This window comes from Phodopus roborovskii, unplaced genomic scaffold, assembly GCF_943737965.1.
Source record: "Phodopus roborovskii unplaced genomic scaffold, PHOROB, whole genome shotgun sequence".
Classification (NCBI taxonomy): domain Eukaryota; kingdom Metazoa; phylum Chordata; class Mammalia; order Rodentia; family Cricetidae; genus Phodopus; species Phodopus roborovskii.
In genome coordinates, this window is record NW_026125397.1 from 848,422 (window position 1) to 909,369 (window position 60,948).

A 60,948-nucleotide genomic window follows, 5' to 3' on the forward strand; every position below is an offset into this window, starting at 1 on the left:
TACAAAGCTATACAGAGAAAACTTGTCTTGAAAACAAAAAAAAATTTCATACACTGTTTTGTGATCATAGTTTCTCTTCCCACACCCTCCTCACCCACCCACCCAAGTCTATATCCTTTCTCTCTCACTCTCTCTAGAAAACAATTAGGCAAAATAAAAACCCCAAACAAATCATTAAACACACACACACACACACACACACATATCTACACACAAAACAAACAAAAATTCAAATCCATAAAAACACCAAATCAGAATACAAGGCCAATAAGATAAAAATAAACTAACAACAACAACAACAACAAATATGACACAAAATGTCTAAAAACACCATTGAGTTTGTTTTGTGTTGTCCATCTACTACAGGGCATGGGGACTGCCCTTACGTGTGGTTTGTATATCCAGTGAGACTCCATTAGAAAAAACTAACTTTTTCCTTTGCAAGCAGATGTCAATTGCAGATTCTTGCTTAGGGATGGGAGTGTGTGTCTACTTCCCCTTTTTAGCACTGGAAACAGAATATGAATCAAGAACTGAGTCAATATTTTTTGGAAAATGAACAAGAAAGTGCAATTAGTAAACATCTTCATTATTATGGAAACACAAAAGATCATGTCAAAAACTAACAGTTGGAAGCAATACAGTTAGTGTTGTATCTTTGCTAATTCCAGATTCGTGGATTCAATGTATTACAGATCAAAGACATTTACATGTGCCTGGAGGATTCGGGTGTAGTCTATGGTATGGTACTTACACAAGGTTTTGGGTTTGATCTGTGACACCTCAAGGAAAGAAACAAAAAGCACCTGTATTGAACATGCACAGTTTTTTACCCCCCTTGTCTTTTGTTCTTAAACAATACACTGTAACAGCCATTTGCATGCCATATGTATTCTATTGGGTAAATATGAAAAATAACTCAGAAATTATTTAAAGCACACTATATGATTTAATGATTTAAAACACTACACCATTTTATAAAAGGGCCTTGCCATTGCCATCGGAGAGTTCGGTATGGGAGAAGTGTTCAGAAACCAAACACAAAAGGATGTCAAGGGGTGACTGTATAAGCATCTCACTTTGTGAATTTTGAAAACATATGAACCTATCCTGAATGTTTGGGATAGCTATCAAATAGTTGTTGCATTTCCCCCTCATCTACATAATTCACACTAACAAGATATCATGAGTTCCTACAGTTTAGTAACCTTGGCAGCCCAAGATGAACATATAGGCAGGTTCCATGTCTGGTGAGGACTCAAAGACAGCCATCTTGCCACTGTAAAACTCATGTGAGAGGAGGGATTTTCCTCCAAGCCCCTGTAGAAGGGCATTCCCACTTGTAATTATATGGTCTCTATCATTGCCTAATGACTTCTCAAAGACCTAATCACCCAATGCCATCTTAGAGGAAAGAGAAACTGAAAATCATGAGCAGGGGGTGCATATCTGTCTAATAAAAAACATTGCAGGTTATATGAACAAATTTCCCTGTTGTCCTTAATGTCCTCAATCTCTTGCAGATTCTACCCCTATCCAGTAACCTTCTCGAGTCTTTCTGAGCCTCCGACAGACATACCTCAGAGCTTTGGGTATCAAGGCTCTTAGCTCTGGGATTCTTAGTGGCTTCCCCACCAGCACTGCTGCTACCAGATCTAGAATACCTGAGGACCCAACTCTTGTGCAACCATCCCAGCCTTTTCTATTTTTGATAACAATCCCAAGTAGGCACAGACACCATTCAAACCAAGTCTTTATCAGTGCCTATCAATACCAGGGGACAGAGCAGGGCAGAAGATACCCAGAGTTGCCTGAATAAAGTGGGCTGTTTAAAAAGCCAGAAGAGCTCAGATGCTTGCTGTGTTCAGTCTAATCCCACCATTCCTAATCCCACTGTTTGCAATTCCACCAGTCCCAAACCACAGAAAGACCAACTGGCCAATCACAAGATTTTCGCTGAGTTCACTACGGTTCATCTAGCTTGTTATCTCTAGTCTTCCAAAGCTGGTCCAGACTGTGCAGAATAAGGTCATAGCTGGAGCACGGTGTCCCAGAGTAGGCCTTGTTGGCTTTCGTTTCAGTCATCATCACAATGGTTCTTGAAGCTGAAGTAAAGTGATTCCTGGACATGTTGTGCAACAGTAGTTTTGCACACTGTCAAGATGTGTTGCTCTCACTGTTTAATCCAGTTAAATGGCCAACAGCTAGGTAAGAAGAGGTGGGACTTGCCAACAGGGAGGAAGCATGGGGACGAAGAAGGGCAGAGTCTCCAGGAGACCCAGAGAGAAGTAAGATGAGTGTGCCACACTGAAAAAACAAAACCGAGCCATTCAGTAGAACTCAGATGTGAAATACCGGTTAATTTGAGTTGTAAGATCTAATTAGTAACAATAAAGGCAGAGAATTTAAAATTAATATAAGTCTCTGTGTGATTACTTGGAAGCTGGCTGGAGGGACAAAAAAGTCCACCTACACCTGGAGGTAAAGCAGATTGTTTGGGGAGCTGGGATGCTTTCTACTCCAGGCAGCCACATAGGGCAGAGAATGTTAGCTATCAGTCAAGCAAGCAACTGACTGGCCCAGACTGTCATTTAAAATATCAAAGGATGTTTATAATAAAAATCTAGAATATTAACATTAACTGTGTTTAGCAGCACCCAAATCCTATGTAAAATTCTTTAGAGAGAGTTGGGTTATTCTATGATTTAATTTTGTGGAATTTTAAAGTAATATAGACCCAAAAATGAGTATTTTAGAATAACTATCAGAAGTGTATAAGGAAGTTACACATAAAGTTTTCACATTAGGACATACTGATACACACAATAGCATAAAATATAATTCAGTCATTAATTTCCTTTTCTAATTAGTTTTAATGCTTCTTTGTTAAAAGGATAGGCGCTGTATTTAACTTTGATGGGTACTGATTTGTCTTTTGTGCTTACTTAGAGACCTACATGACTGGGGTGATTTTGCCAATCCAGGATGTGCTGTCTCCTGACTTGTAGTGTTTACCTAATGTACACTAAGTTACAAAAGAGAATTATTCTCTTGCATCTGCTTCATCGTGTTTGTCACTGCAATGTCTTTGTCCCACACAGCTTTCCCTTGTCAGGCTGGGCCTTCTCTGTGTTCCTGAAAGCTCCTGTGCCCTTTTCTGTGACTTATATCACCCTGAGCTCAGAGGAAGCCAGGGAGCCCTGGAGAGTGGGATCCATCTTTCCTTTTTGTTCTTCTTTTAACATCTGCTGCCAAGGTGGGAGCTTTAGAACAATAGGAACTTACTACTTCACTGCTCTAGAGGTTGAAAGTCCAAAGTGAGTTTCATGGGGTCTGAAGTCTCACTGTCATCTTCTCTGAGGCAGGAGAGAATAGTGTTTGGTTGCTTTTCCCAATGTCTAAGCTTCTATGCTCGATGGTGCAGGTGCTCACTCCATTATACACCTGCTCAGATCAACAAATCTCCTGCTCTGATTCTCAGCCATTGATAAGGACTCTGTGATTAGTGGGTCTGCTCAGATAATTCTAGATAATTCTCCATCTCCCACTCCTTAATTGCATTTGCAAGTCCCTTTCTTGTGTAAAGTAACAAGGACATGGATGTTGTAGAATATTATTTTAAGGTGTGTTACTTTTGTTTACACTCTGGAATATTTGTTTAATGATGCAAAGATGTGTTTGATTAAATAAAATTCACCTGTCAGGCTGGGTCAGCAACTAGCTGACAGGAGGTTGTAGGAAGGAGCCTGGAGAAGGGTTTATAGGAGTGGTTTGAGAAAAAAGCAGTTGTTCTTGGGAGACTGGAGGAGGTGAGCTATTTGAGTTGCTTGGTGAATAGCAGGCTTCTACCTCTACTTTTGAATCTTGAGTTCTTTAGCAGGACAGATTTAAATAAGTTTCCTCAGTAGCTTTGAAAGAGTCAGTGCCTGAGGGAATTCTGTTCCCTCAGGCTCAGGCTCTTGTGGCCTAGCTGCTGCTGGTAACAATAGCAGTTGCTGAAAAGTCTAGCCATAGTATAAAGGCAGAAACAACTAAAAAAGAAGAACACATGGGCATCTTTGGGGTGAATGTATTCTTTTTAGAGATGCTGTCCCTGGATGGAGAAACCTGTCAGTTAAGAGGAAGGCTTGTTTCTTTTAGACAGGGTACCACTACATACCTCAGGCTGTCTAGGAGCTCACCTTATAGACCAGGCTGGGCATGAACTCACAGAGAACCCCCTGCCTCTGCTTCCAGGTCTGAGGAAGGCATTTTTAGGGTGAATGGGCTCATGCACATGTCAGCTTTAGACACACCAGTTACCATACTAAGTGAAGACTACCTGGACCACAGTTCCAAAACAGCCACCTAAATGTGTATCTGAAACTTTGCAAAACAATAGTAACAGCAAGAAAGCTGAGGACAGGCATCTCTGCCATATCTTGTGTGCTGTGCCACATGGCATCTTCAGCGAGAAACCTGACACTAGTCCAGCCCAAGGGGCAGGGACATAAACCACACTGGAGACAAACCAAGAAATAAACAAACAGCCCCTGAATTATCCAAAAGAACAACAGTGGTGGAAAACTGCCGTTCATCTGGGTGTGAATTCTGAGGAGGAATTCACATGAAGAAGCTCACAAGCCACCAGCTGCTTTTCTTTGAAAGGATATTTCCCTGGTGATACCTACTGGAGCGTGGGCGGACTTCTCTCTTCTCTCTTGCTGTCTTGCTGCGTCATGGGATGTTCCCTTCCCTCCCCCCCCTTTTGTGGGCGTGTGTGTGTGTGTGTGTGTGTGTGTGTGTGTGTGTGTGTGTGTGTACACTTTCTTGCTCAGTGTGAGAACACAGCACTGCTGCCAGTTCCCGCTGCCGCTGCCCTGACTCTGCCATTTCTTTCCTCTCTTTTTCTCTTCCTGCTTAGCTCCCTTCCTTCTGGTAAGTGTGGCAAACACTCCCTCAAAGCCCTGGGAGGTGCAGCCTGTAGTCCGTAGTGTTCAAAAGTAGCAGATGCCAGTGCATAGTGGAAAGGCTTTCCATTGTTAACTTCTAAAGACAACATGTCGATCAGGATCAGGAAGGAGGGTGTATGAGCAGCTGCAGGGATCCCTGGGACAGAGGAAATGGTTCTTCTCACAGGAGGGGTACAGAGCCAATAAAGTCTGGAAAAGACAGATTTTAGGGCTTCTTTGCTAGAAAATAAATTACTGTATAAAAGGGATCATTTAAAGTTTTTGGCTCTTTTTGTATTTGTTTTTCCCTCTTGTTAATTTGTTCTGGGGCTTTGTTATGGCAGTAAATTGTCCTGTGAAGAAACACAGCTTACTCTGTTTGAAAAGAAAGTTGGGGTTTGGGGATATTGCACAATAATAGAGCATTGAAGCCCCAGGATTGATCCCCAGTTTTACACACATACATACATACACACACACACACACACACACACACACACACACACACACACACACAACATAGAACAGGAATTTAAAGAAAATCCATGGACCTAAGTTTAAAAAAGAACAAGTGATGGGTGAACGGACCCACAAGCACTTTCATGCATCCTAATCATGGTGGAATGCCTAGGGATGACTTGAAATAGCTGCCTTGAAGTTTACTTTAGATTTCATCCAACAATAATCTCCCCTACACTCACAAGCTCATGGCGGGTCAAATCAGTAAATGTTCCCTGTTTCCAGTCTGACTTTGCCACTGTTTTCTTGACTTCAGGGACACAAGCTAAATGTTAGAACTCATTTTAGAAGAGCTGAAAATAACTTCTGGCTGGACAGCAGGTGACACATGACTTTCTCTGCACTCGGGAGAGGCAGGGGTTATATATAGATGAGAGCATAGTCATCAGAGGTCAGGATATAAATTGCCGTGCTGCAGACATTGTTGAATTTTGTGATGAGAAGTTGATGAATTAAAGCTAGTGGACTTCCTTCTAAGTCAGTGAAGGCTGGGTGAGCCCCACAGGTAGGTGGAGATGTCTGTACACTGGATTTTCCACTCTCTTGGCATTCAAACGTTCTGACACCCACTGCCTTAAGGGACAAGGAAGTTCCTGTAGTCTGGAGAACAGCATGTTTTTGTGTCTACTTTCATGCCAATACAGCAAAACCTGTGAGGCTTGAGGATTTCACCATATTTTTGTGCTGCTAATTAGCAGCATCATTATTAAATTCTATTTGCAAACAAATGTACCAGAATGTAAAAAAAAAAAAAAAAATCCTTATGCCAAGTGTATCTACCCCTCAAAGTGCTAAGAACAAAGCCTGGGTTCTTTAACATAATGGACTGTATTGCTCCATATTTCCCAGAGTCTGTATTATATCTCGTGGTGATGGTGCTGCTGGGGTGGTGCTGGGGAACAGGATCATAAGCTGAGGCAGGCCTGGGACTCAGTATGTAGCTGAGGATGACTTTGAGCTTTCGATCCTCCTGCCTCCATGTAGAATAATAGGCATGTCCCATTATGCCTGGTTTGAGCCCATAATTGAATTATTTCTCTAGTTGATCTTACTGTTTATTATACATTTTTTTCTTAAAATTCTTACCCTTCCTAGTAGAAGACTAGTACAGCAATTAAGGAACTAGTATTATAAGTGGGTTGAAGAGATGGCTCATGGGTAAGAGTGCTTACTCTATAAGAAAAAGGATCTGAGTTCAGATCCTAGCAAGCATGTAAAATCCCGGGTTTGCTCAAATGCACCTTTATCGCAGTGCTGACAGGAAGATAACCAGGCCTTGAGGATGCCAGCCCAGAGGAGGGTTCAGTGAGAGACCCTGTCTCAAAGGAATAGGTGGAGAGTGCTGGAGCAGGACACCCGACATTCTCCTCTATCCTCCACATGGGCACACACGTGTATACACCACACTCACATGTATATATGCACATGAAAATACGTACAAGCACCATCATTCTCCCATATTATTGGCTTGTTTATACATTCCCTCATTCCCCATTTTAATTAAAAAATAATGCTAGTCTGAAGCACAAGAAAATGTTTTTGTTTCTTGATACTTTTGTTCTCCTTGCATGTTGCTCATTATTAGGAAGAGAATACTGTAAAAGTGATTTTTACCTAATAACGTATTTATATTAAATTATGCAAATTGAATTTTTACATAAAGATAAAAAATAGCTTAGGGAAGTAAGTATTATGAATGATTTTTTGTAAGCACAGTGTATTAAATATTTTTGCTTTGAAAGAGGTCTATATGCATGTACTTCAGAGGACTGTGAAAGTCCACACATAAAAATCTTAATGCAAATGGAAAAATATATTCATACAAAATAACAATGAGTTAACTCAGATACTAAAATGCGAAGATTATACTCAAAATATGACAGTAGCATGACTTTGTTTTTAGTGTCAGTGGTATATTATAGTTCATTTTTTTTCCTACAACAGAAACTAAAGTTAATTGGTGCCTATATAAGAGATATCTTCATTGTTAATCTGTAAGTGGATTCATTACATAAAACCTAACCATTCTTCCTACCAGATACCATTCCCACATGGAGACTAATCATCCTAAACAGCTCTCAGCTGATCACCCTAAACCCCTAGGGGACAGCTCATCACTCAGTCAAGATGGCCTGGGAAAGCAAGACAGCCAGCAGCCCTCAACTTCACTTGGAGCATTAGAGCAGGGGACAAGTGTACCCCCTGAGATGGGAACCCACGACATCTCTGAAGAGTTGAACCGGCAGCTGGAAGACATCATAAACATGTATGGGTCTGCTGCTAGTCCCACAGGGAAAGAAGGTACCACTGAAACCAAGGAGCCCGGAAACACAGAGGCCCTGGACAAAGAGGATGCCTGCTGTGAAGAACCTACCGAGGAGACAGACAGAGAAGCCACAGCTTCTGAAGAGCCAGCCTCAGCCCAAGAGCCTGTCAGCAATAAAGAGCAGAAGCTGGAAAAGAAGATCCTAAAAGGGTTAGGCAAGTATTGTGTCCTAATATATGACTTTTAATTATCCCATTTGCTCTAACTTCACTAAAAGCCAGAGTTAGCACATTTGAATTAATATAATATCCTTCTTTTGGGCTGTATTTGTCCCTAGCCCGTTCCTTTAAGTAAAACTAAAGTAAAATTTTAACATGGTGCTTATCTACTCTACCTAATCCTCTTAGAACATTCAAAATTCTTCCATTTTTTTGTTTGTTTTGCTTTAGTCCCTTAAACTGATCTAACTCTAACCAGTTTAAGCTTGATCTCATTTCACAGTATCTCCGAGCATTTCTTCCTTTCTCTTTCTGTCCCTGATCCCACCACTTCTGCAGTCACGCCTTCTCATCTTGCATTACGGTTCTCTGAACTTCCTTGTTCTCGTCTCCAATGGCCTGTGCACATACTACCTAGAAACTGCTGCCCACTTTGCACTGCCACCCTTCCAGCCTTTTGAGCATAGAACTCAGCATTTAGCTCCAAACCAAATGGCGATTTCTTAGCCCAATTCTAAAGTTATAACTGCTTTGGGTCTGCATTGTATCATGTGTCCTTTTTTTCACAGTACTAACCAGCACTTTGAATTATACATTTTGGGGGACAGTATTTGGTTAATGTATCTAATTCCTAATTGAATTTTTTCAATATCAAGAACAATGCATGTGTGTGGTGGTATAAAATAGGAGATGACAAATTAAAGGCTCGATAGATATTTGCTATGGGATGAACAAATGAATGAGAAATTTATATGGGAAACTTAAGGCAAACCTAGTAAATAAGCATATAAATAGGGATACATTCATTGATAAAATAATTATCAATTAGATCATTTATTATATTATTTTTTCATTAAGTACAGGTCACAAATGGGAGAAGACCCATACCTGCACTCATCTATTCGTTAGTCTCATGACCATTTGTTAACCCCTGTTTATGATGCACTGTGTTGGGAGCACAAAAAGAGATGGACCTTTGGTTAAGAGTCTCTTGGTACAGAGAGAAAAGCAAACACATACACCGTGATGCAGCAGAAACAGGCAGAGGAGAACATGATTTTCAAGAACATGGACTGGTTGAACCAACAATAACTGGATGAAGGGAAAGAATGCTAATTTTGTAGCTATGGCTGAAAACATACACAGGGAGCTTCTACATTTTCTCCTGTGAATTATTTTATAAATCTGTATAATACTTACAATTGTCAAATAATTAGAACAGTTTTTCAGAATGAGAAAAAAAAAATTACACTCTTTTTTTTTTTTTTTTTTTTTTCCCTGCCACTCTACAAATTAGCAAGCTCCGGCCCAATGTGTTTGGCTAGAATTTCTGTTTGTGCATCAGAGGCCAACTCTCAGCATGTGTGGGCTGGGGGCCTTTCTGTGCTGTCCCACTCTATATCATTAGCAAATTCTTCTACACAGAGCAGTCTCAGCTACACTCCTGGTTATAACAACATTTTCAGGCCAGCCTTTCAACTTAGCTGCCTACAAGTGGCTTTAGGAAACATCTTGGCTACTTGTTCGTTACAGGGCGCTGCAATACTGTCTACAAACTTCACTGTGTGTTTAAACCAAATTCAGAACTTGTCAAAATTCTGCCACACACAGAGATTCAGAACTTGGCACACATACAGTCATCCCAAGGCACTATGACAAGGTGGCAGAAAGCAGGTTGTGGAAGAAAAACGTGCTCTTACAGTTATAAAGTTCTGGCTGTGGGCTTCTTCCCAGGGGAAGAACATTCCTGGTATGGAGGTTGCCAGGTAAGATAAGGCTCTGCTGCATCTGCCAATTACTAGTGATACTTGTAACTGTCTTTTTGTAAAAGAAAGTTGCTCAGTGGCCTCCCTGTGACTGCAGAAGGCTGCTGTTTCTCTGAATAACAATCCTAAGTATGCCAGAGAATCTGGTTCCTTGTGGGATATTCTAGTCACTATTACTGACTGCAGGTAAAGCTTCAACATCTATACTGAGAAACCCATAAGCAGGACATTGTTAACTCTGTAACATCTCAGATGCCCAGTTACTTTACATCTTCTTAGAACAGTCTCTCTTTCTCTCTCCCTCCCTCCCTCCCTCCCTCCCTCCTTCCTTCTCTCTCTCTCTCTCTCTCTCTCTCTCTCTCTCTCTCTCACACACACACACACACACACACACACACACACACCCCTGTGAAACACCTCCGAGGTTTGGGTCTTTTCCCTTATATTATTGGTTTTTATTCTCTGATAGGCAATATGATTAAAGTTATTCCCACCCAAGCCTGACTGAAGAGGATTGGTTCAGAGGGAGATACCAGGGCAATACAGAATAAACAGGCTCTGCTTGGGCTGAAGTTCCAGTGACATCATGTCCTGACACTGGCTGTTCCTTGTTCATCAGACATTCTGATGAACTGTTCTTTCTTTTTTATTAGTTGACATAGGAAATAGGTAAACTATCATTTCATAAAGTCAGTGTTGTGCTGGGCGGTGGTGGCGCATGCTTTTAATCCCAGCCCTGAGAAGGCAGAGGCAGTCAGATCTCTGTAAGTCTGAGACCAGCCTGATCTACAAGAGCTAGTTCCAGATTGGCCTCCAAAGCCACAGAGAAACCATGTCTCGATAAAACAAAAAACAAAACAAAACAAAAGTCAGTATGCAGTGTTTTGACACACTTACCTTTAAAATATTTGGGATACACAAGGGGTGGTAATGGAAAAATTGGGACAACTATTTTAGCAAGCATTTATTGAAATCCTACCTGAATTTGATGCTGCATCACACAAGCTAATCCTCACTCTGAAAGGCAGGGGTCATCCTTTCTCATAGGAAGAGAAAATTGTTACCATAGACTCAGCCAAGTCAGAGGTTTGGTTGAAATTGGTCCTAACTTGCAAGAGGTTGATTCTAATTTGCAAGTGATCAGTAGGAAATAGCAGCCCCCATCACCCTACTTCAAATTCAACACTAATTAAAAAAATTTTTTTTCAAGGCAGAGAAGCTAACTTGCTAATGCAAAATCTGAACAAGCTGCAAACAGCTGAAGACAAGCTTGATTTTTTATTCAAGAAGTATGCTGAGTTGGTAAGATCTTTGATCAGTTCTTTCTGTCAGAAATTCCCGGCTCTAGTCAGTATTGAGAAGAGAGGGTAGCTTCTCATGGACATCATTGTAGAACACAGCTAGTTACCACAAACCAGCCCAAACCAGATTCATGGAATTCTAGAAGGAAAGTATTTTTTAAGGAAAAAGAAAAGCTGAGATGTAACAATAGAAAGAAAAGGGTAGATAATAGTCTCTGTGTTCAATTATGTGTATAATTTTGGAAAGAGGAGTAGAGATCATTTAAATCTGTGGACATTTTAAAGTTCCTGTCAGCTTTAAAGAAAAACAAGACTATCGCTATAAAGATGAATGAATATTAAACTTTCATTCAGCTTCTACACTTGGGTTTCTCAATGGTTACGAGGGAAAGTTCAGAGTGGCATCATTGCCACCCCACACTTTGTGGCACTTTCTTGTCTGGCCTGACTCATTTCTTCCCTGTATATGTATATGTATATATGTGCTTATTATTTTTTCTTGTGTTACATATCAATCCCAGTTCCCTCTCCCTCCCTCTCTTCCTCCCCATGTCCCACCACTACGCTCCATCTCACCACCAACCCCACTCCACAGGGAGGCTGATGCCTTCCAGGAGGGATCATCAAAATCTGTCAAGTCATTTGGAGCAGGGTCTAGGCCATGCCCCCTGCCTCTAGGCTAAGGGAGTATCCCTCCATGGGGAATGTGCTCCCAAAGTCCTTTCCTGCACCAGGGGACATCCTGGTTCCACTCTCAGAGGTCCCTTAGACTGCCCAAGCCTTCTAATTGAGCCCACTGGGAGTGGGTGGGTGGGGAGAGGTAAATGGAGAGGGAGTTAGGAGAAAGAGAAGGGGAGGAGAGGAGAACATGTAGGACTAGGAAGAGTCAGGGGGGGGCGAATAGACTAGAGCAAAAATAAATAAATAAATAAATAAATAAATAAATAAATAAATAAATAAATGGGGGGGGGTGTTCCATAATAGAGGGAGCCATTATAAGTTTGAAGAGAAAACTGAGTCTAGATAAATGTTCAGAGACCTACAAGGAATATCTCAACTAACAATCTGAGCAACAGTGGAAAGGCTACCATAAATGCCCTTCCCTGATAATGAGATTGATAACTAACTTATATGCCATCATAGAGCCTTCATCTAGTAGCTGATGGAAACAGAAGCAGACACCCACAGCTAAACACTGAGCCAAACTGGAATCCAGTTGCAGAGAGGGAAGAGTGATAAGAAAAGGGGTCAAGACCAGGCTACAGAAACCCACAGAAACAGCTGCCCTGAACGAGGGGGAGCTCATGGACCCCAGAATGAGAGCTGACTCATTTCTTCAGCTCTCTTCTTTGATCCCCATTCTTCCCCTTCCCTATAATGATAAAGTCATCTACGGGGTTGCTCAGTGCCCAGCTCCATGTCCTCCACCAACAGCCTCACTCTCCACACTCAGGGTCCTGGGAGCTAGGGAAGCTACTTCAAACCATCCTAGCATCCCTGAAGGTTGTTGTCTTCTCTTCTGTGCTTTAACTGGCCAGTGAAGAAAAGGGCAGGGCTTGGTGAGGTCACTGCTCAGGGATTAAGGAAGCCTCACTCTCACAGACACCTGCTGTTATAAGACACGCTGAGGTCTCTAAAATACGTTTCTCCTTTCCCCCCAGAAATGAGATAGCAAGCTGCTTTTAAATTATGTATGTATTATTATTATTATTGTATACTCTTTACTTTAAGAAAGCCAGGCTTATCTGTTCTGGAGAAGCTGTGACATGCAAATGAGGCTCTACACAGCACAGAACGTCCTCCTGGCAGGAATTAAACCATCTCCTCTCCTGGGTAGTTGTATTTTACAGCTAAGGATACTCTCACTGGGGGCATCCCTCTAGTAGCCTGCTTCCCCTCACCCCAGGAGGCCTAGGGCCTAATTTCATTTTCTTAATTATGTTTTTAAGAGAGCCTCCCAAACCATGTAAGCATCAGGCCTACAAACTCCATGTCTGTTGATGGTTTAGTTTTCAGTGACTCTAGTCCTGTAATCCCTGTGTGTTCTTTCTTTCCTTCTGTCTTGACATATCCTGGTATGCTGAGTTGTTATTGCCATCAACATATTACAATTCTAAAACCCTGAATGCTCAGCTGATTGTTTAACTTTTAGTTATTTCTAATCATATAAACTACATCATGATAATGTAAGAGTTCCAAAGACACAACATGATTATACTGTGGACATTTCTTCCTATTGCTTTCAGTTACAATGCAAAAATGTGTTCCATTTGATGATTAAACAAAATTAACCTGGGATCTGGAGGTTGAGCCAGCAACTAGCTGACAGGAAATAGTAGGGAGGAAATAGGTAGTGAGTGTTCTTAAGTAGGAGCTGAACGGAAGGTCTCCTGGGTTTTTTGGGAGGAGAGAAGGTAAGCTACTTTTGATTTAGTCCCTCAGAAGGAGCAGAATTTCCCCTCTACCCTTGAATCCTGAGTGCTATTGATGGGTAGAGATCTAGGCATAGTTTCCATTGGTGGCTTTGAGAGAGGCTGTACGTGAGGGAACAGAATTCCTGCTGGCTGTGGCCCCAATGGAGTTGCAGTTGCTAAATAGTAAGGCAGTTACTTAAGGGGCAACAGCCAAATTTGGTGAAAAACATCTCCAAATCATCATTTAAAACACAAGTTCTGCTTTATGCCTGCTCCTTTCCAGCTCTCTACAGCCAGAGATGAAGTCACTCCTGCCATACGGCACAGACAAGTAGATGTTTCATTTTCTTGGCTCATCTAGCGTTTTCTGGTATAGTTCAGTCTGCACATGTATATTTTGTTATGGTTGTGTCCTATTCCGATAAGTGGCTCTATGTGCTGATTCACCCATTTAAGAGACAGTGTCCTCCCACTTCAGAGACTCCTGCTGCAGTGAATGCCACCATTTATTAGATTTGTTCCTTCTCTGTTATGATTTTAAAGAAAAGTTCTAGAAGTAGGATTACTGGATCAAACAGGATGAATGTTTGTTTTCCAGTTTTATGGCCATGCTGCTTGCTAAAAGAAGAGTAGAAATTTTCAAAGCAATTTAACATTGGCTATTAGCAATTTAAATCAGCATAGCCTAAATTGGAAGACAGGAATCTTTTTTCCCCAAATCTGGGCTGCATCCTCTCATGTTTACCACAGAGCTCTCACTCACCTTTGTCCATTTGTCAGTGCTTTCTGTACTGTCTGTCCATCACCCTTCAACTAAACGACTACACGCCAAGGCCATTAGTGCTCATTTTCTAGCACCATATGCTATCCTTGGGAGGGCTAGGAAGTACTCTGGCATGGCTCCTGACACCATTAGACAGTGCTACATCGCCACAGCAGTACACTAGACAATTGCTTCTCCAGTCTAAGGGGGTTTTTCTAAGAGCCAGGGCTATTCACCCTGGTCCCAGGAAATCCCCTGTACCAACTCACTGCTCTAGCCAGAAACCACCCCAACAGACAGAAGCCAGTTGAAGCCTTTAAAGCATTTGTCTTATCCCTAAAACAAACTTTAAGACCTAAGAGATCATTCACAAAAACTGATCCAAAAGGCCAATTACATTTCCTTTTCAGGGAAAAAAATCATGAAAATTTTTATTTACTTACTTGGAGATAAAATAATCATTTCCCTGCTCATTGATTAGGATATTAGTATAGAAAATGTCTGAAATATAATGGTTAATATGGAGTAAACGATCAACTCCAAATTAAATCAAGCTGTCACTGTAGCTCACTCATGCTTACAGAGCCTGAAGCCTGTAATATTATCTGCCATTGTGCTCATCAATAAATAAGGACATGTTCATTAATACTTCATTGCTACATTCAGAAATGGTCTTAGAAAATATTTTCTGGAAATTTCTTCAACGTCTATATACTTAAAAAGAATCATTAATATAATTCTAATTGGCACTGATTGTGCTTTTATTTTTTTTAAACTTACTGAAGAAAGAACAAGAAATTTCAGATAAATACCTGTTACAAAATTCTAGAACTGTGCCCACATGAATCATTGAACCTCACAGCCAGATCTGGGCTGAGGTTGATTTGGTTGTAATATGTTCACTTTCGTTCATTAACATCCCCCCCCATGGATTCATACACAAATACAGATGTCTCAACTATTTGAAAAGAAAAAAAAATCATCCAAACATTAAAAAATATAGGAAGTCCAGAGCCTTTCATTTTAAACCTAAGGAAAATAGATCTGGCTAAAATTTTAATGTATATGATCTTATGACACAGCCAAAGATTAATTATGGCAAAGCACAAATCATCTGTCTCCTACCTTATAAAGCACATAAAGTATGTATTTGTTTCAGGGCACACAAAGAAAGCTGTGGCCTTGCCTACCAAGGAGCTATAGGTGTCTCTGACTGGATATATTTCTGCATGTCACAATTAGATATGTTACTGCCACATAGTAGATAGAGGGGTCTAGGTTGGTGGGCACATAGTAGCCCATAATACAGAGGATTCTGCACAATACAAAATTATGTTCATTTTGTCAACAGTGGTGAACTTGAAAAGTTTTAACATATGGCTCAAAAATGAAGTCTAATCTATAATGGCAACAACAATACATCAATTTCAAAGAAGAAAAATCTTGCTACAATCATGGGAAATTTTATGTGTCTAATCACTATGGTACAAAATGAAAGGACTACATCTATCTTATAAACAAGAGTTCAGCATGAGAAATACGTAACATAGGATCACTGGCCTTTCAAGAAGATGTCAAGACCAACCACTATTTCTAGTAGCATGGATCTCTTTTTCCAATGCTAATTTCTTAAAAGTAGAAATTGCATAAAAGTAGAAACAGAATATCAAATCTAATATTTAATCTGAGTAGGATTTTTAACAGTTATTCAACATGGTTGAAGAAAAAATAAAATATGAATTGAAGAAAGTGTGATAATCTTCAAATAGTTCAGGGGGGAAGGAAAGACTTTTAAGACAGGAAAACTAAGATGTGGTCAAGATCCACATGGGATGTATATCTGTTTCCATTGGCGTCTATGAGGCACCAGGAATATCTGGTATCTAGAAGCAACAAATGGCTCCCCAGGAATTTTCCTTGCTCCTAACCAACATGGCTACTGATAGAATCAGTCCCTTCCTGGTACTAAAGAAACTAAGTCCAGTAGAGTGAACAATTCTAGACCAAAGTCTGCTGCTTACATGTGGCCACACTGATGTTCACACTGTCACTGATAATCCTAGAGTTCACTGGTCTCTCTCTCTGGCAGCATCTGGAGGCTGTTTCCCATAATTCTTCCTTTAGAACTAAGATTTCATAAAAATGTTACCAGATATACCAAATAAAGATAAAAGGTGCAATTAATTTTACATTTTAGAAAATGAACAATGTTGGGAAAAATATAGTCCATCCAATGTTTGGAATATACTTATACTAAAATTATTCCTTAATATCTGAAATTTCTATTTCCTTAGGTATCCTGTATCATATCTGGCAATACTACACTCATATTTTAGTATCTCAACATGGACAGTATGGATTGCCAGAAACAAGGGTCATGATGTCTTTACTGCAGTCACAGAGAGGCTGGAAACAGAGTTGGGTAGCAGGGAATGTTATAAATATTTGCTTTTTGTGCCACTGTGTTGTGCGTGTTTAGGTGTTATGCTTTCTCTTGCTTTCCCATACCCAAAGAATCCACATCTAAAGCCCCACTGTTGGCTTATTTTCAGACAGTGTTATGATAGTGAAATGTGAGCCAAGCAAACAAAAGTGCTAGCCATGGTTTAAATACAAGATACTGTCATGAACCCCAGCATCTTACAAGGGTGTCTTTCTTTTAGGATAGAACTGGATAACATCATTAGACAGAAACAAGGAAAACATTTCTAGACATCCAAAAAAAACAACAAAAACAACAAACAAAACAACAAAACAAAACAAAAAAAAACGAATCAAAGGAAGAGGATAATAGAAGTAATAATTATGTAAAAGTCATATATATATATTATATATATGCATATATGTAGAGCATATACATATTATGCTCTACAAATTGTACCTACACATTATACAAAAGTGGGACTTATGAAGCTTATGAGCTGTCAGAGAGACAGATAATGACGAAAAGTAGTTCTAAACAACCACACAGAAAATCCTTGGGCTTTGCTTCTTCTCTGTGAGCCGAAAAGACACCCCTACTGATTTCTTTGCTGCTTGCATCCCCATGTCTAGCTGGATGAGCATCGAACTGAGCAAAAGAAACTAAAGCTCCTACGGAAGCAGCAGGCACAGACCCAGAGAGAAAAGGACCAGCTGCAGAGTGAACACAACCGAGCCATCCTCGCTCGAAGCAAACTCGAGAGTCTGTGTCGGGAGCTGCAGAGGCACAACAAGACACTGAAGGTATGTGGTCCCTTGGCTTGGAATGACACATTTCTAAGCTGGCTGCATAGATGAAGGCATCTGTTACCTGGAGAAAGCGTGAGTTACAACCAGAGAGCTTGAAGTCAAATATTGGCTCTGCCACTTGCTCATTTGTGATCTTCAAGTTTTTACCTCTGTGAATGATTCCTCCATCATCTGATTGTGTGGTTGGAAGGGAAAAGCTAAATTAGATACCACTTGCAAGGTGCTTACACATGACAACAGTGCAGGACCATAAGTAAATGTCATGCTTCTTTCTTGCTTGCCAGGTTGAGTTTTTTGTTTGATTGTTTAGATGGTCATTTGTTTACTATTTAATTATTTTTATTTTTACTTTATGGGTTTGGCTGTTTTTCCAGCATGTTTGTCTATGCATCACATGTGTTCCTAGTGCCTGAGGAAGCCAGAAGGCACAGGAACTATTGTTTTAGACAGTTGAGCTCTGCTGTGTGGGTTCTGGGAACTGAACCCAAGTCCTCTGGAAGAATAGCCAATGCTCAACCTCTGAACCATCTCTCCAACCCTTAGATTACTCTTTAAAAAATTGTAAAAATTCAGCATTTATTTTTATTTAATGAATTCTGCATGACAAGGTATAGACACAAAGCTAATTGACATGCAAAAGTGAGATGGAGAGCCAAAAATGTCAATAATTGTCTGAGAAAAGAAGCTACTTAAAAAACACTGAAAAGCTCTTTAAGTCTTAATTACTCAATTTAAAAATAATAGACTGATCACTTCATTATGTCTGCATGGGTTTCATTAATTACAGCATGGGTCCCTAGCAGTATATTTAATTTGATTACCAGTTCCATTCAAAAGTAAGATGTAGGGCTCTTCCAAATAAATCTGTTTGCATTTACAGTCCCCTTTCCAGTGGTAGAGCCTAAAGCTTCAGACACACATAAATTAAGCAGGCAATACTCCTCCAAGGAAGTTATTACTTATATGTTTATAAGGAGATACCTTAGAAAAAACAACCAGACATTAAAATCATTAACTATTTTGACAAGCAGGAAGAGATAGCGGTTCTTTGTTGCTAAATTATCCTGTCATGTTTGGGAAATCAGAAGCCAGTGTGATGAACTGTGAGTCTCACATTACAAATTCCAGAGGATGGGCTTTCTTTAGTGATTGAACTAGGAACCACAAAAAGTCCAGGTTACCTGGGGGACCTGGAGAGAGGTGCATCATCTTCAACTCAAAGGGTAGTGTTCTGTGTTTACAAATGGCTCCAGTCTTTCTACAGTGTCATATAGTGAAGAAATGGAAATTAAATCAGATTGGGGAGGGAATGTGTCACTTTAAAGACTCCAATGGAGAAGAGTGTGGCATTGACTCTTTGGGACTTTGCATGTTATGTCAGTTGATCTGCACAAATGGCCTTCGTGGAGAGTTCATATCTCTACTGATAAGGAAACTCACTGATTCTAACTGGTCCTTTAAAGCTTTGAATATTTTAAGTGTCAAAATAAGAATTCAAATCCAAAATGATAAACTATCTTTGATTATTTATCCATGAGCTGGAGTATATTTAATTTGTATGCCCATCATGTATATTCTCTCTTGATTGTATGCTGTATTCCATAAGCAACAACTAGCTTTGGAATTGCCAGTACAATCCCACTATTAACTGTGGAACAGTCTACTTCTTTCAAATACATCAGTTTTTGTATCTTGAAGCACTGATGTTAGCTTTACTCACATTTCACTTTCTGTCTTTTAGAATAACTGGTTAATTTATCATCATTAATCTCCCCTGGTAATAATCTTTATCTTGGTATTTATATTATTTGACACTGAAACAGCACCTTAAGTTTCTTCCTTTTTGTTAGTTTGTTTGCACAGTATATCTCTTTTCATCTGCTCATTTCCTACTTGCTTCTACAAAATATTACATACATACATACATACATATATACATATGTTCTTTACATACACAAAGTATCTGCCTTTAAATGAGGTGCTAGTCCACTAACATACAAATGTAACCAGTAATGACTGATACAACTATATTAAACAGTAGATACCATGTTACCTATTTACAACATACATTCCACTTCTCCCTTTCCTGCTCTATTCTTTTCCTGCCTTCCAATTTGAAGAATCTTTAAATTGTATTTTAATTTATCTCCTGGATTTTAAAATTATACCTCTTTGCATTATTTAACGTTGGTTAATCTATTGTTCCAATCAACATTTTAAACTGTACTTAGTCTACCCAGTGTTACTATTATACCACATCACATATGTAGGAACACTAAAACTAAGTCCAATTATTTCTTTCTTTAAGCTAGAATTTTCTAAGTATAAAATTATATGACCTTATAAACCCCATGAAATGATAATATCATGGGTTGTTTTTTGTCTTTACTATCATTTGTTATCCTTGAAAATTGAAAAAGAAAAACTGCCTTTTATCTTTTCCCAAATATTGGACTTTCCTGCTGCCTTTTTATTTGGTCTAAAACTTCAGTGTCCTGTCTGGCACCACTTCCTCTCAGCCTAAAGAGCTCTCCATTAGAGTTTGTTGGATCCCAGCTTGGCTGGCAGTCAATCCCCTTAGTTGTCCTTTATCTTAAAGATGTCTTTTTTTGATTCATTTGTTCTTCCCGCTGATGAGAACTGTAACTATTGGATGCTGAAGTTGTTCACTGATGGGACCCATTCATGGATCTTCCACTTTAATCTGGCCTCCACAATGCTGATGATGACAACAGCAGTAACTTGAGCTGTTACTTCTCATATGACATCATTTTTCTATGGCTATTTTCAAAGTCTGTCTAGTGTTTTTTACTTTTAGAACCTCTGTATCTTTAAAGGTTTTATTTTTAAAAATGGTATGTGTATGAGTGTTTTCCGTTCATGTATGTAAGTGTACCTTAAGTGTGTAGTACATATGGAGGTCAGAAGAGGGTGAAGGATCCCCTGAATCTGGAATTACAGATGGTTGTTAATTGCTCTGTGGGTATTGGGAACCAATCCCAAAAATTCTGCAAGAGCAGCCAGTGCTCTTAAGCACTGAGCCAGCTCCCCAGTCCCTGGAGGGTTTCTTTACATATACCCCATGTGGTATTTGCTGAACTTATGTATCTGTATATTTTTCATCAAACTTGGAATTTATTTCAATCATTATTTCTTCAAATATATTTTAATTCATGTTCTCCTCCTTCCCCATTCTGAGATTCTAATTGCATGCATATTAACTTTGTGAAAGTGTCCCACAGCTCCCTTCCTGAATCTTCTGGTCAGGTCATTGTATAGTTCTTTCTTTGTTATCATTGTTATGCTATGAGCCCACAAAGTGTTTTTTTGTTTTTGTTTTTTTTTTTTGTTTTTGTTTTTGTTTTAATTCCTAATTACAGAGTTTAAAATTCTAGGACTCTCACTTGTTTAGCAGATTGTTTTTCTTGTTTGATATATCCTGCTTTTAATTCATTGGCATATTTTCCTTTACATCACTGAACAGAATTATAACACCTGTTTTACAATTCTTTCCTGCTATCTTCACATTTGGACCATTGTAGAACAAACTGTTTGCTTACTGTCTTTCTTTTAATAGTGTGCCTTTATTTTTTCTTTGTAGGGTTTTCATATATCAGGTCATTTTCAACAATATCTTAAATGATATGACAATGTTGAGACTCTAGGTTCTAGATTCTATTATTATGTTTTTTGACTTTCCAAATGCTATAATAAATATCTTATAAAAAAGCAACTTAAAGGAGGACAAGGTTAATCTGGCTCAGAGATTTCAGTCCGTGGTCACTTGATGCTTGTTTCTGGGCCATGATGAAGAAGGACATGACTGTCGGGAGCATACGATAGAGAAAATTGCTCACCTTAAGGTGACAAGGAAGCAGCAAGACCCAGAAAAGGGTTCTAGGGACAAGATAGAGCTTTCAGTGTATGTCCCAGGAGCCTCCTTCCTCCAACTATGCCCCCCTTCTGAACAACTGAAGGCATCAATGGATTAACCCACTGACAAAATCAGCACTGTTATGGTACAATCACCTCTCAAAACTCAATCATCTGAGAATAGACTTCCAACACAGGAGCTTTTGGAGTGTTTATACTACATATCTAAACCCTAACTATACTCTTCTAAACATAGTGACAATTTTAATTCAGCTACTATGGTTAGCTTCAAATACAAACTTTTGGCCTTTGGACATCAATCCAAATGTCTTCCTTAGATAGACTGTTGTGTCCACCCTGCAGAAGTGTAGATCGGTGTTGCTCAGAGACTGGAGACATTTCTCCACAGAATTCAGGTTTTTCTCCTCACTGACTCTTTTCTTGAAACTACCATCTCATCATTCTGTGGTTATACAGTTTCCCAGAATTTCACACTCTTGTTCTTATCTGAAAGATGGTAGATGTTCTGGGGAAGTTTAACACATCTCTTTCTGTTTCCAAGTCTTCCTACAAGCTAAAATCTGTTTAAATGGGGAACTGATGAGAAACTTACATTACAGTATGTGCCAAGTTGGCCTGCAGAGCCCACAGATGTTATCTGTAGAAAACAAAACTTGGCATGGCCTTCTTCGTCCATGCTAGTAGGACAGACTCAGTAAGGGGCTTTAAAGCCCACACTTTAGGAGCTGGGGAAGGCATTTTAACTTTTATATCCCTTATAGTTTTTTTCCTTCAGTGAGTGAAACACAAACTTTAACAGTTTAGTATAATTTAGAAAGAGACCAGTGAAGGCCAGAGCCAGGCATTTGTTTCAGTAATTCCTGTAATTACATAAAGGAGTAAATTTGAACCTGAAACTATATTGAAAAAGAACTTTCTAGTGCAATGTGGGTAAGTGGCTTAGGAAACATGATTTGGATAAAGAAAGAAGTAGTATCTGTTAACAGGCTATCAAGGAATTTTCATGTGAAAAGGACCATAGAAATCATCCCATCCAAGCTACTCATGTGTCTGTACACAAGTTAATAATGTATAAATCATTAAATAAACATTTACTGAATACCTATGGATTATGTGCCAGGCATGATGTCAGCTTTAAGATATAGGATGCTGCTTGCAAAGTTGTTTTCAGCTTTTGCCTCTCAGTCTTGTTAGTCTTCATAATTTCTACTATCTATATACATTTGATTAATTTGAAAAATTAACTCAGACACTGTCCAAGGGATGGCAAATTATTTATCAGTGAACTCACTTTAATAACATTCACTTTTTATTTTGGTCTAGTTGAAAAAAATAGCATAGCTAGGAATGTTGTTATTTGGGAGGATGAGGCAGGAGGATCACAAGTTCAAAGATAGTCTGGGCTACCTCACAAGACATTGTACTTGTCCTCCTATTAAAACCAGGGGAGACAATAAAGTACAAAATTCAAGCTGCCATTTAATAGGCCAGAACTGAATAGCATGACAAATGTTTAATAACTCACTAAGATCTGGAAAATCTCAAACTTTCTCAGGGCATAACATAGACTTTTTCCCACTCACACATGGAATGTTTATAAATAAAATGAAATTAAGATCATGTTCTATAGTCCTATAATTCATAATTTTTGGACTTGTAAGTATATCAGGAGCAATGAGGTGAAAATCTCTCTGACATGTATGTTCTGTTACTGTTTATCTAGCTGATAGGTACAATAATTCTTAGTGATATAAGTAGTAAGAATTTATATACAGAGATGAATATCTCAAATATCTTTGATTAGAAAATATATTTTATAATATCTCTGAGAAGCTACATTATGATGAAATTACAATTCTGGTGGCCAACAAGTTAGACAATATGTTATTATTCTGTAGGAAATATGGAAATACTTCCAGAGCATATATTTTCCAGATAAATTTTTGTTTTGATCACAGTGTTCTGTTCCAATAAAGGCTTGTGCAATTACCTCTGCTAAAATAATTCTCTCTTTCTAAATCCTGTTACATAATTTGAAGATTGTAGGCAACTAAATGCAGTGTAATTTTACTTGCCAACCATGAAGCAAGTTTTCCTATTAACAATTAACCAGGAATGAAAGGAATCTGAAAATGTGTGTATATCTGTCGTCAGTGAAAACGTGTCTATCTTTGGGATAATATGGCAAGAGCAAACCCTTTATTTTAAAAGAATGAAAGGAACAATTAATTACTGCACAGATAATTCTTGGTATAGAGAGAGGAATCTGGGCACATTATTAGTGGTTAGCAATGAATGTGGAGTTTTGATGTGAGAGAAAAAGAGAAGAGAAATAATATAAAAGCAAACTTTCAGTTCCTTGACAGTAACAAGTGAAAAGGGGAAGGGTAAAACGTTTCTTTGTTATCATTTTAGAGTTGTAGAGATTTCAAACTTATTTCATTCATATTCAAAATTTACATGGCAAATATTTTAGTTATCCTAGGTGACACATAAAATGATTTTTCTGCCCAGAAATAAAATATCCAGCATGTTTGGAAAGATTTCCTTTTATATCTTTGAATGCTGTGTTAAAGCTTCCTGATAATATTTTTTTCTTATTGCGAGTACTTGCTGCTCTTGCAGAGGGCCCAAGTTCAATTCCCAGCATCCAAGTGAAGAATTTCACAATCACCTATAACTCCAATTTCAGAGGATTTGATACCTTCCTCTGGCCTCTCTGGGCATCCACACATATGTGACTATACTCACACAGATACACACATAAATAAAAATAAGCCTAAAAGAAAGAAAAAAGTTGACATTATTATTACTTATTCTTATAAAATCTGGGTGATACAATTTCGTGGTTTATAGCCCATGGTTTTATAGAACAATATTATAACTACTGCTTTCCACCCCATAACACTCCCTCCATCCCCCTGCACACACACAACAGACAAACAACTCATGATCTGTGACCTTTTTCTCCAGCCACAACTAAGAGATCAAAGTTGTGTGACTATGTAATCATCTGTCAGAAGTCACTGCTGGCCATTCACTCAGCCAGAGACTGCCATCTTTAAAGGAAGCCTGCTCATCACTGAACACAGCAGCTGCCTGTGACTGCACTCACAGCTAAAGCCCTGCTCAGACATTTATGTGGGGCTTGGGCAAGTTTAGCTGTAGAGAGCTGAAAAGAAAGCACCCCACTTATTCTGCACACTGTGCCTTTCAGTGACCTGACCTTGAGGTCTCTAAACCGTGGGCACTTCTAAACCAGCACAAAAGGTTCTGCTATTATTCATCCACAGGAGGAAACTCTCCAACGGGCACGTGAGGAAGAAGAGAAGAGAAAAGAGATCACAAGTCATTTTCAGACTACCCTGACAGATATCCAGACTCAGATAGAGCAACAGAGTGAGCGAAATATGAAGCTCTGCCAGGAGAACACAGAGCTCGCAGAAAAACTGAAAAGCATCATCGACCAGTATGAGCTCAGGGAGGAGGTGAGAACCACATCAAACAGCTCGCAGAACAGGCCTAAATCTGGGTTCTGAAAGTGAGGAGCTTGGTTAAGAATCAATTCTTGGCCAACGTTCTCAACCGATTAATAGTTAAGATTGGGGTTCTTTTACTAACTAAAATAAAAACAGTCAGTCCTACAAAACACCTGGCTGAACTCACATCAAACTAAAAGCAGTAAACTTGTGGGCACACAAGTACTTTGGTACTTTAAATATCCGTTCCATGAACTGCTGACCTGAGGGGGAGCTCATGGACTCCAGTCTAATATCTGGGAAACCAACATAGGACAGACCCAGATTCCCAGACAGACCCAGATGTGGTGTTAGTTGAGAGGACTGAGCAGTCTATGGGGCCTCTGGTAGTGGATCAGTATTTATTCCTAGTATATGAATGGACCTTGGGAGCCCATTCCACATAGAGGGAAACTCTCAGCCTAGACACATGAGGGAGGGCCTAGGCCTTGCTCCAAATGATATGGTAGACTTTGACGACTCCCTATGGAAGGCCTCACCCTCCCTGGAAGCAGAAAAGGGATGGGATGGGGGTTGGTGGGGGGAACAGGGGAGGATGGCAGGGAGCTAGAACTGGGATTTATATGTAAAACAAGTTTGTTTCAAATTTAAATTTAAAAAAATATATAAAAACATCCTCTCCATGTAGACAAAAGATACTACTCTCTTCATTAAGATCACCATGTCATCTCAATTAAGAAGCTGATACTAGCATGAATAATATAATGATTATAATTATCATTTATTTAGTGCTTAATTTGTGTCAAGCAATGTATTAGGTAGTATACTTTGCACACAATATATCATGTCTCAACTTTACTCTCAAACAGAAAACACTATCTATATGTTACTTTATATGTTGTTGTGACCAAATATCTAATAAGAAGCAATATAAAGAAGGAAGGGTAAACTCTGGCTAGCAGTTTTGGAGGATTATTCCATCATGGCATGGAAAGCATGGGAGTAGGAGGGAAAAAATGGTGACGAGAGCAGGTAGCCAGTTGGTTCCACAGGTTCCATAGACAGGAAACATAGAACAATGGATTCTCATGCTCAGCTTACTTTCTTGTCTTCATTCAGTCCAGGGCTCCAGAACATGAAATGGTACCATCCACAATTAAAGGGGTCTTTCTATCTCACAATCGTATGGCTTTAATATAACTCCTTCAGTGAGGCCAGAGTGTGTATCCCTTAGAATGTTAAAAACTAGGAAATTTGTATTCATTTGAGTTAGTTTCCATTTTTGCATTTCTAAGCACCGATCATAAGCCTGGCTTTTATTCATTCTCTTCCCTTAGCATCTGGACAAAATATTTAAACACAGAGAACTACAGCAGAAGCTGGTGGATGCGAAACTCGAACAGGCTCAAGAAATGATGCAGGAAGCAGAGGAGCGGCACAAACGGGAAAAGGAATATGTATTTATCCTTTTTGTCAGTGTGCATATGCAATTCATCTCTTTCAGGGGCTCTCTAGGAAAGCTGCTGCTGATGGCAGAAGATCAGTACACTCACATAAAGCCCATGCATCTATGGGGAAGTCAATGGGCTAGCCCAGTAGGAGACACGGGGCCTATACCATTATTCACACAGAATAGTCATTCAATGTACTCAACAAGTGTTTTTCAAGTGCCTATTATCTGCTGAGAGCATTGGAGGTGCTAGATTATAGCTGTAAATAAGACAGAGAAGGGCCATCTCCTACCAGGCAGATTAGAGGCTGAGTGGGAAGAGACCAACAGTAGCAAGCAAAGCAGGAAGGGTATTTAGATAATAGTAAGTTATTAGGCAAACAAAGAAGGGGCTGGGGGCGGGGCTGCTTTGAGTGATCAGGACAGGTGGGGAGGGTTATGAGCCATGTTCTGCCTCCTGTGGAACCTAACGGGAGTCTTCTCCAGCAGGGGTATCTTGTCAGTGACAAGACTCTTGTTAGACCCACCACGTTCCACACTCAGGCAAAGGTGAAAGAAGGTGGAACAAGGGGAGAAATGTTCAAGATGTGGGTGCAGTTGGGTCCACCTATGCTGCTATTCAGGGCTCGGAGAAGCAGTTGGATTTTATTCCAAATATAATGAGAAATGACTGAGTAGCTCTAGAACAGGAGGTGACATGACTGGATCCTCATATGTACAGGCACTGTGGCTCCTGAATGGAAAGTGGAATAGAAAGAAGAAGGCAGGGGTTCCCAGCACAACCCACACGACGTCTATGATAGCGTGGATAAGAAGATGGCAGCTAAAAGAAGAGATGGAGACAGGGAAAGTTGCTTCTAAACAAAAGCAGCAATCAATCCAAAGAGGGTGATGATGCGGAGGCTGGTATGCTATCAGGGACTTCTGAGTTTTGGACTGAAGAAACTGAATGGTGGTATTTATTGCTCTTATCTCTAAGCAACCACCAAAAGCTACAAGGTCACTGCACAGATGAAAAATTTGAGGCTCAAAGGGGACATACAGCTTAAGGTTTCACACTGCTAAGAGAAGCAAAATGTTTCAAACACACATACATCTGTCCCCAACCTTAAGCTCTCTGTGACACTGCATCACATTCAGAGGTATGCTTCAGCTGTGTGAAACATGTACCAGTTACTGGAGAAAGAGAGGTGGGGGAGAGGAGGAGAGGAGAGGGACAGGAGAGAGGGAGGGAGAGAGAGAGACAGAGAGACAGACAGAGAGCCAAAGACAGAGAGACAGAGAATGTGTGTGTGTAGACTGAGAAGTCTGTAAGACAGTTGTTAGGCAAGTTATTCAAATGACGCCACTTAATATTTGACCAGGAGATTTTTGTTTGCCTGAAACCAGACTAGAATCACTTAATCTGTTAGCATAGCAACTGCAAAATAACCAGTTGTCATATATGACAGAAACAAGTAAATTTGGACAACAAACCCTCACTAGTAGTTCTCAAAGCCTACCCATCCCCACCCACCCCCATCCCACCCCAGTCCTCAGCTCGCAGCAATGACATCTCACTTCTGGTGAGATATCAAGGCCAAACTGCAGGCAACAGGATAATCAGAGATATCCAATAGGCTGGCAGTGTTGGCTCCAAAAGATCCAAAAAGCATACCTCCACCATACCCTCAGATGGCCTGAGGGACCAATGGGTTTTATACTCTACAGTGTTCCTGGCCTCTCCTAGGACCAATAGTGTATATTTTACTATTGTCTCTATGTTACTGTACTATTATCTGGTAATCAACAACTAAAATTTTCATGGCATATTATAGACATGACTTTTATTTAAAAAAAAAAAAAGAAAGAAAGAAAAAACTCTTCTAAGCTCTAATCAGAATATCCAAACCTAAACCAAGGACTATAGCTGTATATCAAAACAGAATAACAAATGTACATATTAAATTAAAACATGTTTACCCATCCTCTCCCAGTTTGACCATGCCTAACCACAGTGGCTATATATGAAAGGCTTCTGTGTAGGAGAGGACTCTTAGTACCAGAGGGCAGAGTTCAGAGTAACCCCTCAAATTCTCTGTTTCTCAAATATGCTGCATGGGTCACTGATGGCCAAATCATCTTGTGTACTGGAAAAGCACAGATTTCAACCCTGCCTTATACATCCTAGATTATATTCTCCAAAGGGGGCTCTATCCTTTAGTGATCCTCTGAGGAGAGTCACACATGTGTTTGATGGCTATGTCAAGAACCAGGGATCAAAAGGGAATGTGCGTTTATTAAGGCATCATGTGTGCTGTGTTGGAGAATAACTATGTGCTAATATAATGGACCAATTGCAGTCAGCCAGGCCCAGGTGGGAAAGTATGCGGATGTTCAAGTTAAGGTTGATGATGGTGGTGGGAGGGGATCGCTCGGGAAGCTCCTGAAATTGCTAGACCAATGGGTCGAGTGAGGTTACATTTTGTGTGATTGATATTTTATTTGGATCCTTAAATTTTTTGTTAAAGTCACTAGTTTTCTTGAGAAATCAAGGGTATTAAACTAATTGTTTTCTTAATTTTAATCTTGCTAACTTATATTTTGCAAAAGTTTCTCCTATTCAAAAAAAAATACTTAAGGGAAAGCGTGTAAGAAAAAAGTTAATTTTATACATATATGGTAAACAAATGGCAATTTAAAAACAACTAGACTTTCTTCCCATGCATTCTCTTTTCTCATAGTTACTGAACCAGGCTGCAGAGTGGAAACTTCAGGCCAAAGCGCTAAAGGAACAAGAGACAGTGCTTCAGGCCCAGGTGAAGTGAGGGGACCGACACATGAAGGCTTAGGTAGCCTCCTCCTGGTACCAAGTATCTGGGATCCAAGATTCTGTGCACAAAGTTTTACAGGTGGCAGGGAATGGGGAGGGTGAGACAACAACAACTTCACACTTACTATATTTAAGAAAGTAGAGTATTGTCTATGAAAAAGAAATAATGTGTGCCAACATTATGTAGCCAAGATGTCTGTAGATAAATGATGCCAGTAAAGTGGCCACTTGTCTATCATATTTCCTTTCTGTCCCCTGACCCATTGCCCAATTAAGGTGAAATGTAAAACTGTTCAGAAGCACCACTTATAACTGTCAATCCTAAACAGTCCACATTTTCATACTGTCTAATACAAAGAAAATGAGAAAACCGGAGGTCAAGCTTTTGTACTATCAGAGACTGACCTTGTCAATAGGGAGTGACGAGGCGTGGTGGGAAAATCAGGAATCCTTCTGATTTGGCTTCAGGTGTTATTGGCACTTCTTTTGTTGTTGTCGTTGTCAGATTACTAGAGTTCCCATATCAGGTACAAAAACCATGGCCTCCTGGCACAGCTGGCTCTGTGCAAAAGCCACAGGCCTATCCATCTCCCTTATTGCCATGAGGCTCTGGCATTCCCTGTCACAGGCCAGGGTCCCTCTGCTAAGCCCGATTTTTTTTTTTTTTAAATATGGGTGCTGGGCATCCAAAGTCAGATCCTCATTCTGGCAGAGGAAGCACTTTACTGATTGAACTGTCTCAATAGAACCAAGGGCCTGGGAGCTTATTAGAGTGAGAAATAAAAATATAAAGATGTGACACAATTTCTCAACTATACCCATTCAAACTTGAAAAGTATTTTCCAGGCATTCCTGATCCCCCACTTGCCCACTGATCCTGAATGAGTCCAGGCATTAGGACCAGAGTACTGGCTGATTACACAGGGATGTGTGTGACCCTATCCAGCATGCATTACCAAATTCTACTCACATACTTTCCTAGTTTCTAATTGTCCTTAAAGGAGTAGGGACAGCAGAAAGTCAAGGCCTCGATACCCATTTTTAAGACCTGAGCAAAAAAAAAAAAAAAAAAAAAAAAAATACCAAGGCAGTTTGCTTGTTTTCCTAGATTGAAGTCACTCTCAGTTGTAAGACAACACTGGTGAGTTGGGAACGTGTTTCTCACTTAGGAAAGCAGTGTCTGGCTTTCAGTTATATAAACTGAGGCAGCAGAGCAGCTGTCGTAGATGATCAGTTAGATACAACTGTCATGACTAATGATGTGTCATCAGATCAATAAGAATGAAGACAGTAGCAAACAGGGAATGTCCTCAGTATCTGACAGCACAGACACAAAATATCCTCTCCTTATATTTAGATGAGGGGAGAGCCATCTGCAAAAACTCGGGAACAGGACTTATTTCCATGTCAAGTCTCACAATCAAGATGATTTCTAGGCATGGTCCTTCCATTTCCTACTCTAATTAGAACTCAGTTTTCAGTTAAAGGAACACATAAAGACCAGCTTGAACTAGCTCAGTGGGTACAGGCACTTACTGCCAAGCTTGGTGGTTCCCCAGATCCCACATGGTAGGAACAATTGACTCACAACCCTGGAAAGTTATACTTGGCTCTCCACTGGCCCATGTGGAATGTGTGAACCTCCAAACACAAATAACTGAATATATAAACAAAAAGTGAGCCCTTTGGCTCATTTTAAGGTGATATATTGCATCAATTTTTGTAACTTTTAACCATGTAGTACGCTTCTATTTCTGTCCCTGGCATGACTTCTGGATTGCCTTTCCACTTTGAAATCCCAAAGTGAAAGTGGGAATAGCTCCCACCAAATCAAACACAAGTGGTATTAATAACATACTAATAAAAGGTCCACTCTATGGTATAAATATCCACTAAGGGAATGAGAATTACAAAATTATAGTTAGAATAAGATAATGCTGGTGCTGGTTACCTGAGCCACTGAGAAGCCATACAAATTGCACTGCCTATGACAAAGCAGTCCAGTAGGAAGAAAAGGAGAATATTAAAATCTGATCACTCGAAGGAGCATCTGAGAAGTTGTTTGATGTCTGTGGAGTTGTTTAATGTGTGCACTGTTTCCATTCTGCAACATGAAAACATTCTGGAGATTGGCTATATATAATGCCAACACAATAATATTGATCTGTATACTTCAAATAGTTAGGGTAGTTAGTTTTGTGTGCATCTTAATACAATTTAATTTTTAAATAAAGCAAAATAAAAATGGCCAATTGGAGTAATACAGTACAACATAAAGAAGATGATGAAGAAATACCCACCTGAGTTTGTCCCATAGTACTCTCCCACAAGGTGCCAGGAGAAAAGCAGCCCTGAGAGTTCTCTCCTGCCCTCCATGGCACATGCACACACATACACACTTGTGAATGCACACACACATCCCCACATACTAAAGTCATATATTTTAAAATATTTGTTTTACTATTGTTATACTATTGTCACTAAGTGCATTTATTTGAACACAATAATAAACTCAGTGTCAATAACATGCTGCATTAGTGTCCCATGAAGGAAAGAAACCAAAGCACTGACCCTTGCTATTGCTTAACCAAGAGTGAGTCCAGATTTGATGTTTTAGTTGTGACTGAGTGTTTAACCTCTGAGCCAACACTCCAGCGCAATGAGCCCAGGTTTGAACTCTCTATTTCACTCCCCTGTGTCTTCTGTCATCCTAGTGTATGTGTGGTATGAGGCGGAATCTGTGGCTTGCCTAAAAATTATCTTGTGAATCTGTCCTTGTGTCTGTCCCTAATGAAGGGCTTTCTGTGTAATTACAGATCAGCACAGAAGGTATCACATGGTGAAGGAACTTTACAGAATCACTAACAGACTCTTACAAGGGATTAAGTCCCTGACTCCAGCTGACCCTCATGACCCCAATTGACCATATAACAAACAAACACTGTCAAGCAATATCCAAAGTCCCTTTTCAATATTTATGAGAGATATGAATGTGTAAGATTGATTTTGATCTCTATTTGCTGTTTTCAGCAAATGATTATCACAATACATGTACAAACACACATGTGTTAATCTTGGGTCAGGAGCATGGAAAAGTACGTAATTTAAGATTATAGGAACTTATTGGCTTAGGTTGTAAAAGTTGATTACATGGGAATTCAAGGCAAATGAAGTTCTAACCTGGCAATTATATTGAACATCTCATAGTCAAGTTGTCATCAACTTTGTTTTCCTATTAGAAGTGCAAGTATCCCAAAAGTAGGACTCATGTGTTAAGTATATTATATATGTGATGCATATGTATGTTCAGTGATCAGTAAATGTTTGCAAAAATTAATATGTAATAAATCTGTAATAATATATTTTATTTTATTTTTCTTTAAAAATATTTTAGGAAACATTGAAGATAGAGAACAAGAAATTGGAAGGGAAAAATTGTGGAGGGGATAAGGGAGAAACTGGAGAGAGGGAATGGTGATGGGTTTGGAAAGATGGCTGAGTGGGTATAGAGCTTGCTGTAAAAGATTAAGGACCTGAGTTGGAATCCCAAATACGCATGTAAAAGCCAGGTATAGTGACACATGCCTACAAATGCAGCACTGATGGGTAGAAGGGCAGGAAGATCTCTGGGCCTTCCTGGCCAACCAGTACAGCTGAAATGGCAAATGCTAGACTCACCAAGAGACCCTCTTTCAAATGGTAAGATGGAGAGCTATAGAATACACCTACAGACAGACAGACAGACAGACACACACACACACACACACACATTTTTTTTAAATGAAAAATGTCAATCATGTTCCACAAGCCAGATGGACCTTGTAATAAACAGAATAACTAAACATATGAATAACCCTGTATTGAGAACACTTTTAAATAATTTTTCTTCTCAAATAATCAACAATGACTTTTTTTCCGGAAGTATTCTGAAAGAAGCCCTAAAACAGATGTACTCTTTCCTCTGTTTACAGCTCACCCTCTACTCAGGAAGGTTTGAGGAGTTCCAGAGTACACTGTCAAAGAGCAATGAGGTGTTTGCCACTTTCAAGCAGGAAATGGATAAAGTGAGTATTGCATATCCATGAAGATTGACATTTTCTTGTTTTGACAGGCAGTACTTTGCATTCATTTTTCTCTGGCTAAGATACTTTAATGCATTTCACAATGCAATGAAATTTTTATAGGCAGGAATGAGATGTTCAGTGGGTGGGTTTTTTTTTTTTTTTTTAACTTTTTTGTCTTTTAAAAAAATTTTCCAGTAATTCAATCTAATCAACAGTCTCAAAGTGCTAGAATTCATATTTATAGAATGGACAATATTTTTCATCTTGATAGCTAGCTTTCAAAAGGACAGAAGAAATCATTAAGTTAAAAAGTCTCACTTTTAAATGATTAAAAACAAGCTTTTAAATACCTAAAAATACAACACTAGAGCTGATTGAGTCCTTCTCATAATTGTAATATAACTGATGGATAAGAATATGAGTAAGAAGATGGAAGAGTAAGTTCAAATACTGAATTTGTAACTATCTGCCAAATACTGTTGGGCTATTTACTTACCTCTCTTAATTTTTATTTGTCTTATCTATAAACTGAGATATTATTTTCTTTGCATAACTCAGAAAGCTGTGAACATCAAATAAATCAATATATGAAAAGGTTTTCCCAGTCTTTGACAAATATAAGGTACAAATATTACTGACAGATGTAACATTAACATTATATTCAGAACAGCATTTCCCAACAGAAAGTTAGCATCAGCACTGTCTCTGAGGACAGAGGCTGGAAGCAGTTGCTGTTCAAGCTTGATAACCTGAGTCTATATCCCTGAAATCACATTCAAAGCTATGAGACATGAGGTTACACCTGTGACCCTACAGCTCCTCTAGCAACATGGGAAACATAAACAGGAAAATCCAGCTGGCCTAGCATAGGAAGCATAGCAACAAACCAAGAGAGACTCTGCCTCAAAACAAGGAGGATATAGACAACTGATCCCTAAAAATTGTCCTCTGACTTCCAAAAGTACAGCACAACACAGGGCATGGACACACACACACACACACACACACACACACACACACACACACACAGATTGTATTTCTAAATAGGCACAGGCAGTAATTATAGTTGCAAGAAGCATCTTTCAAAATCTATTTTATTGAAATAATGTAACATTTACACTAACATTTATTAAGTTAGTTTTCTTAGTTCTGAATAGATCTATCCATTAGTTTTTTTTTATTCTAAAGTTATAAGATTATAAGATTAGAATTTTTTCAAAATTGCATATTTTGAGACAGGGATATTAAACCAAGTATTCTAATATGAAATCTGTTTATGAACATTAGTTAATCTCAGATAATAAAAAACCTGGTATACATGTTTGTATAACTCTCAATATGGTTCTATATATTTTATCAAATTATTAAAATTATTAAAGTTAATCCCTTTAACTTAGGCCTAGTCAGGCTAACATATGATCAAAACAAAAAATAAATTCAAGATTCATCTAGCTTCTCTTAGAGCAAGAGCTGATAGACTGGGCTCAGTCACTGAGCTCAGTAGCTGGTGCTTCAGACAACTTTGTTCAGGAAGCACTAATGTAGCCAGGCATGGAGGCACGTGCTTTTAATCCAAATACTTACTCAGTAGGTAGCAGCAGGCAGACCTCTGTGAATTCCAGGCTAGTCTTGTTTACTTAGCAAGTTTAGGCCATCCAGGGCTACAGAATGAACCTGGTATCAAAATAACTGAAATTTAAAAACAAAAACAAACAAACAAAAAACAAGCACCTAGGTATGGCTCATGAAATGGAATAAATAATACTTGCCCACAAGCTTTACCCTTCAATTTATAGAGAAGAGAGATCCTACTGATATCCAGTAATCTTATATTCAAAAAAAGTTACTAAAAAAAAAAAGTGACTAAAAGTTACTTCATCTGTTGCAGAAAATGAGGTATCTACAGCTTGGCTCTTTTGTCAACTCACCTAGATATTAACACATGTCCCTGAGCCTCACTTTTCCCGTTTATAAAATAGGGAGGAGAGTGAAGCCTCTCTCATTGGACTGTTTCAAAGATGAATGTATAATAATCAAATTCTGTGAACTCACCTTCACCCTTTAAGCATAAAGAGGTCAAAAGCAGTTTTTGTGTATTCACAAATTATTATCTACAGTTAAATGCCTAAAAGCAATGCCATTTTTCGCACTGTGATAGCCTTCTATTCAATAAAGTAACTGATCTAAATTGCAAGCTTATTCATGGGTCTCACTAAGGAAATGAAGAAATTTTTTTATTTTAAATGAAAGAAAAGTCAACAACAACACTATGTTCCTAAGTAGTTTCCTTCCTCCTGAATTGGCTCTGGTGCAAATAAGTTTATTCATTACTGATCACTCCTCTTCCGCAATCTTCATTGTTGACATTTTTTTTGCCTTGCCAGCTGGTAGCAAAAGGACTGCCCTTGGTGTCACATGTGGAACTAATTGCACTAAAATACTCTAATTTCTGCAGACAACTAAGAAAATGAAGAAGCTAGAGAAGGATACAGCCACATGGAAAGCCCGATTTGAGAACTGTAACAAAGCTCTGTTGGACATGATTGAAGAGGTGAGAAAATTCTTGTCTTAGCTTTTATTTCCATTTCCCCAAATCTGTCAAAATAATCAACATAACCTACTAGTGGAAATGATTGTATTTGAAAATAGGCTGAATTTCAAGGGAGATGTCACACACTAAAATATAGTGGAAATAAGATGAAGGGTCATTCAGAAATCTAAGCAAGAGCCAAAGACCTTTAAGAACCTTAGTCACAAGATTATGGAGTAGAAAGCTGAGGTACCATGCCTGCTGGACTGTAAAGATTTTGATGAAGGTTTTACTTGACCTTGAATTTCTACCGTTTAGCACCCAGCAAGTACAATGAGTACATTGGTTTGATCATACTGAGAGAAGACACCAGCCCAGGTAGCCCACATATAGATTATATTATAGACAGTTATGAGGAAAACTTTTAAAAATCTCCTCCATTGGGGTATTAGATTTTTGATGTTATGTCAGGATCTGCAGGTTTTTCAACTCTAAAGGCAAAATATATAAGCTCTGACATGAGTGATAGGGCTTCCAAGTGAAGACCCCTTCGTGTTAACAAGTAAGAAGGGTCATATAGGCATAGAGTAGCTGGGGTGGGTGTAGGCAGTAAGACACTTAGGAACAGATCCCTGCTCACACTCTCACCACTATTACCAGAGAAAAGAAGAACTGAACAGTTTAATCAGCCAACATCATGAATTAGTATGTGGCAAGTTTCTGTGGTTATAATTACCACTTTAACTATTCATCCCAAGTTGCAACCAATTCCCAAGACATGTGTTCATGACTCATCAACATGAGTCAAATGGCTGCTGTGATTAGCATATAGCAGTTTATTTATCATGAAGACATACTCGTTAGAATACATAAAGGAGTGCTGAGGGTAAAGTCCCAGGCGGTCTTTCTTGTTTTATGTAAACTCTTGCTAACCCCCCAGTTCTTAGAAGCAGAAAATTCATGCAGATTAAGAATTAAGAGGTTCTCATCAAAGCGCAAAGAAGGCTTGTCATGTTTCTTTTCCAAAGAACAGGCAATTGTGATTAAAACTCTATTAGTCTAATAATCAGTGCAAAAACCAAAACCACCACCACAACAAAAATCAAGTGATTTCCATTCTGGGACAAATGGTTTTGTCTCTGGAGAGCATCCTAGGGAATTCACTGCTCATGCCATTTCTCTCTCTCTCTCTCTCTCTCTCTCTCTCTCTCTCTCTCTCTCTCTGTGTGTGTGTGTGTGTGTGTGGGTGGGTGTGTGTTTGTTTGTTTGTTTGTTTATGTGTATTACAGAAAGCCCTGAGAGCTAAGGAATACGAGTGTTTTGTGATGAAAATCCAGAGGCTGGAGAACCTGTGTCGTGCTTTACAAGAAGAGAGAAAGGAGCTCTACAAAAAAATCAGAGAAGCAAAAATACCCGAAAAGGAAGAGCAGGGAGCACACACCTCTGATGAAGAGCCAGAGTCCAATGTCTCTGAAGACAAAGAAACAGATCCAGAGGAAGCTGACAGTGTTCAAAACGCCATGAAAAACCTGGCCACAGCTTTCACCATTCTTCATCATCCAGAGTCCACCCTGGACCAATCAGAGGAAAGACAGCCCGCAATGATTGACCCTCAGGGCGGAAGTGACATCACCCTCCAGCAGCCTGAACTAGCCCTTCCCAACCCTTCCACTGCTTCAGGGAGTCCTGAGCCTCCTCTGGTTTCTCAGGCTGAGGCAGGAGAGCTCTGTGAGGCTGCCCCTGTCTCTACAGCCAACTGTACCCCTGCAGGAGTGGAGCTCCAAAGCCAGGGATTTCCTGCCAGGAACCCCCTGGACCTGAAGCTCCAGAAGCTAGAGGCAAAAGCTTCTGATCAGGCCCCAGGATCCCCACCCCAGGGTTCCCTAGTTGTAGTAGAGGCAACATTCATTACTCCACCATCTCCAGAGAGTGAGAGAGTACCTGCTGCAGTGCCTGGCTGTGAGCCAAGGGAGCAGCCCCCACTAGCAGACACAGAGATCCCCCCAGGCCCTTCCACCGGGCTCCCCATAGAGGCCGACACCAGTTTGGATGGAGTAGACTAACTAAGCCTCATCGATTCTGCAAGCTGTTCATCCTGCTCCATCTTCCTCACAGAATGTCTGTGAAAGAAAATTCAAGGACTAGGAAGAGAGTTAGGGTCAAGACATTTTTAATGTTGAGCCTTTCTGCCATTTGCAGTGTATAACTAGTGTGGAAATTTTCTATAATTGTATCATTTTCCAATTGGAAGCCAAATAGCAAATACACATTTCATTTCCATTAAGCTGGTACTTTAATTCAGTTTATTAACAGTAATATTTGTTAGTTAAGGATTCCCATTACAATACATAAAAATTCTGAGAGGTTATATTTATTTTTACAGCTATTAAGAACTATAATGAATATTCAGGTTTCATTTAAATAGCATAATATATTGTGCTTATTTATGTGTGTATATAATACACATATGCATATGTATGTATAATTAATACATTTATGTGTACACATACACGTGTATTTTTATACATGTATATAAAGTCATCATACATTACAAGTCTATTTCACTTCTTATAGATTTTTCTCTATTGCAAGATATTTATATGCTGACCAAAAGTTCTCTCTAATTTACATTCTGAACTATAGTAGATTAATGCACCATGAATCAGAAATAGGTTCAGAACACAAATATTTAGGCTATCACTACTTTGGCTGATGAAAGTAACCAATTTAAGATAAAGAAGTTCAACTAAGTGGTCAAATGACAGAAATAGCAAGTGTGTTAGAACACCTGTGCAGACAGCATATGTACACAAAGGACCACAAGAGGCCCTAGACAGCAAAGGGGAAAAGTCACAAGGAGGTGGCTCCCTTCTTCTAATGCTTCTCATCTTCTGAGCCAGCTTCCTCCCAGCTTCCCAACACCACTTGTCTGGGATGAAGCAACCTACTCCTGGCTACCTGAGAGCAAAGAGTTGGAAATGGGAAAAGAATCTAGGATTTGAGGGGCTGCGTATCCTCAGACTACAGGAGGCTAGCCCTGGTTCCTGCCTCTTTAGCTACTCAAGAAAATACCCACATTTTGCTGTCTCTAACCTTGTCTTCATCTCAAAGCATCTGTTCCTTCCGAATTCCCTCCTCTGTATCAAGTAATTGTGCCTGGCCCACATTAATTAATGTTAAGTAAAATTTATTTTTCCAATACAGAAATCCACACAAGTTTTCAATAGGGTGATGAGGCTATACAAAGCCAACATATTTTCTGCTTAAGGATTTTTTTTCACAGGCGGAAGTACAAAAATTAAAAAAGGGGAGGGGATCCTACTCATAATTCAAACACATCAGGTGAAGACTCCTAGATGTCAAAAGCTGGAAGCACTGGGGAATGTCCGCACAAGTGTCATACTCTCATTGTGGACAAGAATCTCTAAACCCTGACAGCACAAATCACTTGTCCTAGGCTAAAAGAAGACCATACTAACAAAGCAGAAGAGTTAGTAAGGAGGGAGACAAAAGGTGCTTCTAGAGAGCAATGTCTAATCTAACATTACTTTAAGAAATTGAACTTGCTGGACAGAGGTGGTGCATCCCTTTAATCCCAGTACTCGGGAGGCAGAGGCAGGCAGATCTCAGTGAGTTTGAGGCCAGTCTGGTTTACAGAGTAAGTTCCAGAACAGCCAGGGCTACACAGAGAAACTTTGTTTCTAAAACAAAACAAAACAAGTTGACCTCAGGAAGAAAAATGAATAAAGGAAGATTGCTGACTACTCCTCCAGAAAACCCTTCTTCAGTGGTGCATGTGCTGTTTGCCAAGGCACACAAGGAGCTGGTAGGCAGTAGCCATATGTTAAAAGGATAATAAAACTGTATAAAATGTGCTTGAAGTAGACAGTAATGGAAATAACAAAAATACTATTTGAGAAAAAAAAATTCGGGGAAAAAAGGTTGCCATTATTTAAGAACCCATGTGTTTTTAGAGGCTTTGCATATCATAATCACAAGGCTATCCAGGCAAGTTCAACACTACTGGAAATTAAACATTCAATTAACTCAAAGCCAAATATCCACCATAATAATCTCTTCTGTTTACAGGAGTTGAGCTTCAAAGAATGGAGTAAGATCACCACAATTAGGTCTTGGTCCTAAAGCTTAGGGAGACAGACAGGCAGGAGGCACTGACATCCAATAAATTAAGTATTCTAACACCCAAAGTTTATTATTTTCATCCAAAAGGGTTTCACAGCAACACATCACTCACAAGTGTGTGTACCTTTGGCACAGTTTCAGAGGTTATAACTTCCCTGAAGTCTGTAAAGTTTTAATATAGGCTTTGGGAGAATTATTTTAATAGTCAAAGAATGTTTTATTGGAGTTCTTTGTGTTCAAACATGGCCTTACTCATAACAAGTCATAAGCTCTGAAAGCAGAAAATGTATCTCTTCTTTATCAAGTCCATGCAACTATTTTTAAGAGATGCCAAATCATTCTAGAAACACTGAAATTACTGTTCTCCAAATGTAATAACATAACATTTCTACCATTTAAAAAGGCTTTTCTCCCAATTTTCTAGTAGATTTAAAAAAATTGTTTTTCTGTTTTATTCTTGCATGATTCAATACCAAGTAAAAATGTGGCATTATTCTATTGTTGGTTGAGTTCAAACTTTCTAAATAAAATACATATGTAGTAAGTTTTTTGGGAGCATAAAGGGAAAGGGGCTAAGAAATAAAGGTAAACACTATAGTAATAAGAATATAGTCAAAACACTGAGCTCTGTGAAAGAAAACACAAACAAGATTCCCATGTGCACAGTTTGAAAAAGAAACATCATGCATTGTATTTAAACATTGCAACGCGCACACACACACACACACACACACACACACACACACACACGTTCCCATTCCACACATTATAGTGTTGCTTGCTGGATAGCTGAGATATTTAAACTTGATATAGCTCAAATGCCTCAAATCCCAGTACTTTGGAGGCAGAGACAGGAGGATCTCCATGAGTTCAAGGCCAGCCTTGTCTACAGAGTGAGTTCCAGGACAGCTAAGACCATATAGAGAAACCTTATCTCAAAATATCAAACAAAAAAGTTGACATAGCTCAAAAACTGAAAAAAAAAGTCAATTCTAGAAACCTACATACATACAATATAACAAAATAAAAAGTCAAATAGAGAAGTGACAAGAATGATCATTTCAAAAATTATAGCATTGACTAAGTAGAGCCACAGTTCTTAACAAAAAGCAAAACAAAACAACAACAGAAACACCCAACAAAAACAAAAGCCTCTATAACCTCCAAAATCTGTAGAACAAGTTGTGTTCATGTGCCTCTACTGAAGTGCTATCTACAAGCATTATCTACACCCTATGTGCTAAATATGGAAAGCTTAGAAACACATGGTTGTGCTAATATATCAAGCAGAAGATGAAAGAATCCATAGACTCAGAAACTTTATATACTAAAAGAAAATTGAGACTCCAAGTATGTTCAGTTCACTTAGCATTTTAATCAAGGAGTTACCCTAGCATAGTATTGCCAAGTCTAATAACGGATACTACTCCAAGAATCGATATTGAATTCCTAGTCTTCAGTCCACTGGATTACTTTGGAGAAATATCTAGTATTTCTGAGCATCAGTTCACTTTTCCACAAAATAAGAACCTTGGTGTTATAGTTTAAGGAAGTGCTTTTATATCAAACTTACTTACAAAGAGGAGGATTTGTGGTGGGAAATCTTGATTGTTGACTGGATAGAGAGGCATTGAATGAATGGGTTAGTGACACACACCATTGGCTGAGAATGAGAGCATTTTCAGGGAGGATTCACTAAAACGTGTGTAGCACTTTCTCATAGGTGAGGAAACTCGAGGGAATAAAAAGGGGAAATAAATAAAAATTTTAAAAAAGAGAAAGCAAAACAGTAAAGACACTCTCTCTCTCTCTCTCTCTCTCTCTCTCTCTCTCTCTGTGTGTGTGTGTGTGTGTGTGTGTGTGTGTGTGTGTGTGTGTATCTGCTTCCTGAACACCATGAAGTGAATTCTTCTATCATCCTGTCCTTGCTGGGATGGATGGACATCTCTACAAACCCAGAAAAACAAGCTTTTCATTCCCTTAAGTTCACACCTCAGGTGTCTGTACACAGCAACAGTTGGCTAATATGCTGGATGATCTTTGAGGATTTGAGTATTTTTTGGTTAAATCTTCAAGACCATAAAAGTAAGTGAAGCTTCCTACTCTCTGAGTAGTGTTTCATTCCAAGAGATGGATGCATGGCCTTGGCACTTCTATTACAGGCCACAAAAGGAAAAGGAGACAAGAAATCCCCAACCTTTTAATTTTAAAAATCACACAACAGAAGTTTTCCAACATACATCAAGGTTCTCCTACATGTGATTTCTTGTGCCAGCCCCCATGATGATAGTAGTGACAAGACTAAAGGGAAGAAGACTTCATGCCTTTGGACACCCTCCTCATGCCTTGTGGGCTCAATACAAAGGAAAGGACTTGGAAAGGCTAGTTCCCCTCATCTACAGTGTTCAGCAATGAGAAATATAAAAATGAATATTTTAAACACTTTATTATAAATGGGATACCCCAATCTCCAAGTAGAGAACATTCTCCTGAGGATGAATGCTTTTTCTAGTACATGGCTATTTGTGTGCATATGTAAGGCTATGTATAAGTGTGTATGTATAATATGTTCTGGTGTATATGTGTAGTTTTGTGCAAGTATATTGTGTGCCATATATTATTTGTAAATATTTATGACCGGATGTGGCCCTATATGCATAATAATTTAACATGAACTTACATAAGTATGTGTAGTTATATTTTTATTCACTGTGTGTGTGTGTGTGTAGACATGAGTGTGTTGGGGAGTAGGGACTGAAAGCTCACTTTGAAGATACAATTTTGGTCATGTGGTTAACAGGTTTTTCAGAGGAGCACATCTTGCTGTACTTTGCTCAAAAAACCTCCTTGACTTACAATTTCACAAAGCTTACTGGGTTTGTTTGGTTTGGCTGCTTTTGTTATTTTGTTTTGTTGGCTGAGTCTCTGCCTTCTGAACAAACAAGCAGGAAAGCGAGGCTGCAAGTGTACGCTGGCAGCTGTTCATTAGATAATTGCACGTGACACTAGTCCAAGGTGACAGCTACCAATTCACAGCTCTCATCCCAGGAAAGCAAAAGTGTGTCTTGAAAAATTCTCTATGCGATACCTCACAGAGACCTACAGCTAGAGTAAGGAGCAGCACACTGCTGGAAAACAAGCTGTCTTCATTCACGTCTTTCCTGGAGAGAGAAAAGCTCCCCCTTGGTCACTGTCACCAGAGTGGCAATGTTAAGGGCTGAATTATAGTCTTCTCAATCTCTGCCTCATTACCTGCAGCAATAACTGAAAGCCTGAATATTAAGAATGTTTCCTTAAACCAAAAGCCAAAGAGAAATGATTTTAATCCATTTACAATGTAATCATGAGTCAGAAGGTAGTAAGCCAGAGTTTACTGCAAATAGTACCAGCCAATCTGTCATGCCCATGACTCATTCTTTCTGTGGGGAGTTTTTTCCTCCATGATACAATTCATCTCCTAAAAATATCCAGTACTGACGGCTGTAGTGTCACAGCTGGACCATCTGGTTTTTCCTCTGACATTATTTAGGGGACCAATACAAGGATCTTCTAATTCAGTCAGGGAGTAACTTGAAGCAATGTCTATTGCCTGCCATTCAAAGTATCAATAATCTTCAAAAGTTAAAGGGAGAGATTTAAATAAACAACAAGTAGCATTAAAATATAATAACAAAAAAATTGTGAGAGGATATCAATGTCCAAAATATAGACAGTCATAAAACAGAGCAATGAACAAAGTAAACAAGTCAGAAGAAAGTATGTAGACAATGAATCTAGGTACAGGAAGCTGATGCATTGTCTGGAGACAATTAAAGCAATGATTAAAACTGACTACCAGCTAGATAGCCTGCTTTTTATTCCTCTTCACACCAACCCTAAATAATGCCAGTGGTAAAGCTGCCCTCCTTACTAGAGACCATCATGTTTGTTTGTGCCCTCAGCACCATTTGTAAGCTTCCTGCCATGTTGGATAAGGTGTAGGAGAAATACAAAGGACTAAAATGTGTCAGATACCATCACCTTTGCTCATTTTACTAACCTCAATTTAAATGTTGATAACATCTAATATCAGTAAGGATGACAACACATGGCCACACATAAATTTTTGTTAAGGGTTGAATTTTCTCTCTATTGCTTGTCCATTTGTAGTTCATTCAGACAATGGGCAAATTAGCCATATTCTTAAACTGTTTCTAATGTGTAAAACTGAAAATACTTAGCACACAGTACACATATGGTATCTATATTTCATCCTCAGAGGAAGTTCTTTACCTGGGATATATTCAGTCTGAATGGGGCTGTCGATCATAAAGTCCCTCCCTCTCACCCATTCCCAGGAACCACCAATGGCCTACCCCTCTCATCCTCATTCACTTCTGCTGTGGCTAATGCACCAGATATATACATTTTTCCCCACTCAGAGGCAGTGGCAGCTGCAAAATCCCCACAGAAAAGATTTTTAAAAGCTCAAAGCAGGGGCTTGAGAGATGCCTCGGTGGTTTGGAGCACTTGCTGATCTTGCAAAGGGCCAGGGTTTGGCTCCTAGCACCCATATGGTGACTTACAACTGGCCATAACTTCTGTTACAAGGAATCTGGTACCTCTTTATGTCTGCCACCCTGGGCACTAGGCACACATAAACATACACTTATATATATGCAAGCAAAACACTTATAACCACATAATAAAAATAAATATTTTTTTTAAGCTCAAGACATTTGAGGCACAAGCCTATTTGGCCTTTTCTGATACTGCATTTGCTTCAAGATGACACATTGTTTTCATGTAATTATATGTGATCTGGGGTTTGCAGGCACTGGAACCCCTCTAATCAAGTATGCCTAAACAGGCCAAGAAGCTTGCAGTGTAAAGGGTTCTGCCTTTGTACATAAACTCTGGCAATAACTCCAATCAGATTCTGAGTGGCCAATTATCCTGAGAGGAAATGTACTTAAAATATAAACAGACATCCCACTGCACCCAGAGCCTCAGCTGTTTTCAAAGACAAAGCCAATTACCATCCTGTCTCTGTATACTACATGTTTTTTTTTTTTCCTTCCTGTAGCTACATATTCATCTGATCTGAATGACCTTCCAGGATCCTTAAGGGATCTGAACTGTTGCTGATAATGTTTTGTTCAGATTGTGCCCATCACATTTGTACTGTCTTTGTCAATGGCAAAATTCACTGAATCACTTGGGGATTTAATATTAGTTTCTCCCCTTAATGTGTAGGAGCAGCCTTCCCTCTCCCTGAAGATTATATTCAATCAGCCTTGCTAGAATACTGGCTTCTCTTTACAGCTACTACTCTGCAAGAGCTCAAAGTTCAATGCTAGCCATGACTGACACTTTCCTGGGTCTTCTAAGTAACCAGTTGTGAGTTTCCCCAAATGAGGTTAACCAGAATGTTTGGACCTACAGAAGTAAGGGGGTGCTTAATCTCTCTGTCCTATTCAAGTGATGCCACCATTCAGGAGAATATACAGTTGAGGCACTTGCATAGGTACCTGTTACTTCTTTCTGCAGAAATTGTACCTAGCACTGGGAAATGTTAGCTTGCATGCAACAGAAGTTTGAAGAGGGGGTGAGTGCAGCTGTGAGACAAGAGGAAGAGAAACACAGTTTTGATAATCACATTTGAGCTGCCAGGTCCATTTGGTGCTTTTGGACCAGAAGCATGTCTTTTGAACTGCTTGTGAGCTGGGCTGCTGACGAACTCTGGGAAATGGAAACAAGAATCTACAAAACCACAATTTCAAAATCAATGAACTGATACTTGCTTAAACAACTCTACATTTCTTTATTTTTTATTTATCTTTAAAGCCTTACAAAGTATGATCTAGGTTAAAAAGTAAAATATCCCACTAGCAACTTAGTTTCTCTTCCCCCTTTCCAGAGGGGCTCACCTTCCTGAATGCCATCTTTGCCTATTTAACCATGCATGTGGTGAAGATGTGTTTTGTATTTTGTAAAAGCATTTTGTGCCTTGCCTCTTTTGCTCACACCTATATAGACATAATATTCACCTATATTTTGTCTTACAGGGATAGTTTATTCATTTATTGTCATATCTATACCACAATTTATCCATCCCAATACTGGTATTCAAATTCATTCAACCATTGTCTAAGTAAGCTGTTTCCAAAGAGGGGTAAGTAATGAGCTATAGAAGGTGTCTATTAAACAGGAAGTCATCCACTGCATCTATTTTAGACTTTGAAGATAGGCAGTGATGTTCATTGTGGTTTTGATTTGCCACTCCCTCATGACCTGTGAGATTAAGTGTCACTTTATCCATGTCTGCCTCATGAAGATCCTGAACATCAAGGTCTGTCCCCTTTGCCTGCAGGTCCACCCTTTTTACCTGAAGGAACAGTTTGTATTTTCAGGAAGAGTACTTTTTTGCTTGATACAGTTGTCAATAAATTCTGTGGCTTCCATTTTTAGTTTCTCAATGGTATTTTGATAAGCAGAACTTTTCAACTTTAATTATTATCCAATCTGCCAATCAGTGACCTTTTTGACACATACATCTGTTTCCCATTTAAGAAATCTTTGTTCCCTTCAAAATTGTGATGATGGAATCTTTTATTATTTTCTAGAAGCCTTATCATTTTTTCTTTTACATTTAGATCTACATCTCTTTGGGACTGATTAGGGGGTTAATGTGACACAGACCATCAAATTGATTTCTTATATGATGAGGCAATTCATCAAGCACCATCTACTTAGACAAAAGTTTTCCTAATTTGCTGTTTAGTGAAATTCATCACATAAATTGAGTATCATAGGTGGGCAGGTCTTTTTGTAGACTCTATTATGTTTTATTGGTTTGTTTATTCTTCTACCACATTATTTGTTATTGCTACTTTATAATCTGTATAGTTGATATTATATGTTTTCCTACTATAACATAGTATTCCATTTTAAAGGTAGTATTCCTCAATATATTATTATCTCCTAGATCTTTAGGGCAGTATTGCTATTTCCATATGTTAATTAACATCACATTGCCAGTTTACATATACATACAGTGGGACTTTCATAAAGAATGAACTTAACCTATAAACCAATTTGAGGAGAACTCATATTTTAAATAATGAGTTTTTCAATTATGAATATGATAATATATCAATTTATTTTTGTCTTTGATTATTTTTCATTTTACAGTTTTATTTTTGGTAAGGTTTCATTCTGTTTGCTATTTTGTGATTTTATTGAAAATGATGTAATTATTTAAGTTTTATTATTTAATTGTTGCTAAAATATAGGAATGTAGTTAAATAGTTTATAAGTTAACTTTCTAACTAACAGTTTCAACTAACATAGATGCTTTGGAATTTGCTAGGCAGAAAGCCATTTTACTCACAAACAGTAACTTTATTTCTCCTAATCATTTTTTTATTCTTCTCTAATACAATACATCCCCACCCCAGTTTATTCTCCCTTCACTCTTCCCAGCTCTCCTCTATCACCTCCCCTCTTCCCCAGATCCATGCCTCTTCTATTTCCCTTTAGAAAAGAGCAGGCCTCCCAGAGATATCAACCAAATACAGCCTAACAAGTTACAAGACTAGGCACAAACCCTCATATCAAGCCTGAATGAGGCAACTCAGTAGGAGGAAAAGGAAGGATCCTAAGAGCAGGCAAAAGAGTCAGAGACAACCCCCTTCTCCCACTGTTAAGAGTCCCACAAGAACACCAAGCTACACAGCCATAACATAGAAGACATAGCATAGACGATGCAGACTCTGTGATTGTTGCTTCAGTCTCTATGAGCCCATATGAGCTCTGCTTAGTTGACTCTAAGTTCTTGTGGTACTGTCAACCCCTCTGACTCGTAGGAGCCTTCATTCCCCTCTTCTGTAGGGTTCCCTTCCTCTTCGTAACTTTTAAAACTTGTCTTAAATAAGAAGGTTTTTTTTTTTTATAAAAACCTGATAACATAGGTGATGGCAGACTGTAGCATGAATTCTAATTGGTCTTAATAATAAAAACCCAGAGTCAGATATGGGAGTAAATGCTGAAAGGTCAGAGAACTAAAAGAGCCAGCCACGACAGAGACCTTTTACCTCTACTGCATTCTCAGACCAAAGGGGCAATTCTGCCCCTATGAAACCTCAGACGGAATGCCATGAGCTCCTCTGTCTCCCTGAAGCCGTATCACTCCTGTCTCCACCTCCCTAGTGCTGGGATCAAAGGTGTGTGACTCCCAAGTACCAGGATTAAAGGTGTGAGCCACCACTACCTGGCTTTGTTTCTCTTTTAGACTGGATCAATCTTGTGTAGCCCAGGGTGGCCTTGAACTCACAGAGATCCACCTGCCTTTGCCTCCTGAGTGCTGGGATTAAAGGTGTGTGCCACCACTGCCTGGTGTCTATGGCTAACTAGTGTGGCTAGCTCTGCACTGATCTTCAGGCACACTTTATTTGTTAGATCACAAATAACATATCACCATAGCGGCCCTCTGCTTGTTCCTAATTTCAAGTGAAATTTTGTATTTTGCTACCAGATGAAATGTTTGCTGTATTGTTTCTGTAAATAATTTCTATAAGATTAAGGTTATAACTTCCTGTTTCTGCTTTTTTCTAGTATTTTCAATATTTATATGATTTTTAAAAATCAAATACTTTGTTTCTTTCTATTGTAATTGTTTTCTATTTGTCTTGTGTGATATATTCCAGTGACTGGTTTTCAATTATTCATCTAATTTTACATCTTTGGATTGAAGTCAACTTGGCCATGAAGTAATAACCTTTTTATGCAACTAGTTTGCTATTGTTTTGCTCAGTAACTTTGTATCTATATTCACAGATTACCTATAATTTTCTGTTCTTAGAATGCCTTTGTTATTACTAATTAGAAAGTGTGTCTTGTTTTTGTATTTTAGAGGGAAGGATTGTGTATGTTATGTGTTCCTTTTTTCCTAAATATTTGGAAGGATTCTTTAGTTAAACTGGGCCTGGATTACTATAAAAAAGGATTCAAATTAGGATTCAGATTTCTAAAGTAAGATTTCTAGTGTGTGTGCCCCTTTTTATTTGTTATATTTCTAAAGAAATTGATCCATTGTATTTCAAAGTTAATATTTATTAAAACAAATGGTTTATGCTATGCTCTTAATTTTTAAAATTCCATGTATCTACATTCACCCCCCCATTTCATGCAATGATGTTTGCCTTGTTTCTTTCTGATCTTTTATCACCATCAGATGATCATCAGCCACAGTAGATCATCTGATGGTGATAAAAGACCACACTTTCTTATACACACACACACACACACACACACACACATATTCTTATTTTACATATCGATCCCAGTTTCCTCTCCCTCCCATGCTCTCCTACCCTGCTCCTGTCCCCATCCCCCAATTCCACAGGGAGGGCAATGCCTTCCAGGAGGGATCAACAAAGAGTATAAAGTCATTTGGAGTAGGATCTAGGCCCTCCCTCCTGCCTCTAGGCTAAGGGAGTATCCCTCCATGGGGAATGTGCTCCCAAAGTCCTTTCCTGCACCAGGGATACATCCTGGTTCAACTGTCAGAGGTCCCTTAGACTGCCCAGACCTTCTGAGACCCACATTCAGGGAGTCTGAGTAGGTACAATGCTGGTTTCCCAGATATCATCAGTCTGGGGGTCCATGAGCTCCCCTTTGTTCAGGGCAGCTGTCTCTGTGGTCTTGACCCCTTTTCTTATCACTCCTCCCTCACTGCAACTGGATTCCCGGAGTTTGTCTCAGTGTTTAGTTGTGGGTATCTTCTTCTCTTTCCATCAGCTACTAGATGAGGGCTTTATGATGGCATATAAGTTAGTTATCTATCTCATTACCAGGAAAGGGCATTTATGGCAACCTCTCCACTGTTGCTCAGATTGTTAGTTGGGGTCATCCTTGTAGGTCTCTGGACATTTCTCTAAAGTCAGTTTTCTCTTCAAACCTAAAATGGCTCCCTCTATTATGGTATCTCTGTTTTTGCTCTTGTCTATTCATCCCCCAACTCAGTCTTCCTGGTCCCACATGTTCTCTCCTCCCCTTCTCTTTCTCCTAACTCCCTCCCCCATTCCCAATATGCTCAGGAGATCTTGTTCCTTTCCCCTTCTGTGAGGGACCTTGTATGAATCTCTTAGGTTCCTCCTTGAATCCTAGTTTCTCTGGCAGTGTGAATTATTGGCTGATGATCCTTTGCTCTGTAAAACCACATTTTTTAACCCTTCCCAAACAGTTTCAACAGAGGGAACTAAACGTTCATGTCTATAGTCCAATGGAGGCCATTCTCATTCAAACCACCACCCTGGGCAAGTCTTCTCCCACTGCACTAAATACTCATTTCTGGTTTTTCAACTTCATTGATTCCTATCCCCCCTGTCCTTTCCTCCTTCCTAGCTAAGACTTCCTGGCTTCCTAGTTAAGACTCCTAAAGGGTGGTTTTAAGAATAACTCACCACTTTTAATCAATATATCACTTCAAAATATTTTCACTCATCTTTAAGATATTTTAAGAACACATAAATCTTTGAAATGTTTGTACTATCTTTTAATTATGGATTAATGCTGCTATACTCATCAACAATATGCAGTGTGTGTTAAATCATGTGGAATATGTTGAAGCTTCATAGTCCAGCACATGGTCAGTTTTAGCAACTACACACCATGCGGTGCTCCATGGATAGAACTTTCTAAGTCAGTGGTTCTAAACCTTTTTAATGCTACAACCCTTTAATATAGTTCCTCATATTATGATGACCCCAACCATATTATTTCATTGCTACTTCATAACTGTAACTTTGCCACTGTTATGAATTATAATGTAAATACTTGACATGTAGTATATCTGACATGTGACCCCTATAAAGGCTGTTCAACATCCCCAGGGGGTCGTGACCCACAGTTGGAAACCAATGCTCTAAACTATGCTGCTCAAATCTTCAGCTTCATTAATACATTTGGCCACTTGTTCTATGAGTCACAGTTTCTACTATTATTTTGGATTTTCATATTTATCCATTTTGTTTTAGTAAATATCTTATATATTTATATCTTATATATTATATCTTATATATTAAATATCTTGTATATAAAAATCTTATATATTACTAAATGTAAATAAATTTATAGTTATGATAACTTTGCATTGAAATAATAATTTTATTATGAAATATCCTTTCTTAGAATTAGTACTGCTTGTTGCCTTAATGTCTACTTTGTCTGATATAAATGTACATAGTGAGTTTCTCATGGTTAATATTTACATGCATAAATGTTTTCTACTCTTCTGCTTTCAATTTTTCAGGATTCTTTTAGTTTACAACAGATTTCTATAAAACATAGAATTGAACTTTATACAATCCAACAATCTTTGTCTACTTGACTTTTTATTCATTTATGCATAATATAATTAATATATAATTAAATTATTAGCTGATTTGTTTTATAGCTGTCTCACATTTTACTTTTCAACTGTTTTACATTTCAACTTTCATTATGTTCTTTTAAATCACTATCTTATATTATTTTTATTGTCTTGTTCCTTCTCTGTTAACTATTCTTTGTAACAGATTTCCATTATGCTTTTTGGTTACCATAGGGATTTCAACATTCATCTTTGATTTATTAATGTCTAATAAACAGTGTCACCTTTGCAACTTCCTCCTCCAAATAATGCCTTAGAACATTTAAACTCCATTTAATACCCTTTTCCTATCTGCTGATTCATCATCCAATTAACTTAGGGCTCTTTGTTCTTTACCTATTATCTAAGTCATTGTTCTACAATCCTTTGATCTCTTAGTTTCCTGTTGTCGACATTCCACTTGAGTTATGTTTTGGTTTCTTGTTTAACTATCTAATTGAATGTACTGAGCACAGTTATTTTAAAAAGTCATGCTTAATTATTACAACAGCTGATTGCTTGAGAAATTTTACTTTGGTTTAAAATAATTTGCCTATAATGCTACCAGAAAAAAAATTATTTGATTTCAGAGCATTTTCCAAAAAAAAAAAAACCTTGGGAAGTGTGAACCAACACAGTTATTGTGAGCAGCTCATCCTGCTCAGTCATAAATTGAGGGGCCTGAAGCTGGGCCCCTCAGAGCTGTCTGTCTCCTATGGTGAAGTCATTTTAAGGTCCCACTTAAAAGCCTGGAATGTTGCTATCTGTATCCTAAACCACTGGCTGTCTCTAAACTCCATTATTTTATTCTTCCTCAGCCTCTCAGTCAAATGAAGGAGAAAACTAACCTGAAGGTCACTCTGTTTTCATCAACCAGTTCCACCCATGCAAGAAGTACACAGAATTCCAAGCCAGCATGTCTCTTTCTTTTTCTCTTCTTCCCCTCCTCCCTCCCTTCCTTCCTTTTTTCTAAAACAGTGTTACTGTTACTGTGTAGTCTAAACTGGATTGGAACTTGCTATAGAGATCAGAATTGTCACATATTTATTGTTATCCTCTGTCTTCCCAAGTGCTAAGATTACATGTGAGTACCACTAAGCTTGTCTTTTGAATATCAAGTTTATCATCTTAAAATTCTGATAATTCGTCATGTTTTCTTTGAACTCAAATTAAATGGTTCCTCATTACCTTGGCCTGAGTTCCTATTTCTCTAAGAACCAACTAGGGAGCATGTGCTTCATTAATTTAGTTTAGATTTTGATCTTTATCATGGCCTATTACAAGGGAAATAATGTGGATGGTGAAATCAAGCAATGAGTCTGAGGACCCAGGAGGTTTAGGAGAAATGTGGACCATAAGTTAATAGTACCTACTATAGAAAGAAAAGTTACAATAACACACATGCCAAGAGTCTGTCAAACTCAATTGAAATGACTGACAAGTACAGCATCCCAGCAGTTGCTCTGTATTCACTTAAATTAAAAAAAATCTGTTAATCAGGCAGATAATTATTCCACAAACTAAATTATTAGCAAAACCCAGATTCCATTGACCTATACTTTTCTATCACTTCATATATGAGTTTGATAGGCGTTTCAATCAGATAGGAAAAAAGAAATCATACTGTTGTTCTTGACACTTGGGGCTAATGTAACAAAAATACCAGTGATTGTTTGCATTATAAATAAACCAAAACTATTGCTCACAGTTCTGGAGTCCAGGAAGTCTACAGCCGATTTTCTGGCAGATTCATTGTCTGGCCAGGGCTCACTTTGCCCACAGGCTTTTTCTCACTGTAACATCACACAGAAGGGCCTAGGGAGCTCACAGGGGTCTCCTTCAATAAGGATACTAGTTCCATATATTAGGGCTCTATTTTATGATCTCACTCCCAAGTGTTCCATCCTCCTGTATCAGCATCTTGGAGGTAAGGATTTCAATACAGAAATTTAGCAGGGAATCGAGCATTTAGTGCCTAACATCAACTGAGACATAGCTTTCAGGAAATAAAGGACTATAGTGACTACATGCCAAGCAGAGACACTGTCATACAAGGCTTAATACACATATATCAGAAAGAAAACAAAACACTAGAAATTAGAGTAACCACAAGACAGAATTCTGAACCAACTCAAGACAGCCTAAAAGATTTTTATTAGCTTGGCTCCAAGATAAGTAAACTGGCATTTCGGTTAAGGTTTTTCAAGTAAGGAGCCTGCCTGCTAGCTCAGCTTCCTAGCTACTGTCTGCAGGAAACCAGACATCTGATTTGCAACCCACTTATTTTAGTCCCCTCAGGTCCCTTCCTGTTTTGATATCGCCAACCTCACTGCTACTCCAAGGCCCATCCTACAAGCAGGGGCAGATAACAGTGGTTGCTGCCATCACACTGATAGTGGGTTTGTGTTGCCACTTGCCTTAAAAGGCTACTTGCATTCCTGCCTGCCCAAAACACAGCCTCTGCAAGGTGGCCAACTTCAGTACACAGAGCAGCAGCGCCACCTACTGAACCACTAGAGGCAGAACCGGGTTTGCAAACAGCTCCAGAGCGATTGTTACTTAATTTGGCAGCAACAGGACTGAACACCACCTTTGTACAGCAATCAAGTAGGTCTTCTCTTCTGCCAGCATTAGGATTTGTTTGATGCTGCCACACTGAAGAGTCTCACTCAAAGGAAGTGTATTCTCTGAACAAATGAAACCGGTTTGTAGTTAGGACCCAGGCTGTATCCCAGATGAGAGCTTGGGCAAGTCAGCCAATGCAGCATCAAACAGAGAATGGATTCATTAAGTACTTACCCTGTGCTAGACACTGTGTGAGGCACCAAAGTACAAGTATAAATTCCTGAACCAAAGAGGCTAGAGAATGTTAAGAGGCAGATGTCTGTGTCCCCACATTGCCAGGTAACACTCACGGAACTCAGCTGCATGCAAGCATGCCCAAACTTCTGACCCTGCAATATGACCCTTGTCATCTAGTTCATGATGAAGAACTGCACAATAGAGTCACCCGCACGCACGCATGCACACACACGTGCACACACACACACACACACACACACACACACACACACACACAGTTTTAAGTAAGTTTGCAGCTATCCTGGGACCAAACATATGCCTCAAAAGATGCAATGTAGAGAATCTGGATTTTCTATTTTTCACAGGGTTGTTTGCTCCTGCCACCAAGTTTAGATTAAGAACTTGTGGTGAGTTACTCAATGGCTTGTTACATTTTGTTTTGTTTTTAAATCATCAATTAATAAATAACATATTTAGAATTTTATTCTCAAAATAGCAGATACCCTATGTATCCACTCGGTCTGATTTTTGGAAATTTTTACTAGGGTGACGTTCAAAGTACAAAAACCTTTTCCTGTGCTCATAAACTTCTAGTAGCTAGTTTCTAACAATGGTCAACAGAATACATTTTATGGTTTTGAGTGTCTAAAAAAGACCTTACCTGTATATGCACATATATACATACTTGAATACTTTCATAAGTAAATAAATGCCCAGTTAAGGAGGTACCACACAATGATTGTTCACATATTTGCAGTTCAACAATAGAATCTGAATGCACTGAGGAGACAATACTACCACCACCCACCACCACCCATCACTACCCACCATCACCTACCCAGGAGAGAGATACTAGGATTTCAAGCCACTCTGCACAGCTGTCACTCAAACATAGAAATGAACTCTCTGTATTGGATTCTCCTCTATTAGAGGACCAGATAAAGGCGCATGGTGAGAAATAGCAATGCAATGTTGCCTTGAAATATAGATTCATAAATTTGAAGTGGATTGCAGTGTGGACAAACTAAGCTGTCTTGAAGTATTACTGTGAGAATTAGACAGGAACCATTATTACTCCTACTCAAGTTTTACTTCTATTTTACTTTAAAATAGCATTGTGATTTTAGTTATAGGTACCCAGTGGGTGGCACTGCTTGGGGAAGTTTAGGATATATAGTTTTGCTGAAGGAAGTACATTTCTGGAGGTAGGCTTTGAGAGTTCATAAGCCTGCCCTACTTCAGTTTGTTCTCTTGGCTTCCTACTTGTGGCAAAAGATGTGATCTCTCCTTCCTGCTTATGGCACCATGCCTGAGGCTGACCAGTATGCTTACTCACCATGATGGACTCTTGTCTCCCTGGAACTATAAGCCCAAATAAACCCTTTCTTCTGTAAGTTGTCTTGGTTGTGATGTTTTATCACAGCATACAAAAAAAATGGCCCAGGTAGTCAATAATTTCAGAGTTGTTTATTACATATTTTTGTTAGCTCTTATTTCTACCTATGAACTTTCAAGTTTCCCACTCCTCCCTCTTTCTGCAAGTTTTGTTCAAAGTCATTTTGCAAATATGTTCACATTTCATCTTTCAGCTGCTGACTTGATACCTTTTCTTACATGCATTATTTCTTAATTCTCATGATTCAATTAGAAGGAAGATTTAGAGCCCTAAATGTGTGACACACTGCTGTCAGCTGCTACAAAACGACACTTTAGCATTAGTTGTGCAGGTGGGGAAATAGCTCTCTGTCTCTGTCTCTCTTTGTCTGTCTCCCACTCCCACTCCTAAGTGTCTCTTCAAACACCAATCAGAAAAATGTGAAGCTACTACAGCCTTCATTCTTGCCAAAATAGCTGTTGTTCTGAGAACAGGCCCTGTAGCTCACTTTCTTCTCTTTGAGGTACACAAAGCTGATAAGGACTGAATAGGAATTAGGCTGTCTCATCTTTCATCCACATCTCTCTTCTCTCCATTCCTGTCCCTTATATCTCTTCTATCAAGGGATGGTTTGGTTATCATCTGACCAAGTAAAAAATGTGGAAGGTTTGAAGGCAGTCTTTGTAAAAATCCACATAAAATAAAGTAAAAACAATCATAGATTCTAATATGAGAAGCAACTTTCACACTTCAATTTACCCTCTTACTTCACACCTTGGTGACCATCTCTGGAGATGAATGGACCTCCTAACTCCAAAGCAGTCATGTCTTAGGGTTTCTATTGCCACAAAGAGACACTATGACCATGACAACTCTTATAAAAGAAAATATTTCATTGTGGTGGCTCACGTATGGTTCAGAGATTCAATACATTGTCATAATGGTGGGACATGACAGCATGCAGGAAGACATAGTACTAGAGAAGCAGATGACCATACCTACTCCAACACAGCCATACCTCCTAATAGTGCCACTTCCTTTGTGGGGGTGCATTTCCTTTTATACCACCACAAGCCCATTCTGTGCTGTGGTAGTTTGAATAGGTATGGATCCACATACTCATGTGTTTAAATTCTTGGCCTATATATGGAGGAACTATTAGGAGGTGTGGTCTTGTTGGAGGAAGTGTGTCACTGCGAGGGTGGGTTTTGAGGTTTTATATGCTCAAGTTATGCTCAGTATGAGACAGAGTTCCTTTCCTGTTGTCTGTAGATCAAGATGCAGATCTCTCAGCTCCTTCTCCAGCATCATATCTGCCTGCAAGCCACCAAAGACTGAACCTCTGAACTATAAGTGAACTGCCACAATTAAATATTCTCCTCTATGAGAGTTGATGTGATCATGGTGCCTCTTCACAGCAACAGAAACCCTAAAACAAATGTTCAGATTATCCTGTTTTAAATCAAATAACTACTGTAAGTTATCTGTTACTGTTAGTTTTCTTTTTACCACAAAACACACACACACACACACACACACACACACACACACACACACACACACACCACAATGGCTCTCATTTCAGTTACTAGTTTGTCCCTGTACTCATGACAATACTTTCACCATGTTCATAAAAGATAATGCAAATGATTGTCAAATTTCTTGTTGAAAGACATATTCAGTATTTAGTAATCTTACACAAAACCATCTAATTAACAATCTTTTTTTAAAAAAGTAAGTCAGGTGTGATGACACATGCCTTTAATCCCAGAACACAGAGGCAGACAGATCTGTAATTTTGAGGACAGACTGGTCTACACAGAGAAACTCTGTCTTGAACTAAAATATGAAAAGAAGCTTAGTGATAAGTACCTGCCCAGCATGCATGAAGCTCTAGGCTAAGTTCCCAGGATCACCAATAAATAAATACATAAATAAAGCAGTAACACAATAAATAGAGTGATAGAGTTGGGGAAATGGTTCAGTAGTTAAGAGTGCATACTGCTCTTGTAGAGGACTCACACACTTGTGCTCACACACAGATACACATACACATAATTTAAAATAAAATCTTTTTTAAAATAAGAAATAGAATGATACCAATTTTCTATTATTTCTTCTTGAATTCTTCTTGACTAGTCAAAATATCAAATATTCATAATTCACTCAGGCAAGGATACCTTTCTATGTTCATCCAGAAGTAGTGAAAGCTGACATATTAATGGCAATTCTATTTCCCACAGGGACAGAGAAGCATTAGAGCAAAGAACAGTTGTAATAAAAAGCAAGGCTTTGAGTCAGAATTTTTTTTAAAAGATTCATTTGTTTAACAGGACAATAAATGAGAACTTGTTTTATTCCCCCAATTCCATCTAATGTATCAAAGCTGAGTTTCACATGTGCTAAGGTCCATACCACCACATTTTAAAGAGCAGAGTTACAATATTGTCACAAAACTTTTTTGGGTGTCCTCAAATGACTACCAGAAGTCTGTTGAACAACTTTAGCTTACATGTGAGGGGAAAAGAATTATGAAGAGAGATAACCTTGGTGGATGCAAACATCCTGGACTGAAACAACAAGACAAAACAACAAAAAACAAAAACAAAAAAAGGGGGGAGGGGAGGAGAGATCCAGCTGCATGCCTAAATTTTCTTGGTTATGTATCCTCATCTCCCAGATTTAAGCAAGCAGCCTTATACCTGGGGCCATACCTCCCTGCCATAACAGACTATGACATCAAGCCACCCACCAAAATAAGATCCTTCTTGCTTAAGTTGGGCATTTGGTCTTAGTAATGAGGAAAGTAACTAATGCAGTAAACCACTTCTGACTAACCTTAGTTTGTCAGCCTATAGACCAAGCAGGCTGTCATTTATGCCAGAGACTCCTCAGTTTGTATAAATTGAGATGGCTGAAGTTGAAGAGAGGGGTTCTCTTTCCAGTGTGTTGAGATATTGGAGGGGCAGGTGAATGCCGCAATCTGCTCCTGGAGGATGTGTCTCAATGCTTTCTGACCCTTTTATATAATAAACCCGAGCTTCAGAGTTAGTCCTGTTAGTAGAAAACCAGATGGCTTACTGAGGAGTTCAAGCAGTGTCTTAGTTACTTTTCTACTGCTGTGATAGAACGCCATGGCCAATGCAACTTACAAAAGAAAGCATTTAATTGGGCTTACAGTTTCAGAGGCTTGGCATCTGTGCTGGCAGAGCAAAGGAATGGCTGCTGAGAGGTTAATCTACAAGGAGAAGGTCAAGACAGCACACTGGGAATGGTGCAAGTCTTTTCAAACATCAAGCCCATCTCCGGGACAAATCTCCTCCAACAAAACCATATCCCACAATCCTTCCCAAATAGTTCCACCAACAGGAACTCTAGTTCAAACATACAGAGCCTATGGGGGCCACTGTCATTCAAAACATCCCAAGCAGCTTGCTAACCTCTGGCCCAGGAATAGGCAGTTTTCAAAGCAATTGTTCCCATTTCCTATCAAAGAGGGGGTGGCTACTAACTAATGATACCTTACTACCCAACCTTCCCACTACCTGAACTTTCCAAGTATTTACATTCAGCCCTATCCCAAGTAGTGAATACATCATGAAGTCATCTCTCAATCAGGGGCTATGTCAGTTACTTTTAGACTACCTAGCTTATGATTATTCCTTGTCATCAGGTCCTCACAGTAGATCAATCTTAAACAATAGTTTCCCTCCCAAATGGCATGAAGCCATAGCCCTTCCACACACAATGATTACTAAAAAAAAAAAAAAAAAAAAAAAAAAAAAACCTCCTCTCTACTGCTGTCCATCTTTGGATGACTCAGCGTCAAACAGAATTCCCAACAGGATTCTAACCTTAAAGAACTTTAGGTTTACCCCATTGGTAGGCTTACCATTCTCTTTTCACTGGCTTACCTCTTGGTTGAATCACAGGATTTTTATTTGCTAAAGGTTATCTCCAGTGAATCAGTGGAGAAACTGGCAGGTTATGTTTAAAGTGAACAGAAAGGAGTTAAAAACAGAGAGAGAGAGAAAAAAAACAAGCTGTGAAGAGTAACAGAAGGAAATAAATAAAAAAGAATGGTACAGACATAAAATTTTTGTTCAGTTATAAATAAAAATGAGATCACGACATTGCAAGAAAATGGATATAATTGGAAGCCATTGTGTTAAATGAAACAAGTCTGACTCAGAAAGACAAACCACATTTTTCTTTTATATACAAACACTAGATTTAAATTTGTGTGTGTGTGTGTGTGTGTGTGTGTGTGTGTGTGTGTGTGTCTGTCTGTCTGTCTGTCTGTCGCCATAAAAAAGAAGGGGCCATGAGAGAGGAGAAAGTTATCTTAAGCCTCTGTTGCTTCTTTTTGCCCTCAGTCTGTCCATGCTGTGTCCGCATGTTAGCTAAGCATGGAAGTCTTCAGAACCACCTATCTAACATGCCCCAGTTAAAATGCCTCCCTTAAAATATATTAGCCAGATCCTATGTGCCAAACACAATTAAATATTCAAGGACACTGCTAGAAAAAAAAGATGTCAGGTAAAGAACAGGCAGGAGTCAGAAGAGGCCAGGAGAGCTGTCAGCCCATGGCACAAGACTGGTTCTAAGTAAAAGAGAGAGGGAAGGTGGTATCATTAGGTCAAAGAAAAATAAGATGAGGCCACAGGGAAGCACTTACAATAAAGATGACCTACCTAGTTGTCTTGTCTCCCAGTGATGGGCCTCCTTGGTAACATCACTGGCTGCAACTTCTATGTAACCCTTCCAGCAAACAGCTTGATTCTGAGTAACTACTTGATCCTGGGATGTTTAATTTCATTTCTTATTACTAGGTATCTGAATGGCACAGCCATATAGTTATCACATGTAAGTTCCCATAACCCTTTGGCTAAAATCTAAAATCCTTTTAAAAAGTTTTATCAACCCTATACATCAGGCCTCTAGATATAACAACCCCTCTTATCGTAGCCATTGTATTCTGTTCCGAGATTATGAGAGTTATCTTAATACCAACAAAACAAACACATCACACTTAGTTTCTCCCACCAAAGCTTTTCATGATGCATCCCCTGCCAGGAAAACTCACCATCTTCATCATGACCTGTTTGTAAACTCAGTCTTTAATTCATCTGTTTGCTCAATGCCTCTCCCAAGACTCCTGTCTATATCATCTACCATAGATTATATGTTGTGGTTAGTTCTTCATTTAGAACAGGTCACACAAGTAAAGGTCTGCCTGGTGTTTAACTTCCCTAGCAAATGAGTTAGTGCCCTGACAGCAGAGACTGTCCTGCTCTGGACTCTGGGTGATAGAGTAACAGAGAGGGGTAAATTTCACCTAACTATATCATATGCATAAACACCAGAATTAAACTCGTTATGCCTTAGTCTATACGGTTAATACATACTATTACCGTCATTTTAGTGTCCTCATTAAAAGATCAATAACCCATTTTGATTGAGTAGAAAAAGGATACCAGATGAAAGGAGATTGCTGGCAAGAAATTAGTCTCTTCAGTGTAAGATAAGGTTAGAGATTAAGAAGGAAAACTGACAGACACCTAGAACAAAAGAGGTTGTTTTTTTGTTTGTTTGTTT

General features: G+C 38.9%; 1 protein-coding gene across 1 annotated transcript; it reads left to right on the plus strand.

Moving 5' to 3' along the window:
- Positions 1-7,491: 7,491 nt before the first annotated feature.
- Positions 7,492-37,722, plus strand: Txlnb (taxilin beta). Its single transcript, XM_051175326.1, has 9 exons — positions 7,492-7,935; positions 10,915-11,002; positions 17,233-17,403; positions 24,597-24,791; positions 26,120-26,239; positions 28,956-29,030; positions 33,016-33,108; positions 35,564-35,659; positions 36,928-37,722. The coding sequence occupies exons 1-9, from the start codon at positions 7,502-7,504 to the stop codon at positions 37,699-37,701; spliced, it is 2,046 nt and encodes a 681-aa protein (XP_051031283.1). The 5' UTR covers positions 7,492-7,501; the 3' UTR covers positions 37,702-37,722.
- The last annotated feature ends 23,226 nt before the right edge of the window (positions 37,723-60,948 follow it).

Excerpts from the sequence above, each read along its gene's own strand:
- Txlnb (XM_051175326.1), top strand. The coding sequence starts at position 7,502 with ATGGAGACTAATCATCCTAAACAGCTCTCAGCTGATCACCCTAAACCC. Across the intron at positions 24,792-26,119 it reads AGTATGAGCTCAGGGAGGAG|CATCTGGACAAAATATTTAA; the intron begins GTGAGAACCACA and ends CTCTTCCCTTAG. Across the intron at positions 26,240-28,955 it reads ACAAACGGGAAAAGGAATAT|TTACTGAACCAGGCTGCAGA; the intron begins GTATTTATCCTT and ends CTTTTCTCATAG.